Raw genomic sequence first — 72,089 nt, 5'->3', positions numbered from 1 at the left:
ACTTGTGTGTGTTTGATGACAGCGAGTCTGATTTGTGTAGACTAAGTGAGCGAGGAGAGAGGGAGAGCACTGGATGGATGAGGAGAAATAAACCAGGAGGAGAATCTGCTACTTTAGAAATGAAGAGTGTTTAGATGTGTGTGTTTGAGTGTGTCTGTGTGTGTGTGTGTATAAGTGACAACACTGAATGTGAAATTGTATGAACGATGCCTACGTTAGGACATTTTTGTGCACACACAAACTCACACACCAAAGTTTTTTATGACGTCGTGAGCACCACGTTCCCCTGACCAGTGTCATTTCTATCAGTTTTCTTGAGTACCAAACAATGATGGATTACTGGAACAAGAAAGCTGTCAAAACTTCACTTAGAAATGCATTGTTTTTTAACTGGACAGCTTAGACATGTATTATACTTTAATAGAGCGGCTTAGAAATCAATTCTTTTTTTCAACGCTGAGCTCATCTTAAAGAACACATCATATTCTTTTTTTTTTCCAGATGTTGTCCCTGTGGTGGATTTGTGAAACTCTAAAAATCACTTTAAGGTCAGATTCTCCCTTTGCATGTTCATACACACTGTTATTACGGGGACAAGTCATGTTACAGTGTTTATATGTTTGCATACGATTTGACCTCAGTCCATTTTCATCTCATCTCTCCACACACACAACCGTCATTCGTCCATCAGTCTCTGATGTGAGAGTTTACTTTCAGATGCTGTCCTCCAAGAAGGAAAAAGCTTCAAACTATCCAAAATCACCTTTCATGTCTGGAAGAAAGATTTTCATTTTATGGATTCGTCCTGTACATTTGTAGATCTGCGAGGTGGTGCAAACTCATCTCTCCTGCACCACACCCTCGTGTCTGCCATGCGACAAAAAGGCCACTAACACTCAGGGTTCTAATGACCTACTTGAGTACTGTACTTAGATATAGTTTTCAGGTATCTGTTCTTTACTTGAGTATTTAAAGTATTGTATTTTTTTTTTTTTTTTTTGGAAACTTACGACTTTTACTTCACTACACTTAAAAGACAAATGTTGTCCTTTTGACTCCACTACATTTCTAAAAGCAGACCTTTCAGTCACTGGAATGAATCTTCTTTTATTTTGGAAAATGCGATATGCCATACGTTGTGTTCGTCACCATGTACGTGAACCATGTAAGTTTTCATTGGTTCGGATACCTGCACTCGTTCACTTCCACCGACTTTGTAAAAAGTGCTTATGATATTTTTTTTTCTCAGATTTCACTTCCTCTCTTTGTTCATCTGACTTTCCTTCACTTTTCCTTTTCACTGCCTTTTTTCATCGCTCGTCGTGGCACAGCCTAAATCTCTGTCTGATAAAATGATTAATGTCAAATTTTGTTTGCCTGCTTGCTCGCTTGTTGTCATTGTTTTGATCCCACCTCTTGCATTATATAAGGTATGTGCCTGTTTGCATGTGTGTGTATGTGTCTGTGTACGTTGTGTGTGACTTCAACTTCGCTGTCTTAAAAAGACTCGTCTTCAAAGCTTTGTCATACGAGATGTATGGGAGTTCACACTGAGGGAAGTGTCTTGAAAGACGGTTATTTCCACCTCATTACACACACGTTTGCTCTCTACCCCTCCACACCCCACCACACAGTCGCACGCACACTCACAGTCACATGTGCAGAAATCATGAAAGACGTCTTCCCACACACACACACACACACACACACACACACACACACACACAAAGACACTAATAAGGGTCTCATTGAAGTGCTGATGCTCCAGAGAGGGGTGAACCCCATATTTTGAACCCATGAGGGTCTCCATGAACCGATGGCAGTGACAGGTTCATAACACATGCAGAGATGAAGGAGTGTGAGTGAGCGTGTGTGTGTGTGTGTGTGTGTGTCTGTGCTTTGTAGTTAGGTGTCCTGCATCACTCAACTACAGTGAATCACATGTGAGGGTGGCCCACCCTGGGGAGGTGCATGTGCGTTGATGTAGATGTGTCTTTGAGCCTGTTTGCGTCTCTCTTGCGTATCCTCCATGTGAGAATGTTTTTTGTAATTCATTTTTCTGACGTGGTTATCATCATTCCTATCCGAATACTTATACAAGTGCTGGAATGTATAGAAACTTCTTTGTGTATCTCTGACATCTCTTCTCATTTCCACCGCAGAACTGAGTATCCAGGGAGTAAATATAAATTTATTTGCTCAAATCACTGCAGCACAACGCAGCAGATAACACAGCTAATGGAGGAAGATGACATTCTGTGTAAAAAATCAATGTGCAGTCGACTCTGAATGCATTCACACAAACAACTAATTGATTCATCTCTTCCTGATAAGCCCCCTTGCCTGTGCGAACCGAACGGGGAGGATGTTTCGGTGGTTTGATCATCGGCTCTCGAGCGTTCCTGGTGCCGCGCAACTGATTTGTGACTCCAAGAAATGGGTCCTTAACTTGAGCTCTCTTCTCTATCTTAGCCCTTTAGTTTTGATTGGAAGATACATATTTCATTTAAGCTTTACAGTGCAACAGGTACAGGACAGGAGTAGCAAACCAAGGTGTGTCGGAGCATTTAGTGCTACAGCATTTTTCTATCTGTTTACATTTCATTATCTTTTTTTCTTTTCTTTCTTTTTGATTATGATAATATTTTGTTTTAATGCCACATTTCTAACACTACAACATCTGCAAATGCTAACTATGCTATCTGTAGTCATGACAATTTAACTATTGTTAAGGTATGGTTAGGGCTGGGCAACTAAAACATCTGCTTATGGTAAGATGGTGGTTAGGGTTGCAAATATGTTCCTCCTCTAGCCGTCTTGATACTCTCTGCTTTCACCTGTCAACCTAGTGCAAGCAGCGGTGATGGGCGGGGCACAAGGTCTGATCCGGAATTTCTCAATGAGGAAGTAAGTGTGGATCTGCTTCCAGCTTCAGTTTCAATTTATTTTCACTTTTTATGTGGGAAAACCACGTGAAACAAAATATTAATCATAGCAGAGTATTTTTTACATAGTCTGAAACTGCCTGAAGAGGAACTTGAACCTTATCCGAAGCTAACTTAATTACACCATATCATGAACTTTTAGCTCAACCACCAACATAGCGATTGACAGATCACCAATAAACTGGGCTCCAATCAGGTTTCACCTGCTCAACCTTCATCTTTAAAAGGAGCATTAAGACAGCAATGAGTGTGTATTAATTCCAGTTTTAACTGAAACTTCTGTGCCAGTTACGAGTATAACGTGTGTTTTCCAGTCGGCCACACGTGGGATGTTCCCTGATCAAACACTACCTGAGTCAAACTGATTAAATTGGCCGCTTATTACACTGGAGAGTCAGCGGGTGTGGCGAATTTGGGAGGTTGACAAACAAATTTCAAATTAATGTCATTTTGTATTCACTAAATGTGTGTCCATCGCTATCATTGAAAAATAATCAAAAGCGGCTGATTAGCTTTTCTAATTAAATCTGTCATTCTTTGATTCACATGGAAATGTTTGGCTGGAAAACAGTGTCACTGCCATTCACACAGTCAGAAACCACAGAAAACTCCACAATTAAGAACTGACAGCTGTCATCTGTGTAACATCAGCTCCGTGCAGCAGGTTTCCTTCCAGACATGTATCTGTGATGGTTTTAATAGCGTTGATGCCGTTGAAATGAAGAACTTCCATCACTTAAAGTGTGAACAGGCAGTCACTATTGGCTTTTCATTAGATATCTTTGTTGCTCAATCTGCTAATGCCCACATGCTGCTCTCGAGGCTACTCTCGTGATTGAAATTTGGATGCAGACTCGCTGCCGCAGCCTTCTCGCCACTCATTTCCCCATCTCTCCGCTCCAAACTGTCATAATAACCAACATAAAATCTGCTTGAGTAGGTGGAATGGCACTTTTGCTTAGAAGAAAACAAAGGATCTTGACAGATTTATGTTTCATGAGCTGGACTGGGGGATAATAGCAGAGTTTGTACTAGCCCACATCATTAATACTCAATTATAGATTTTTTATTAGACTGCACCATTTTGATGCCAACAGACAGGTGATGCCAACAAGACAGCAACAGAGACCCGGGGGCTGAAATCATTATAATATGTTATCACTTGCATAAAATGAATAGAACACACAACTCCTGATGTTTTCCGGTTAATCTAAATGTCCATGAAATATATTCTCACACAGAAGATTAACTTTTACCAAAGAAAAAAACACGCCCTCTTCGCACAATCATATAGCAATCAAACTTCTAACCTATCTTGTTTCATAAGAACCAAATTTTGATTATTTTTCCACCAGTGCCAATAGCAATCAAGTGATGATGTTTGTACACCCATGGTTACAGTGCAGTCAGCTAATGCATCACGACTTTCTATGGTGCAAATTCACTAAACTGTAAATAAACACAGATTTAATAAGTGGGGCTCAGATGTTGCCCATACCTACCTCACTGAGCTCCATGGCAAGTTTCACATGTAGTTACAGAGCAGGCACACACACACACACACGCATATTCAAAGAGTGGATCTGTCACATCTGTCACGGGTTGGTGCTCATGTAACTGTCAGAGATGGTATATCCGAGCACAGCTCATTCTCAGGTTAAGGTGTAGCCGCGGTCTTTTTGGTCTAACCGCACTTTGCTGGGCGGGTATCACGTGTGTTTTTCTACACGTGTTCGCGCTCTGAAAAATGTCGCAGCTCGGAAAATAGGGAAAAATGAACATGTTTGTCTGGCAGTCGTGTTTAAATCACTGATGATCAGAGATGTGCAGTGCAGATTGTACCCTTTCACACTGAAGACAAAAGCCAGATGTTAGCAAGGGCGTTAGTGGGTTTTCCAGTCCAGTGTAAAAACGGTTTGAATTTACTCATCATGGTAAATAGATCTTTCCAGGGCTGGGGATTCTCTCTGTTGCTCTTCTGTTGTCAACTGTAAGTCATATCCTGCAGGAACTGGAGAGTGGGAACTCACCACAGAACTACATCGGCATTGGGTGAGTTAGCACTTTCTAAAAGTCTAAATTAAAGTTCTTTTCAAAGTCAGTTTTCATCACTGATTTACGGCGCTAAGGACAGACAACCGTTTAGAGAGAAAGTTAGCAGTTTTCCCAAAGCACAACTTCACCAAGCCAGACGGCAAAATAAACCTGGCCCATTCTCGGGCCACATCCTTGTCTTCTTCTGGCGCAGTATACGCCTTGTTCCATGCCCCGAATCTGGCCCATATCAGGCATGATTGTCAAATGCTTGTTTTCCACATTTGTGGTTGTCAGGAAATACTGGAGGATAACTAACAGCCGGTATCTGCACGGATGTGCCAGACTCGGGCTGAGAACATAGCAGAAAAGTAAAACACTATCACTGTCTTCCAGGCGAAATTGTGTGCTGTTATCTCCAAATTTAAACAATATCGAGTCTCTTCCCTCTCTACAACAGCCGGCTTTTCACTCTGCCTTTGAGTGTTGATGTTCAGAACAGCTACACGTGGTCATACATGTTATACAAACTATTGCTGAATGACCATGACCTGACTCTTACTCATGTTTTACAGAACTAAAACATCCAAGCAACATGATCTTTATATCCCTGGAAGACTGACGGTCTCATCCATTCATACCGTCACTGCTACGTGTTGAAAACATGTGGACAAATGGATAAATATCAATATCAATCCCACTCAATACTGTTAAATATATAAATGTTTTAATATATATACTGTATATATATAATGTCCTAGAATATATACCACTTTTGGGCAAATGGCATTTCTCAGCAGCCTGAGTGACATTTACCTTTACTTATCTGCCAGACGCTTTTATCTAAAGTGACTTACAACTGAGGGACTTCACTAAAGCTTCAGTGCAGTAGGAGACCTTGGTGTAAGTACTAAGTACTACATCTATTCAATAAGTGCAAAAAGATCAGATAGAGAAGTGCACCGAAAGTGCATAGTAAGTGCTAGTTAGGCGTTAGGCAGAGGTGTTAGGAGAGGGGCTCTCGGAAGAGATGGCCCTTTAAGACATTCTTGAAGATAGAGAGGGGTAGACTTTGGTAGCTTGGTCCACCATCAGGGAACCAACGACAAGAACAGTCCGGACTGAGCTTGTCTTGTGTGGACACATTTTTGGAGGAATGCAGTGGCCGAGAAGGAGCACAAGGCTGTATGACTGAGTTCAAGTAGATGGTGCAGACCCAGAAGTCACTCTGAATTTGATTTTGGTGGCCATGGGTAGCCTGTGTAGGTCGATGAGTAGCGGGGTGACACGTGCCCTTTTAAGTTCATCGAAGTCCAGACGGGCTGCCACATCCTGGACCATCTGTAAGGGTTTCACTGTGCATAAATGGAGACCCGCCAGAATTGCATTGCAGTAGTCGAGGCGAGAGATGACCGTGGCCTGGACCAAGAGCTGGGTGGCGTACTGAGTCAGGTAAGGCTTGATTATTCTGATGTTCTATAGTGAAAAGCAGCAAGACTGGGAAAATGCATGCAACATGGCCAGAGACTTGCTGAAAAAAAAATGATGGGTTTAGCCAAACTGGGCAGCAACACCCCAGGGCTTGAAGGGTTAATGTGGTAAATATACACAAGAACACTGCTCCAAAGTTTGGGGAGACAAGGATAAAAAAAAAAAAAAAAAAAATGGTCAGGAGATAAATTAGCAAAAGAAGAAATGCATCATATAGCAGAGAAGACAAAAGCAAGGACTCAAGGATTACAACTTTATCCCCTCCCACGATGCAATGGCTGAGCCCAAAGTAAAAACTTTAATTTTATGGCTCCACTGAGATACAACTATGTTTATAGCACTTCTCACTGAAAAGCCACAAAATTACTGGATTCCCCCTGCAGTGTCAATGTTGGGTAATTGTCTAATTAACAGCCAACTAATGTCATTGCCCATTTCCTCTCTCTCTTTTTCTCTTTCTCTCTCTCTCTCCCTCTCACAAAGACACACATACACACCAACAACACAACATATTAGGCGCTATTATGCATTTCTGTGAGGTAAAAACCGACTCTCTGCCAAGCTACTTGAAACGTGTGGAGTTGCGGTAAAAATGGAAAAAGTATTAAATGGTGTTAAAGCAGAAATTATTCTTATTGCTGTGACAGAGAGAGTGAGAGAGACAAAGAGAGGAGTGTATCAGTTTATGAAATACACTGAAATCTGCTTGAGTGACAGGTAGGGAAACCTCCAGGGATTTTTGGCCCGATGAAAAGATATCGCATTGGGCCCCACCTCCAAGGGCCACACCAACCCTGAAAATATAACACACAATATAACACACAGACATGGATGCAACATTCTGCATACAGTGGAATTCACCACTTGATGCAGGACTGATACCCTGTATAAGAAATGTGCTAAAGGCCACCTTTTACATTTTTAATGTAATTTTTATGTCATCATAACCATTATAACCAAAGTTTCAGCTGCTACCATTTAGTTGACTTAAATTAACTGAACACACCACAGAAAACATTAAACAGCACAGAATCTTGCAGAATATTGAATTACCTGCAGTTATGCATCACTACAAATGACCAGACACAATGAATGACAAAACTGCCCAGAGCTGCTAACATGTCTGCTACTTTGTGCTTCACGTTGGACTTTGCTAAACTCCCTATGCACCTCAAGTTGACGATGGCTTTTAAAGAACATGATGAGAAAGTGATTAAAGTAACCTATTCTAGGGGCACATTAGGCTATATGTTAGGGGAAAAGTCAAAATCTTTGTCAGTCTTGTAACACTCTGAATATATGGAACATGTAATAATGCATTGTAGTAAATATAATTCAGAGAGGGACAGATTGAGAAATACAGTACTTGAGGCAGGGCAGGAATGGAGTTTAAAATCATTACTGAGCACAGGACAGAATTTCAGGGAATTCAGAAGGGGATTGGTAGGTTATATAATACAGGCAGGATTACGAAATAGGATGTAAGTGTTATTATTATTATTATTAACATTATTTGATTTTTCTTTCTTTTTTCTTTTTCTTCAGTATTCAGCTGATTTATTGCAATGGTTCTTCACACTCCGACACAGTAGGTGGCGGTATGCACCTCTAAGGCTGGTTTGTGATCCTCCAAGAAAACACATAGAAGAAGAAGAGGAACAACTTCAAGATGACTCTGGTAGCAGCTCTTCTAACATCTCTGCTACTGTGTGCACCATGCTGGACTGTGAGTAGCTGCTTAACATCTCTGCTACTGTGTGCTTCATGCTAACATCTCTGCTACTGTGTGCTTCATTTTGGACTGTGAGTAGCTGCTAACATCTCTCTTACTGTGTGCTTCATGTTGGACTTTGCTAATATGAAGCACTTCTGCTATTGTTTGCTTCATGTTGGACTTTGCTAACATCTTTGCTACTGTGTGCTTCAGGCTGAACTTGGCTAAACTCTCCATGCATTTAAGTTGACTTTGATAGCATCTCTGCTAACATATCTGCTACTGTGTGCTTCATGTTGGTCTCTGCTAGTGTGTGCTTCATGTTGGTCTCTGCTAGTGTGTGCTTCATGTTGGACTGTGCTAACATCTTTGCTACTGTGTGCTTCATGTTGGTCTCTGCTAGTGTGTGCTTCATGTTGGACTGTGCTAATATCTTTGCTACTATGTGCTTCATGTTGGACTGTGCTAACATCTTTGCTACTGTGTGCATCATGTTGGACTGTGCTAATATCTTTGCTACTGTGTGCTTCATGTTGGACTGTGCTCTGTGCACTTCAAGTTTACTCCGCATCTCTGCCACTGTGCTTCACATTGGACTATGATACCATCTCTGTTAATGTGTGTTTCATGCTGGACTGTGAATAGCTGCTAACATCATAGAGTTCAGAGAACAGACTGTCTGTGATCTTTGCACATTTTTTTTACATTTGCTTTTCACTTTTTTGTTTAGTTTTTGCACTCTGCTGATGAAACACTGTGAGACTTAAATAAAAAGCAATTTGCTGCAATTCTGAGGTTCTCATTGAAGGTGGCCTCATTTAACTCCTGTGAAGCACCAACGGTGACAGAACACTAAAACTACTACTGTTTTAGTAATTGCACTCTTCATACTGTAGCTATGTTGTCAAATCAATGTGAAAATTAAAATGCACGTCTTTGTGGGAGTGTTAGGGCTAATGTCCTCCATTTACACTAAATGTGTATCAGAGGGATTTGCAAAAGTTCCAAATGGCAGAAAATGGGTCAATGGAGGTGGGTGTTGTCTATAAGGATAGACAAGGGGGGGAACCAAGTAATCCAGGGCAAAAGACAGGTTTGCTTAATATAAAGTGTTTTTATAGGTTACCAAATGGTGGCGTGGTCCACATCACAATCCAATTAGTTCTTCTTTAGGTTCCTCCTTAGATAAGAGGTTATTGGAGCTGTGACGTCAAATATCCCATGAACTTTCCATGTTCAAACTCTTCGTGATCGACCAAAAAAGAACTACTCAGATCCTTTGGAAAATGGTGCATCAAATACATGTGCTTATTTGGAAACATCTCATTCAGACTACACAATAATAAATAAAAAATTTTGTTGCAGCCAAGTTTCATGCCAAAACTTAAGTGATATGAAAGACTTCCTAAATCATTAAGCAGTTCTAATGGGATTATTTAATTTTTTTTCAGATAGCAGAGGTTTTTAAGGACACTTTCTACCACTGTGGGGCATTCATTTACTTTTCAGTACAGATTGCTGAGTGACCTTGGAGCCTGTTTTGATTTCAATTATAAGACCACAAAAGCTCCTGAATCTAAGAGGACAAACACAAAACATCCTCCAATAACTCACATTCTACCGAGCTCCAAAAACCTTCACCCTGAGCTGCCCTCCTTGAGTGCTTTAAAAAAGATGTGGAAGAGTCTGAGAGAGGAATGAAGCTGTTTCATTAAAAGTTAAACATGTTATTTTGAAGTGATTTAGAACACACTGATATGGCTGACCTGAGACAACTTGGGAGTTCTGATGCAACTTTATTAACCAAGCCATTTTAACAACCTCTCCTGGTCCTGCTGAAGGACCTCAGGCTGTGTGATGGTTCCTAAGGGGTTAAAAGGTCATTGTGTTGTTCAGGACCAAACTCACAGGCTCTCATATAAAATACAATATATTTTTAAAGATTAAATCAGTGGTATCAACCATTTTGACTTGAAGTTGTTAGCAGTTTCAGTAAAGACAGATCTGTTTAGATCATTTGACCAAAGAAAACAAAGATTCACAACATATTTGAAGTCCATAGTCCGAAAACTAAAATCTGAGATGTGTGTCATAACTTTTTGATTTACTTCTTTACTCTCCCATTAATCATTTCCCTGAGATTTATCTGACTATTTGTTATAACAAATAGTTGTTGTACTATAGTATATGTCAGCCACCCTGTCATTGCAGAGGTAACTGTCTGTGTATTCTCTGTGCCCCCAGCACTTGGTCATTCTTGAATACTTGTAGTGCTTCTACCCTAACAAATATTTCTCTATCACGCTAAGATGATGAGGCACTGCAGTTTTCATTTGTCTTGTGTCAATGCGTTACACTGTTTACGTTCATCCCCATTCATCATGGTGCCTCACACTCCTGTACATGCTGGAAATGAGACTTCATGCCAAAAGGCCTGACCTCAACCATCCAAAGTGTAGGAATTCTTTAAACAGAGATCTCATAAAACAGTGCTCTGGACGCTTTGTAAAACTGAAAGGGCCTACCACAGCAGCACAACTGCTATGAACAAGGACCTTAAAAAAAAAACAAAAAAAAAAAACATTCTGGGGCTGTTGGACCTCAAACCGACAAGACAGCAACATAAGGATTTATTACTGAGTTTTTTTGTTTGTCTGAAAGTTGGTTGGTAAAAGTTTCGGGGAATCGTACTTGTGTCCTTATCATACGTTTCAGAACTCAACAAAGACTCCCTAGAGCAAATGTCTATTATGGTAACACCACTTTCCAATCATTAAAAAGTTGTAAGCAGTTTCTTGATGTGCATATAGACCGATAAAACTAAATGATGTACATTTCCATTAATGTTACGCTGTCAGTTGGTGTAAGCAACCCTTTTAAAGATTAAAAAATACAGGTGAATGTCTGATTGCAATTGACACAAGCCTTTGAAGTCAATCATTCTCAACACTATCTACAGTAATTTGGCATGTTATAGTGAACAAAACCTTTCCTAATTAGGCTTACACTGTATAAATAAACTTCTATCAGTGTATTACTGATAGATGGATTCTAATTTTTGGCATTTGAGTATTTTATGAGAAAATACTTAGATAGGAAAAGGTAGAAGTGTAAGTTATTTTATTAAATAATCAATGGATTTGTCTTTTGTCTCGTTGGTTACAGATCTAGGGACCTGGACTTCCTTTTACCACGTTTTACCACTAATACTATACATCCCTGCCTTGTTAAGGTTTTGTATCACTGCAGGAACATCATACATATGGATATGTAAGATCAAGCATTAAAGTACACGTTATGTGTCTGCAGGCAGCTTGCGTTAAAGTGGTTGACATAAAGGAGATAATAAAGGAGCTGAATGGAAAAGTGTGCACACCAAGAGTCTTAGTGAGATGGTGATCACTGGATACAGACTTGAGAAGAAGAGAAAAGTGTCACACTCCAACCTCAAAATGCATTTTTACTTTTATTAAGACAAATTACATTTTGACACTCAGGTCTTGAAACCAGTCATAAGGCTTCAAATTGGTTGTTTCTCCCATTTTCACACAGGATATCTGGTGCTAAGTCAGAGTGACCCTGGGGTTCTTGTTCACCTCTCTTACCAAGGCCCTTTTCCCCCAATTGCTCAGTTTGTTCAGGCTAGCAGCCCTAGGTAGAGTCCTGGTTTTCCAAACTTCTCCCACTGAAGAATGATGGAGGTCACTGTGCTCTAGAGAACCTTCAATGCAGAAGGTTTTTTTTTTTCTATCATTCCCCAGATCTGAGCCTCAACACAATCCTGTTTGTGAGCTCTGAAAGTTAATTCCTTCCTCCTCATGGTTTTTGCTCTGATCTGCACTGTCAACTTTGAAACCTGGTATAGGCAGGTGTGTGTTTTTTTGAAATTGTGTCCAATCAGTTGAATTTACCACAGGAGGACTCCAGGCAAGGTGTACACACATTTTATAAATCATCAAGAGAAATGGGAGGAGCTGAATTTCATGCTTCATAGCGGAGTTGGTGTGTAAGTTGAAATTATGAGAAACCAGTTGAATGTGAAAGTCCCAGTACATGTTGCAAAACCAGTATCTACAAACAACTTATCTTCCTGTCACTGCCCAGAAAACCTCACAGTCCTGTGAAATCAGTCTCCTGCAATTGGAGATCAGCCCCACACAACACACCTGCAAGAATGGCAAGATCATTCGCCTGCAAGTGGAGCTGAGCCAGACATAGCACACCTTCATGATCAATCACCTGCCACTGAAGACCAGTCAGACAGAGCCCAACTGCAAGACAGGTGGCAAGATAGGTGAGGAAGAGTTAGACCTAGAAACACCTGATAGGCCTGCGACAGAAACATGGTGTACAACTGGAGGAACTGTTCTAAACTTGGCTGATAAGGATGTGCTGCTTACTGGGGAATGGCTGAATGACAAACCAGCCTGAGTCTCCTGAGAGAGGACTATCCTGTTATGGAAGGACTTACTGACGTAGTTCTGCTTGATGCATCCACACGGCAAGTGTCCATCATAGCAGAAGCCATTCAGCTCCATCTTACTGGCCAACACTGATTGGTACCAGCTTCAGTTGGAGGTCAAGTTCAGTTGTGGGGTTCTCTGCTGAAAAGCAGGAGCATTCCTTTGACCCTGTTGCCACAACTTGTTGCTGTTTAATGGAAACAGTATTGGGGACAAGATGGCATCAATGATGTGCAAATGTATACAGCAGCAGCATGGACCAATGGGCTGTGGACTTCCCTCCATTGCAAATGCAGCCTCTGTGGCATCAGACTTTGATCCTACTGATATCCAGTACTGCTCGAATCTGATGGTACTGGTATCACCACACAGCTTGACATAGGGAGAGAAAAAGATGTTCCCACACATGGAAGATCAAGACAGTGTTACCAAACTGTTACTACCCAACACCTATCTTATCTTGTATAGCAATTTTTTGAAAATAAGACCCAGATTATACAGAAAAAGATCATCGATCAATGTCATAATTACATCCTAACAAATACTTCCTTGCAGTACCAGCCCCATGTGCACATGCGTATTCTAGAGTGAGTGGATATTTTCAGTGGGAATCTTGTTTTCTTTCTTGCTTTCTTTCATTCTTTCCTGCCTCCCACTGTCTCTGTCCCCCTCACAGAAGCAGACACACACAATCATTCATGCATAGTGTTATTCAGTCTTCCCACAGGCTAGAAACCTCCCTCCTCACTATTAAAGAGACACAGAGGTACCGAGATAAGGGGGAGCTTAGGGGTTAGGGGAATACCCGTGTGTGTGAGTGTGTGTGTGTGTGTCAGGCTTTAGCCCACTGCAGTGAAGAGGAAAAAAAAAGTGCAAATGTGTAGGAAAGAGAGAGTGAGTGGGAGAGAGATGGAGGAATATCAGCTCCCCAGACCGAGCCCGTGCTCTCGTCAGAAGCCTGGAACTTCATGGGGTTCAGGATCCACAGGGGCTGATGAGTCATTAAGATGATGATGATCAAATGACCTGATTCACATATAAAAGACTATAGAGTAAAGGGGTACTGCTGTTCAAGTCTGCTAATGCCCACATCCAGCTCTCGACACTCCTGTAACTGAGATTTGGTTGGAGTCATGTTGTTGAAGCTTTTATCGTCTCCTCCAATCTCCTAATAATATTTGGTTTAATAAGCAATATAAAATTCACTTTAGTGGGTGAAATGGAAATTTACTTAGAAGAGACAAAGCTTTTTGACAGATGTATGCTTATTAAGGTGGACCTGAGGATAATGGCACAGTTTGCTTTTGTACTATTAGGTACATGGTCATCGAGCCTCAAAGATAATCACTTAGAAAATACAGTAAAAAAGGAAAAATAATAATGCATTACAATGGCACATTGTCATTACACATTGTGTTACATTGTCTGTCCACCACTTTTTTCCAGGCTGAAATATCTCAACAAATAAAATGTATTGCTGTTAAATTTTGTACAGACATTTATTGCTCCCAGATGATCTTTTGATCATGATTTTTTTTGATCCCTAGATTTCCATTCAACACCATCATGTTGACATTAATAGCTTTAAATAAAATGTACCAACAACTAATAGACTGATGTGAAATCTGTTTAAAATATTATCCGCATGTCATCATCATCCAAGTGAATTGTTTGAATTTGTTCACTACATTTTTCCCCAAATACCTTCAAAACTAATGGCATCCCCATCAGATAACTATACTTCGCTCTGTGCTAATTATCAAGGGCAAGCATGCCAACATGCTAAACTCAGGTGGTAAACTAAGATGGTAAACTTGGAAAGGATTATACCTGCTAAACATCAGCATGTTAGCATTTTCATTGTGAGTGTATTAGCATGCTAACATAAGCAGTTTGCTGAAAGCCCTGCTGTGCCTAAGTAGAGCTACTACTAGCATGGCTGTAGACATGTTTAATGATTAAGTTCGTAGATGCACTATGGTAATGTATAATGTTTAATGTCATGCGGCACTAAAGAACACTTGAAGACTGCTATAAAAAACTATTCATTTGATTGCATTTGTTTTATTTGACTTTGTTGTAATTGGGCATATTAGTGTTGGCAAATGGTCTAAAGTGAGCATTTATGGAGCTGCAATTTCAAGTATTGTCTTTGTTGTTTAGCTTCTGTCTGTGCCAGTTTCTGTGGGTGTTTACTTTCAGTTATGAAATTATAAATGTATAAAACTATTTGAAACTTCTGGTTAATTTAAATCGTCCTCTCCTGTGTGCTACTTCTCTTTAATGCCACAGCATAAATGTTTTGAGGATGAACACACAGTGAGCCTCAGTCGTCATGTTGAGGTAAGCTTTCAGACACATTAGGGTACATGATGGTGCATTGATTTCCAATTGTCACGAAGGAGAGCAGTTGCTTATCTGGTCTTCCTTTGATAAACTCTGGTTGACTCAGCTTGTACTTCCAGTGGCCCAGTAGATAAGTAATCATTGTGTGAGTCACACATTGTGGGTGCAGGTCCAAGAATAGGGAAGTGAGAGCAGAGTGGGGCAGTGGAAGGACCATAACCCTGAGGATGATTGATTAGAACCATCATCGGCCATGTGCTAACTCTTCAACTAACAACGCTACATGCTGATTAGCATAAGCTGCTGAAATTTCCAGATGTGGGTTCAGTTACCACCACTGCTTAATGATGTTGACCATCTGTGCTTTGTCTTTCTGGTAGTAAGTTCAGCTCCCTGGTACCAAGATATTAGTCCCACTGCAAAGTAAAATAAAGATCCTTGTCATGTGTTTTTGGATTATCATTTCCTCTGATGATTACTGAGGCTCTGGATACTGGAACGCAATTTAAAACCAAGCAGATTCCACTTTACACTATCCAAGCCACAATGGATGTGACTGAATACAACATGAAGCAACATTGATCCAGAGTTGTTTCTGGCCATTTGACAGACGCTACTCTCCTTTTAGCTTTGTTTTCTTTTTACTTTGTGCTGGTAGCATACAGTGGATTTATTAGATCAGTTGGGCTATAAAACCAAAACAATTGGTGCAGCTTTAAAACTGTGATTGATTTGATTTTATGAATGAACAGCTTACATTACATTCATTACATGAAATTTTACAACCAGTGTTAACACTTGACAATTACCTATTGGGATGTATTTTAGTACAGGTAAAGATTACATTACTGAGATTTGATATCTTAAGATGATTGGGGGGTTTTACTGCACAACAGCCAGCAAAAAATCAGGCATCATCCAAAGCTTCTTCTTCATTTCTCCTCTCCTCTCTCCAACTGTCCTTCACTTCACTATACCTGAATGAGATCTCTCAGGCACACCACCTCAAGGCCCCTCAAGATGAAATTTGACCGAGAATATCCGTAAGAATAACATGTCGCCACTGATGAAAACAGGAAAAGCAAGGTTTTCAATAGTGATCTAAAGTGTTTTCAACAGAGTAAACTAGTTTCTTCTGAAAACAGGAACTCATGCTGACATCACCATGGTAACCGCTCTTGATTAGATTATTTGTTTGGCGCCAAATTACAACATAAATTATCTCAAAGCACTTTACAGAGTGAGTCCTTTCAATATTATAGAGAGAAACTCAACAGTTCCCACAAAATAAGCATGTCCTATTATGTCCCATTACATGCAATTGTCCACCCTCATCTAGAGCTGTAATACTTGAGTCTGGTCTCAGTCCAATGCTGCCTGAAGTTCACCACATTTGCAATCATCAAAATGCACAACAGTATCATAATATACTGTATATGTCTCTGTACCCACAAACCTAGCGACTCATGCCATCATACAGTACAAATCCCTTAATGGCAGACTGCTTACTATGAAAGTATTTGTATTCCGTCAGCTGTATTCGAAGATAGTCCTGAAGGTATACACAATGGTACTATTTCAGTTTTTCACCTCAGAGCTGTAAAAAATATCCAAAAGTACTTAATCGTCAAGTTACAGTTGCTTGCGATTCCCGCCATGGCTAATTAAAGTTAATCAGTTAATTAAATCCCTGCAGCCATCTAAAGGCAGGAGGACAGATATGTGATAAATCTGCAAACTCCAAGTTGAAGTGCTGCACAGCTCAGAGCCTTTCTGCTAAATGATCCACTGTGTTGGTCATAAATCATGTGCAAATAACATCAGAACACACAAACCTCAGAAAATATCAAATTGGTCACTTATAACTCTGTATTCATCCAGTGTCTGGTGACATAAACACAAATTGGACTAGTTATTGGATCTCACTTTCTGTGGCCTAGCTGCTGTATTTTGCCATTAACTGTCCAATGGACCTCCATGATGCTGCCAGCTTCCCATCCATCAGTAGGTGGAAGGTGATAGCTCGAAACTTGAGACAGATAACAATGTGCAGCAGCACTGTTGAACCCACGAGCAGCACGTTTTAATGTTTGCCAGGTATGTCACTCAGATGAGGATAGGCAGCAAAATCAATTAGCTAACATGCCATTAAAACATTTACTAGTTTCTGCAGCCAATAAACCAAATTAATCTGGCTTTGAAAGCCAACCTCTTTCTGTAATGGCATCGATCCTGTAGCTGAGCTCACTGTTTTCAGCATTACATTGTGGTGGTATGTGGTACAAAGCAAAAGAAGTAGTTGAGTGTATTTTGTTTTTAATTTTAGGTCTTCTGATTCTTTAGTTTGAGGGCAGCCATGAAATGACAGAAGAGAATTTCTCCCAGTGGCCTTTCATCAGGACATGAAAGTCGAGCAGTCCTCAAACAGTCAGAGCTTGCACTTGACCAGTTTGCGGCCAGTTTGTATTCTACATGTTTTCTCAGCAATTATGTAAGTTGTTTCATTTTTTCAATGAAACGGCTGATGCTAACATAAGCTTAACCTAATTACACTGGAATACAAGTACACTCTATGAAGTTCACAAAGGAAGGGCAGTTGCATTGGATTTTGTTCCATCATACAGTGTTTTGTTTTGTTCATTTTCAAACTTTAAAAAAAGATTAATTCAAATTCAGAAGAATATAACTGATTCAAAGGGCCACTCCTCCAATATTTAAAATCAAAGTCAAGAGTTAAATATTTTGCATAATGTGCTGATTTACTTTGTTTTCCAATAGTGGGATGAGGCGGCAGATGAGATCTGAAAAACACAACTACCAACACCGACTCCTTTGTGAGATTCAACCTTGGGTGTGTGGCTTCTTGCCCTTTTGAACCCAGCCATTTTCACTTTGAGATCTACTTTTAATTAAAGGCTGACTGTCACATTCATCCTTGTGCACTGGAGTGAACAAATAATACAATTTAGCTGAATAAAGGTTGAGTGTTACAAGCATCAGCAGTCACCAATAAAAAAGAGCCTCTGACTCACAAATGTTTACTTATTATGAATCTAATAGGTTGCACACAACACAGAGTTCAGAAATCTATTTCTCGTTTGAATGTCACTCTTGTTTATTTACCCATATACCACTTGGGCTGACAGTCTCATTTCCTCTCTCCTAACTGGTCCTAACTGTCTTAATATAATAGACTATACTGATACAATGCTCTTCATCACAGAGTGAATACACAGTCTCTAAACCCTAGCAATCTGTGCTAATATTTATTACAACACACACACACACACACACACACACACACACACACACTTCTGCCCTGCTCCAGGAACAATCTGCTCTAATGATTTCTGATGGGATTGGATTTCTCTTCATGGCCACTGGGCTGTGTGTCCAATTTTGCCTGCCGCTGATTTGGCTCCCAATGAAGACCGAGTAACAATGTAGAAGTTGTGAAGCATCGTGGGTGGCAATCCCTCCCCCTTATCCTTTTTATTCCCTTTCCCATCATGATCTTCCTTCCTTGTCATGTTCATCTCTCCCTTCTATTTGTATCTCATCTTTCTTATCGTCTGTCATCCTATCATTTCCTTTCCAGATCTCCTGTCTTTCCCCATCTGTTCATCTTCTTTGTTTTTTGACAGGGATGATTTTTGGACAGGGATTCCTTCCATTTGTAGTGTGGTGTTGTTGGGGTAAATTCATGTAAAATCCTTTTATGGGTTAGGTTGAGACTTTTATTTTGTTACGGTTTGGTTTAGGGTTAGTGTGCAGTTTTCCCCTACATTTATTGAAGGGGCTATTTGTAACTTTCCCTACCGCTAAATGTGGTTTCTTGCCAGGAGTGGGTGATGGTGATTAACTCTTGACAAGGGTTTCAGCCATTGTTACATTTACTAGACAAGAGGTTATAATACGCCCTCTGAGCAGCGCTACATCTTCCGGGCAGATTGCAAGCTATAGTGAGTCGCTCCGGGCGACGAGATGGCCTGCGGTTAGCTGGTTAGCGTGCTAACTTCAGTACAGAAGACATGATTGAGATGAGAGTTAACACTGGCATTGCTTTCCACCACTGGAGACACCTCTTGGTGAGGGAATGAAGTTGTTGCAATGTTTTTTTTTTTTTTTTTTTTTTTTTTTTTTTTTGGACTGGTTAGTAAACAGGTGTTGATGCTGATGCTAGCATTGTAGCAATAGCGAAAACTTACAAGTAACTTTTAAGTGTTTCTTAAAGTATATTTTCACTGAATTAAACATAATACAATGTAGTATACTTCCCCTTTTATGGTATGTGTGTGTGTTTTAACATTAAGTATTTTGTTAACTGTAGCTAGCAAGATAGCTACCAGTTAGCTAGCTTTACTTCCTTTAGCTTTGCACATTTTCTCAGCTCAGTTTAGTTTTGGTATCATTTATATATGTTTGGTTATGTTTAGTTTAAACAACTGTGAAATTAGTCTATTAAGAATTACATTTTTTTTTTTTTTTTTTGGCGCTTAAGTTTAATAGTTTAGTTGCCTAAACCTAAACAGATGCAGTGTTTTGAATGTCAAGCCTGGTTACTGGAGTTGGAGTCCTGTGCTTTGTCCACCCTGACCACCTCCCCAACACTCGGGGTGAACATAATTCAGCCATCGATTACATTTGACACCGCAACATCCTTGGGAAAACAATTCAGTAATGAACAAATATAATTTCTAGGAGACATGCCTGCCTTATGTACGGTGTCCTTGAGTGCCAAGAAAGGCGCCTTTAAATAAAATGTATTATTATTATTATTATTATTATTATGCATGCATCTGCTAATTAGAAGAGAATGTTGGGGGGACGTGTACAGCAGGGTTGTTGTCGTGCTCATACAGTAGCTACAAACAGTAACAATCGCTGTTATATAGTATAGTATATTCTCTTTTTATGTAAGAGAGATCCTGTTAATTCTTTTTTTTTTTCTCCAACAAGTATTGACAACAATTACATCCACTTACCTTAGTAACTTCAGTAATCACACACTACTTGATATCGGTAGAAGTCATGCAGAGGTAAAGTCTACTGTGTGAAGTGTGTGAGTTACTTCTTGAAAATCATATTCCCAAATGTTTTATTTTCCCTTTTATTACTGGGTTATTCAGTATTGTTGTGGTTGTGCTGTGCCATGACCACGAGGCATGCCTGGAAAATGAGAGCCTCTATATGAGCACTGAAACCGGCTTCAGATTACCAACGGGATAAATTGTTCAATAAGGGCAACAGAAACACACTACAATTGTTCTTTCAAATCTAGTTTGGTAGAAAATTGTGTTTTGGCGCTTGGATATGAGTGTACAGTTTATTAAATTTAAATAAGCCCACTCACGCCTTCTTGGCTCACATGGATGCAGGTGATAAAAATAAAGCTTTGAAAAGAATGAAAGCCAGTACCAGATGCCTTCTCCAAACCAGAAACAGTTTTTGAAGAGGAGTCAAAAGCAAAGCCCCAAAATGCTTTATTGTCAGCACACAAATTATTAAAACAAATTCATGCAAGGAATTCACAAGTTCAAAGATTTGGATAGAGAGTAGTGCACGAATCAAACCACAGTGAATTTGCCACAGATCGAGGTCTAATGTCACCATTTTATCATGGGATAAAGGTGTCGGTATGCTTCAAATGAAAGGCAGATTGTCTAACAGCATCTAAACCTTTTTCACAGGAGACAGTTTGGCATGTCATACCTCGAAAAGCTCAGGTCAAAGAGGTCAGTACATTTGCAGTATACATAAGAACTTTACCAGCTTTGAGAAAGGTGTTGTCCTTTATCCATCCACCTTGGAAGTAGTTGAAGTTGTGCCAGAAACCTCGACTTTGCTTCTGCTATGACAAGGTCAAAGTGTCTGCTCTGAAAAAGGTTTGTTTGGGGGTGTCTGGCAATTTTTCTAACTTTGTGAAACAGACTAAAAATTACACAATGATTTCAAAGTACCTGTACTGACATTGGTCATTTACATCACCTGCCCAAACTACAGAGCTGTTTAGGAGGGATCCATATTCAAAAGTATTGTGGTGCTGTCCAGAACAAGTTGGTCAGATCTATACTGGAAAAAAGTAATGCTTTTATGTAAACTGTATTTACCTTATTTACATTAATACTGAGTAACTAATTGCTTGATTACTAAACTGAATTAAATTGACTTTATGCAGTAATGGCGAGTTGTGTCAAGTATGAGGGACAAAAAATGACTTAAGTATGAACAAATAATTAAATACATAAATGCCAAATATTTACATTTTGGTAATGAAAAATGCAATTTCTGTTGTTTTACAGGGGTTTATGTATCTATGATGCATTTCTGCAATTATTTATTTATTTCTGTATTTCTGCATTCCTTCATTATTTATTTTTACATTTATTCATTACCTACAAAGACATGACTGTGACGATCCCAGCCTCTTTTGGCTACTGGGCTGGCTGCTACCCTACAGGTGGGGTTGGGTTGTCGTTAATTGGAAACACCTGAGCTTGGTTTTTACAGTACTATAGGAACACACCCCCACCCGTCCCATGCAGGAGAGAGAAAGGGGAAACTCTGCTCTCCGTGCGCCATGCTCTTGTCTTTGTTTTTCCTTTTACCACACTGTTGATTCATTGACTGCCACACCTCGTAACATCTTTGACATTTCCATTTGTTTGTGTTAGTTTTAAGTAACAGAATCTTTTTCTTTGCTTTAACTCCTTGTGTCAAATGCTGTTACCTGTCATGGTTCCTGAGCCGGGACATGACATGATGAAGATGCAGGTCTTGGAGAGAATTTGGGGAGGTGATAGGTGATGCAGCCAGGAGGGGTCTGTGACAGCAGACCTTTCCACCCAGCCTTTGATTGTGTCAGTTCAGAGCAGGCAGAAACACATTAGCTTTTAGATGGGGTCAGGCAGCACAATGTAGAACCTAGTTTATTTCAAGCATATTGAATCCTTGACATTGATGGTATAGAGGTCAACATTTGCATGAATGTCCAATTGAACTATGCGAGGGAACACATTTGAGAATAACATGCAAACTCCACACTCCTCTCTAGAAAGGATAAGTGCAGTGCTAAATGCTTAGCCACGATGCTGCTTTTTCAATATCATTAATACTGACAGGATGGGATGGGGAGTAAACAAATTCTTATGATTTTCTAATCTAAACATGGCTCGCGAACTGGTGGTGTGAATTTTTAAGGGAACAAAAATCACTCATAAAAAAAAAAAACACATTTGAATTATTGATACAAACTACTGTACGAGTTGAATTTTTAATGTCTCCATCAAAGTCAGTCATGTTACCAGCTAAACTTGAGCGCATCTCCGACATCTCTCCTGTCAATTTCCATTCTCAAGAAAAAAAGCCTGCAAGTTTTTCTGAGGGTAATGAAGAGCTAAACTATATTTTTGTCTAAAATATGAACTTTTAAAAACTTTATACTGATTAATATTGCATGTACTAAAATGCTATGCAATGTGAAATCCCTGTCAGTCACAGAAATGCATGCTACCAAGCCTGAGACACACACACAGTAGAATGTGTTTGGTACAAAAAAAACCAAGCCCAACTCCAATGATTTAACATAGGCTTCCTAAACATGAGTGTACATCCAGGAAAGTTAAGGCCAAGAATAATTCTGGAGGCATCAGGAGCCCTGGAGGCTGGAGTTCTCAAATTGGATTTATAACCTTAAAAATGGCATCGCAGCCACTATAAATCCCAGACACGTGTACTACTGAAATCATCTTGAAATATGGACAGCCACATATTATGCAGTGCCCCTTCTGATGGTCAGGAGTTCTCAGCACATATTGGGACGGTTGCAGAGGGAAAAGGAAAAGAGGGAAGGTTGACAGGAAAAAGCTGACAGAGGCAGATCTCTCTTCTTCCAATGCTGTCTTTTCCTCTCCCCCAAACATCCCCGTCTGAACCGAGAGACAGATTTGAAAGTCTGGATCACTCGTAGCTCCAATTTGTTATCCAGCTTTATTTGGTGGAAAAGTGTGTGGATGATGCCAGCCCCCAGTACAGCATAGACATATTTCATTCGGTGTGAAGAACACAACACTGAACCAGACATAATTCAGAAAAAAAATCTTGTAGAGAGAGTGTGTACAGATGACAGTAAGGACAGAGAGTCTGCAGCACTGAGTGTCAACAACATGAATACAGTGTGTGTGTGTGTGTGTGTGTGTGTGTGTGTGTGTGTGTGTGTGCAGTCAGCTGATCCTGAGGAGTCAAGGTCTTGTCGGCATAAAGGATCTCCTTGAAGGGACCTGACGTCAGAATCTACCTCAATGCAGGTCTTGTTAAACAGTCCATCTCATAACACGTTGGCCTCCAGTTCCTCCTCCAAACCTAACGTGGTAAAATGTAGAATATTCTTTTTTAGACACAGGGGGGTTATTGTAAGTCTGAGAATTGCTTGCTCCTGATTTGCCCATAACAGGATTTGGTTGTATGTCAAAGTGTAAAGGTTGTCACGTGGTCATATGGTCACAGTGTGCCATTATTTAAAGTAAGACTCTCAAACATTGTAATGAGGTCAATAAGTAATCTAAAATAAAATGTGCATTGATCTGCTCTAATTATAAAAGTATGCACACAGGAAGGAACACTACAGCATGGCTTGAACTCTTCGAGCACATTAAACTTGAGTCCTGTGTTCTCTGCAGCTGTGTGTGTGTGGTGGCATTTCTGCAACATTAAAGACTCCTGTGAGGCTAATTATCTCTTACGTCCGGTCCGAGTCTGCAGCCATGAAGTTGTTAGGAAGCTGTGGGGAGAAGGAGCAGTGCATCACACTGTTTTTGCCCCATCTGATAAAAACAGCTACATCAAACATGCTAAGACATTTACCACACTTGAATGAGTCTATTTCCAAGGGCATCACATTACTCGATGTGGGCTTTAACCATGGGACCACCGTGAAAATGGTGAATTTTTTTTATTTTGTTATCCACATGAACTAGGTCAAAGACCAGTTTCTCAAATGAGCTGTGCTGAGTGCTTTAACATAAACTTATGTATTGTGGTTTATGTGCATATTATTAGAGTTTTTCCTGGGCTTACAATTGACACTGATCCCAGCTCATATTCATGTCTTTAAGACCTGACCGAACCTGACTGGTGTTTGGAATTTTAGACCAGAACTGACCCTAAGACTTGCAGTTACGTTCTTGCTTTATTTCATTCACTACTGACCATTATCTCACTGAGCTAATGCCCCATATTGGCTGCACTCTGTCCCTCTTTCCGCTGTGCACTTGTATCGACTTTAAATTCATGGAGGTAGATGATTAGCACAGGCAGAAAGTGAAGAAGATATGTTTCTTAAAAGACTGCCCCCAATTTGTAGTTGCATTGCGTTCATATGACAGTGACAGGTGGAAGGTTAAAAACAAGATCCAATTTGATGCAGTAGAGTCAGAACAGATATCGTTTTTATTTCAGGCATTCTTCCTCTTTGTCAAAACCTGGATGCCTGAATTACCCACAATGCAGCTTGACCACTGATAGTTCAGCTAGATTTTTGGGTGTGTTACGCTAGTAACAGCTAATGTTGCCTTGAGCCTTTAGCCTGCAGCAGAGTTGAAGAGTGGTCTATAGAGGTCTGGTAAGCTCACTTCATTCTCACTCCACAACCCCAGATTTCTTTCATTTTCAAACTTCAAAATCTTCAGTTATGAAAAAAATATATATTTTTTTACATATGCAGTTGTACTCTCCAACTACTTTTGACTTACAAAACCCAAACTTGGCCAACATATACCTAGCATGTTGCGCCTTACATTGGAGGTCTTCTAGGCATGTCCAACCGGTAGGAGGCCTGCAGGTAGACCCAAAACTCACTGGACAGATCATATATCTCATCTGGCCTGGGAACGTCTTGGGATCCCCCAGGAGGAGCTGGAAAACGTTGCTGCAGAGAGGGACATCTGGACTAATTTGCTTGACCTGCTGCCACTGCGACCCTACCTTGGATAAGCGGGAGAAGATGGATGGATGGAAACTTGGCCAACACCTAAGCTTTACACAACAAAATGGCCAAATTCAATCTCAATGTGACAGGTCCCAACAAAGTAGGCCCATTTGGTTTTGGGTTGGGTAGCGCATTTATGAGTTCTACTGGACTTTTCACTGCATATATACAATAAACATGCAAACAATAGTACACTGTAAAAGCTGTGTCATCTTCACACCTTTTATCCTTTTTTTTGGCAGTACACACTTGTAGCCAATTCAGCTGAAGTATTATCACCAATAAAATTCAGAGCATGCGGCTTCAACAGAGAGATGACTAGACATCCTCCCTGTTAGGGGGAATCAAAGAGTCAGCAGCAGATATTTCTTCTTGAATTGCCTGGAAATCTCAACTTGACAAATGTGGATAGTTTCGCAAGTTATGCAGCACCAGATCTGTGGGAATATAAGTGTGGATGTTTGGGTGAGGCGTTTTTGCCCCAGTCCTGCCCAAGGTTATCCTCAGTATGTATCAACAATGTATAACTATCAACATTAATACTGTGTCCGAATTATATTATTTCAATTCAAGTTTTTCTGAGATTACTCTATTATTACGCCATTGGGAGTGTCTACTGCCTATGTGACTCTCATTGCTGCTTCATCTCCATTTTCTCTCTCTGTCAGAGCACAGAGCTTCACAGATTTCATGCTGATCTTTAAATGTCATCTCTAAACCTGTCTTAAAGACTGAGCATTGGGTAACTTGGCTCGTCTACCATTGCAATCCTCATCTGTCATGGCTGTCCTGGTACATTTATCAAAGATACTTCCTGTCCACCTGACCACCACCAGTGTCTGGACTTTCCTTATTGTTTTATTACCCTCACAACCCCAAAGTCTTTAAAGGGCCATGTTTTCAACAAAGTCTAATCTCTAAAGCTTTTCCTGCAAAAATAAACTTCATTAAGAACATTTTAATTCGCCTTAACTTGATCCTTCTGTGATGACAGAACTGACAGTTACAACTAAGCAACAGCAAAAAAAAATTTTGGATTTCCTCACTACAATAAAAGTCTCATATTCTTAGAGACACTGTGCAATTAAGAGGAAACATGGCCAACTTTCTCTTTAGGGGCCTTTCTGAATATTACATCCTTTGCAGAGTCAAACATTTATATGATCGGCTGAGAAATGCTTGCAAAGCATTTTACTTCTTCTGGCAGATTTTACTGATGCAGGTACAGTAGCTGTGAATGCATAAACAGGGAAGGAGCTGCATCCGTAAATAAAACCCCACATCTGGGATAGTAGAGTTTGATTAGCTGACTCAAGAAATTGATACCTATCACAATTTACTGTATAGATTGAACTTGGCAAGCAGGCATGGACTGTTACTGCATATTGTGAGGACACTTTTGGACAGAAATCCGGGTGCTGTATTTCACATGTACTGTGTAAGCGTCATTTTTACACCCAAAATTTCAATTTGTAAAAGTTTTCCTATTGGAAAAACCTACAGGAAAGACTCAAAACAAAGGAGGAAATCAGGATGTAGCATATAGAGCGACAAAGTCTGTGTCAAGACGAGGTTGGGGTAGAATGATAGAGTTGGGTATTTCAGTGAATTAACCGAATCGATTCAATTCTGACTGCCAAGGTCCCAATTCGATGTGATTTCTGATTTGATTTGATTCAATATTGTTTCAGGTAGAGATAATTCAGTTACAATACCAATTGTGCTTGGATATCAATGAGATTCTCAGAGAACTAATGCTGTAAATTCTCCCTCTAACCTGGTGCGTTATTAAAAATATTAATACTTACATTATGAATGGGCCCCAGAGCAGTTACATTAATGTACTTTATGAGCAATAGTTTAGACACAGATCTCAAGAAATAATAGGTAGATAATTGATGTGCATTGCTAGAGTTTGTAAATCTGAAATGCAACCACACATTTGCCTTTAGACCTGTTCCTTCAGCGGAGTTATGTGACCATGATCCCGTTGTGCAGGAAGGGTGGTCACGCATAGCTAACCGGATTAAAGCTTCGCATATCCACAGGAGACTGTAAAATAATAAATAATAAAATTGAAACTATTATTATTTAAATGAATATTGGTTCGAATCGGAGAATCAATTTATTTTATTTTTTCCCAACTTGGCCCTAGTGGAATAACGGATCAACATACCACAGGACTTTCACACAGGAGGCCGTCATTTGGCATTCACACCACCTCACAAGTTCCTACTTTGTTCCACAGCTTTTCTGAGATGGAGGTGTAGCCTTTCTTTTACCATTCATGCCATATTCTTCAGCCCAGCCTCAGCATCAACCATTTCTGATACCAAATGGTGCTTTTTAAGAGTAACCGTAATCTTTCCGTAACCTTGACCAAGGACTTCAGCCGCAACTTTATTTTTATAAATACTCATTTGGTTGAGGTGATAGAGTTTGATTTGAAGGTTCTATAAATGAAATCATCTGTCAAATGGATGAACATTGTCGTCCACAGTAAGACAGAGCACCATGGTAAACTTAAAATGATGGTTCTGAATAATACTGCAAAAGCTTGTTGGTATGGCAGCACTCAGTCAGTAAAAATCCTAGAAAGTAGAAGGAAGGTTAAAAAAAAAAGAAAAGATGATACAGTAGGGTTTTGGAGGGAAGAAATTGAAGGCAAGACATAGTTGTCACAGGGGAGAAGTGGTGTTCCAGTTAAATGACAGGATGTGGAGACACCCACTCAATGCTGGGACCTGTTGACAACGCACTGGAGATGAAGGGAGAGGAATGAGAGACAGTCTATGGAAGATTTTGACAGGAGGGACTGAGAGGAGGAAAGAAGTGACTGCACAGTTGTGAATCCTCCTACTCAACGGTGGGACCCCACTGAATACATCAAATGGAAAGGAGGACGATTTGGGAGCAAGGAGACAGATTGACGTTTTGTTTTCCTTTGTAGTAATCACAGGGATACTGTTTCTCATCATTTCAAAGGGACAGGTTAAACATTTAGTTATTAATATAACATATCACCATCCAAAAATATCTATCTTAACAAATCAGTGTGTAATAACTCAGTGTCCAGAAGTGAAAGAGGTTGTCAGCAGGATGGAAGTCAGATGAAAATGCTTCAGGACTGTACCAGTTTGCACATTTTATCAAAGCACCTCAACACGATTGTGTTTTATTCTTGATGCTGGTAAAATGCTTGGCAATATCTTACACTGGCAAACAGTAGCAATAAAGTGGCACTCTGGTGATTCGCCAACTGTTTTGTAAGCTATAGTAGTTCTCCCCATGAGAAGTGAACTGACCTTTTAATGTACGAGTAAAATTGTTTAATTGACTACAGTTTGGAAAGCAATTAATTATACTCAAATGTAACGACTTTATATCACTGTAAAATGTGAATTTTTGTTTTCACTGTAAATTGAATTAATCTGATAGACATTTTGCTAACCGAATCATCAAAAAACAAACAGAAAAGTCGATAATGAAAATAATCAAGTGCAGCTGTCAAGTGTACACTGCAAAGCGGCGTCTCATATTTCTACAACTTTCCAAAAGTGACGATCCGGCAGTCACATTCACTTCATGATTGGCCAGCTGTGAGGAAGTGAGAGTACGCTGGGTTTTAAAGTTGTCTCTCTGTTTGTGGCACTGTTCACATGTACAACCAAGTGCAACATTACTTCCTTTCTGAAAATATACTCTATTCCCCCTCCCCCGCGACTATGACAGTTAGCTTTTCAGTACAGTAACTGTCAGGAAACTTCTACTCCTTTACTCCAGCAGGGGAAGGTGAATGAGGCAATATGAATGTGCAGTACATTCATAAAAGTGAATGCTGTGACACAATGAAAAGCTACACTTTGGACACTTACACTTGATGTAAATTAATTTACTTTGCAACATCAAGGCACTTCCATTGAAATGAATCGCTTTCACCACAAAGTTTAGTTGTTTGCCTTTAACCAACAGAATATTAGGTTAGTGACAAATAGACGTAGCCACTGTGACGTCACCCATTGGTTTCTGAAGAGCGGTTTTAAAGCTCAGAGTGGGCTGCTCCACCGTCACCGCTTTAGCTGTGCCCGACTCCAAAAATGGGCAAAGAGGTGGGACGTGTGTGGAGCCCAGATTTTGGTGCATGCCTTTCTGCGGCAAGCATGCGCTCGCCCGCCTGTCACTCAAAGTGGCCATGCCCTCAATCATGTAGAACTTTTAACCTTAATGAAATTTTAACAGGTGAGTTTTATAAAAATTCACTCCCTGTACAGTTGTCATGAAGGAGGAAATTAGCTATAGAGACTAAAACTGTACCAGGCTGTACACATGTTTATTCCTCCTGTACAGTTGGACATTTTAACAGTGGAGTATATGAGGATTGACTCACTTTTGGAACCAGACTCAAGTGGTCATTTGTGGAACTGCAGTTTTTTGGCACTTCAGTATTGCCTTCATTTTTCAGCCGCGGGGATTTCTTGCTCGGTTACTCCAGCGAATCGGAAAAATGACCTATCTTACACCTAATGTACGGAAACCACAGGGCTTGGCTCTGTGTGTTCGATTGTGAAGACATTCCCGTTTGTCCATATTGAGCACATTCTTTTTCCCAGCCTTGGGGGACCAGTCAAGCTCGACTTACCCATACCCAGGACCATGTCTCTCCCAAGCAACATGAAATTCTGTGACAACACTGGTAGTGATAGATAACTGTCTGGTTCTTCCCATCTGGCTTTGCCTTGGCTGTTCTTGTCTTCATGTCGGTTGTTCAAAAAAAAAAAATCCAACAATTCATAGTGTAACTCCATTGTTGCTCTCAGGTACATCTGATCAGACTTGCCACTTCCAGGTGTGATGACAGAACCGACCCTCAAAGTGCTACCTACAAAAACCCAAATCTTCCAAGTTAATACTGATTATAGCAAAGACATTTTTGTTTGACTTAAGGAAAATAGCATCAATTAAATTTATTTTTTGCTGTCACAATTAGTACAAGCAACTCTTTTTTTCTTATGGGCAACATCTTAATATCGGCTCATTTGTATACCACTTTTAATGGTAAATGAATGAGAAAAATGATGGTAATGATGTGCGCCTTGCTTACATTTCTCATCATTTCCAACAAGTATCTGGAACTCTCTAGACGTCTCTCTTTATGGCAGGATGATAGTCACACTTGAGAGGCAGGAGACGACAGAAAGCAGCTCACAGGCACTTCAGTATTTAATGCTGATGCTTGATTTGACATTTCAGTTACTGAGAAAGAGGGAGAGCAAGGGGGGGGGGGATCAGTAAGTGTTCTTTTTCTCTTGCTTCTCCGTCATTGTCGGGTTTTCTGAAGCATCATATTTTAATATAGCAAATAATTAAATCGTGAAAGTTATGGAGCAGCCCTCACATTAAAGACACTTTTTTTTTTTCTTTTTTTTTTAATACAAGCTTGCTGCATTGTCATTGCAGTTTCTCTTCATCCTTAGAAGAACTGTTTGAATGATTCAGTCTTTTAAGACAGTGCACAATGGTGTGCACATAATTACCTACAGGCTAGCTGATGTACAGATATGAATGTCTGAAATCCCTGTACATGTGTTGGCTCAAACGTAAGGGCCTCTGTATGTGGCTCAGTATTATGTGTCAGGAAATTGGTGAATATGTGAGAGTTTAAGAGCATGTATGGGTTGGGTGTGTGTGTGTGTGTGTGTGTGTGTGTGTGTGTCTGTGTGTGTCTGTGTGTGTCTGTGTGTGTCTGTGTGTGTCTGTGTGTGTTCTAATCCCTCTATTTTCTCCAAGGCTGGACAGAAAATGTCAGCAAGTCAAAGCTATTAGAGCGCAGAGCCGACCTTTCATTCATCTAGCTTTACTGTTGTGTGTGTGTGTGTGTGTGTGTTTGTGTGTGTGATCTGTGCTCTTTTAACAGAAAATTCACTCCATACACTCACACACATACATACACACACACACACACACACACACGGGGTAGATAAAAGCAGTTTTGAAGTCAAAACCACACTGTGAAAAGTAAACAAGGGAAATATTTCAAGATAAAATGACTTGACTTGAGCTAATAAATGTAACACTAAAGCAACAAATTCATTTTCTCACAACTAACCCCACACAACATAATGGATCAAGCAAATTTGCTAAATAATAGCTGGCTTATCTTTTATAATGCAAAATGGAGTCATCACTCCAACAGCAGATTATTGTTTAGATTTGTCACTATGTTAGCAGCAGAATCATGCTCTTCTCCTTATTACTTGCTAATTCTTTAAAGGGTAAAAAAAAAAAAACACACACAAAAAAAAATATTACTGATGCTATAACTTTATAAGCCATGTTTACCATCTTCTTTCACTCTGGCAGGCTGGTTATTGTCGCTGGAGGCTGCCAACACTTTGCTTCCTGCCAGTTCAGATTGGGGGATTAGTGGGATAGTGGGTCACATGACACGATCAGACTTTTATTGATTACCCTGAAAAAACAGAATTACATTTACTTTGGAGGATTATCTGCTTGGTTTATTGAGGTTCACAGTGTCTAAGTAAACCCTGAAAAGTCCCATTAACCTCATATGGCCTGGCGGCTCAGGGATGGGCGCGTTGCGAAAGGTTCTGAATGTGTTCTGAAGGAGGAAATGCTTAGTTTTTTCATTATAGGCAGGTTATATATCATTAAATCGGTTAGAGTCTCTAGAATTCAAATATTCCATTGATTTTGTGCTAACCATAAGCACATAAATATGATTTATGGCAGCATCGAGTACAGTAAACATTTTAAATATACTATCTTATAAATACTAGGCCTGTATAATATACTATACTAAATGTTACTAGCGTACAATTCAGCAAAATTCTTGAAGATAAGACTTTACTGTAATTCAACGTTTTGAAAGTAAACGCAAAATGCTGAATGTGAATGTAAACGATTAGGAACGGGATCATAATTGTCCATTTTGTTAATTGTAAACATAATCATTTTATTTTGAAGGTAATTAAAGAGTCGAGGCTAGGTGCAACAGTGGATGCAACAGGTATAAACATGGGACCACAGAACATGAGACTCAAACAGATTGTGTAATTTGACTCCGGTCGTCTGAAGTGTTTATTTGGAAGTAAAAAGTAAAGAGAACGTGAAAGGTTAACCTCTGAAATATCAGGTGTAATGTTGGTGATTGAACTGTGTGACCACTTCCTCTTTGTTCTGTTATTTCTAGCATTATTTGGCTCAACTTTTCATAAACTGCATCAGACTGTTCAGTCGCTGCAGTTGGTTTATAGTTGTAAGAGTCAGTAAAGATGAGCCACACAGCACTCGCAGTTAAACGTTCTGCAATGCTCCGCATAATTACTTTCATTTTCACTTCACCCTTCAGCTTAGCTAAGATAATTTGATTTAATCAAACATTTGGACATATCACACACACTTGTACTGTGGCTCCAGATGTGCAGTACAAGATTGGAACCAGCAGATTTTGTGTGAATGCTGTCCCTAACTGATAGCAGTGATGGCAAAGATGAACAAAATGAGATCCAGGTTGTATCTCTAGCATTCTCACTGTAGCCCTGTTTAAATCTGACGGTCACGTCTATGATGTGGACATCTATCGGTCTGAAATTCACTGATTTTCACCAGGGAAAATCAACCAAATTAAAAAAGCAAACGTGCCAGACTTCTAAAAAGCCCACTCCACAGGTATTCGTGAGCCCAACACTGAGGTATCATGCAGTATCGTGCACGTAATACACAGTTTCACAGCGGCCTCCATCTCTGTGTACATGTCTTAGTTGGTAGGCCACACAGATTCAGTTGTGAGCCTGTGATTAGCATTTTATACATAAATGCTGGAAACCAAAGGCCAGCTTGTCAGGAATCTCATGTCAGAATCCCCATTGAAGCTTTGTTTGATTCCCAGAGGCGCACTGTGCTTCCCTGCTTGGATTTGGTGGATAATTCAACAAATCTGACATGATTCCTAAAGCCCTGTTTTATTTCCATTGACATGAATTTCAACAAATCCCGGATTTAGTCCCTCAGCGCTGTTTTTACCTACAAAACACTCAACAGCAGATCCTACTTGATTCCCAGTGGAGCCACGTAGATCTGGTGATTTGTTTCCCACTTCATTTGTGGAAGCTCAGGGATACAGGATATCTCTCCGTTACCTCACCGAGACGGTGATTTCGACTGAGATGCACACTAGACCCCCAAGTGTTCTGCATCTTCAGCATTCCCATGTGACTCCCCCTTCCAGTTGTACTCTACCATTTGACTGGCAGACATCATATTCTACCCTAGATCACCAAGTATTATTAACTGAGTGAAAATCATCTGCTTAGTGTAACACCCGGCATTGTCAAATCCATTGTTGTAGCTGTAATGAAACTGTTAAGGTGCTTGTGTTCTAATAAGGGTGTAAGAACTGTGGACTAAAAATGAAGTTAAACCAAAAACGGCAGGATAATAAAAATACAGAAAAGCAGAAAGCCTTAAGTCTTATTTTTTTTACAAATTAAAAATTGTGATTGAATTAGAATCGCAAAGGCATGAATTACCTTGTGTACACTTGAAGTTTTTGAAATCTTAACTTATTAAATATATTTTAATCAAATAATTCTTAATATATTCATTTAAATATGAAAATAATGAAATATGACAATTTAAGACATTGATTCATCAGTTCATTAGATCCTCGTACAAATGAACACGTAGCCCTCTTGCATTACTGGCATTTCCTTGCCTGACTGACAGGAAGTGATGTGTTACCTAACAGGAAGTGATGTGCTTGAATTAACTTTATCATCAACATTTTTTTTTTTTTTAACTAAAACAATACAATTCAATGCAAAGGCATTGTAAAGCGATAATTAACATTACAAAATATCAGCTTATATCATGTAGACACCACAGTGTTGTTTATGATCAATGAGGTTAGTGACTTAAGCTAAATCCCCACACATTAGTTTTTACCTCACAATGGTCTTATATTATTATTACCTTTTTTATCTATCTTTTTGGGAAATTTTCTGTCTTCCGGAGAGTGAATGAGAAGAGCAGTATGAATTTCATAAAGATTAGACGCTACCCCACGTTTGTCTAGGATTTAAAAAAAAAAAAAAAAAAAAAAAACTGTCTTGTTTTATCATGTTATTTAAACATACTAAAATCTTTTATTGCAGTAAGGTTTTGATGCACCCACATACCTCAGATATTTTCATTCTTTTGTCTTGAAGTTTCTATGTTTTGATTTAAGTTTTTGTGAATTTTTACTCTCATGTACAGAAACTGTATTTTTGATTTCAACTGCTTTTGTCGCTCCACACAGCCGCCACCACACCCTTTCATTTCACATAACTGTTTATCTTAAGCGGTGCTTCCCAACCTCTTCCGACTCGTGGCCCACTTGAAAATCTCAAAAATGTTGGTGGCCCACATCCAATCCCGTAATAATACAGAGGCCAAATCATACGTTGTTAGAGCACTTTTTTATTTTAATAATAATCTGTCTCTTGATTGTTTTTCCTTTTGATTCCCTCTGTTGCTAACCAGCTATCATTTTGATATCCATTTTGATACTCCAGTATTTAAAATGGATGTGATCTTGTAGCACAATCTGAGATAGCAAACAAGTATACAGTGTGGTCCAGTGGCAACAACATAAAAGTTCCTACCATTGGCTTATCATAGTGATTGGTTTTAATACAAAAAAAAAATCATTTTGTTTAAAAACATTTAAAAAGACAATTTATATACAGATTTTTGTTCTATTATTAAATATTTTCACCAAAATCTGCAAAAACTACAATACCTTCGCAGCCCACCAGTGGCTGGGAATCACTGATCTACAGATTAAACAAACAATGTAATATCATTGTATCAATTAGCCAGCTATAGGGGTGTTGTTAGATGAGCCAGGCTCACATCTGTTCCCCCTGCTTCCAGTATTTATGCTAAACTAGGCTAAACACATCCTGACTCAAGCTCCAAACATAATGTAATGACATGAGATTGAAAAAAATTATACTTCAAATTTTTTTTTTTTACTATGCTTCCTAACTTTAAATAAAATACAAATGAAAAAATAAATTAAATTAAACAAATTTGTTTCATAACAGCCCCTTACATTTTGTCCCCAAAGGCTTTCCATACGTTTAAGATGAGAATAAGCAATTCAACCTTTATTCATCAGCTCAGGTTTTTTTACTTTAAAGGCAGTGTGGTGTAACCTTCTTTACAAGCGTCCCCCCCCACCCTAGTCATGTCTTTAATCTTAGCTCTCATGTTTTATCTGCCTTCTCTCTGGCTGTTTTCTCTCCTCTGTCAGTTCCTGATGCCTGTTGTGTGCCATTCCTTCCAGGGATTTCCAGTTTTATTGACATGTGGTGCAGATGCATGCTGGGGTTGGAGTTTGTGAGAAAGGGAGGAGGTGTAAACAATTCAGCACCATACACACTATACACTATATATACACACACATATATATGATGTACATCTAATCAAAATGTCAGCTGGAACGGGGTCCGTAAGAGACGGGGGTGAAAAAAGAGTGAGTGCGAATGTGTTCAGTATTTGTATTCATATTTGAAGTTGAGGTTTGGTGTATGTGTAGATGTTATGCATTCAAGCTTGTGTTTGTCCATGCATGATTTGATGAGTAGGTGAGTCGCTATGATTAAGGTAGACATGCTTGATTTTCTCCACATATGAGTGGGAGGTTGGATGTCTGCCTATGCGTTTGTGCATTTTATTTATTTTTCCATCTCCCTCAAGATGTGGAAAATTGTTCTCTGTAAAAATTTCAAAGACTTCACTTGATACCTCAGGAGGAAGGGTTAAAGCAATGTCTACAAACTACAAGTCCCAGACAGGTCTTCATTTGGGGGCCATATATAGGTTAATGTTGAGGTCATCAGTACTGTACCTAGATATATTGTTTAATTAATGGCCAGTGATGTGTCATAACAAAGAATATCTAGAATATGTCTGGTCATTCCCACCCGAGAGGATCAACTTAGTTTTTCTACTTGAGTGCATCTTAAATGTCCCAATGAAATGGAGACTTTCAAAAATCTGCTTCTGTGTATCTTTAAAACACAAACCAATAAAACCATCACACAATAATCCTGTCTTTCCAGCCCTCGTCACCAATAAAACTCTCTCTCTCTCCACTTAACTGATGGCCTGTTGGTTTGCATTCTTTGCCTCATCCTGATGCAACATCTTCTTTCAACAAAGATGAAAGAAGAAAGTAGACATGCCACTTATTTTTTTTCTCATGTCCCCCTATGTAAGCCGGAACATGTCGACCCCATTTGTTGTTAGCCTTGCATGTATTACAGTCTTCCTTTTTCTTTATCATATTCAGGTGGTCACATTCAGACCTTTTCCAGCCATTTTGACTTGTCTTAGCTAAAAAGCACAGGTGTAACATGGCAGCCCTGAGCCCTTATAGCAGTGCAGTACAGAAAAAAGACATGAGATTACTGTTAACTACAGTATACTCTACTACGTATTGTTGCCGCTGCTTTGCTCACCGAGCCTCCACTGTCTTCCCTTTTCCAGCAGATCAATGAAGCCATGTCACAAAGCAGGAATAAACTGATGACCTGCACTTTCTGTAGATCTGTCTTTCATTTGCATCTGCATCAGTTCAGACCGTATTTTTGTAATCCTTGTTTCATTAGAATATTTTTAAAACGGCTGTAATTGATCAGTTTATCGTATATCGATGCGTCATATGACCACGTGAAAATGGGACAATGTGAAAGGGTCACTGATAGTGATGAGCCTGCAAAGAATTATCATCTGAATCTGCAGCTGCCCTTGGCTTTACAGAGCTTTACAGCAATTACAGTTTGTCTTGTTCATCACCATACACTACCTGCTCAGCACCAAACAGCTGACAGACACAGTAAGAGACCAGCTGATGAACATAACGGAGCGTTTAGCAGCTAAAGAGCTAGATATTTGTCTCAGGAGTTGGTGGAGACCAAAAACGAAGCTAAAATAGAGGGAATGCTGGACTTACATTTGCCAAGTGGACAGAAATATCACTCCAAATAGATGATAGGCAAGAGGCTCAAAAGGCAGTATAAAAACTGAAAGCCGGATAGTAAGGCCGAGCAAGAGCAGAAAACAAATAATGTAAAGTTCAAGAGGGAAGAATCCCAAATCCTGTGCTCTATTACAGCGGTTCCAGTTATGAATTACTACTGCAATAGAGCACCTAATATGGGGTGAAAGATTTGCAGAACTAACTAATGGGAACTCCAATAAACTTTTGAATCAGCCTGGACTAGAATCCATAAAAGATGTTTCCAACATATTCCTGAATCTTTGCCACCTACAATTCTGACTCTTCTGAAGGCTAATAAAGATGCATAATGGCGTTAAAAAGCATAAACCTTGTTGTAGTCGAGCAGCTGCAGCTGGACCTTTATTTTTATAATACTACGGTTTAGTTCTCTATAGTTTTTTACAGTACACATATTTGTTACCGTGACAATCCTATGCTCCGGCATGCCAAGTATCTTTCTTTACTGTATGTCTCTGCGCCTGTGTGTTCTCAAAGCATGCTGGGTGTCTTTCTTTGGCTGCAGATGGCAGACGCAAACTTGGTAAAGCGTGCCAGTCAAACACCTGTAATCTACTCCTGAATGTAAAGCGTGTAAAATATGCACACCCACCTCACCCTGCCTGCTATTCTGAAGCCAAATTTAATCATACCTGTGTGTGCTTCTGCTGTTTTCATCAGCCACTTTCATCATTTCTCCCTTAACACAATAACATGGAAATGTAATCAATCCAATTGAAATTCTCCACGGAGCACATATCTTCATATTCGTTTTCCCTTGCTGTATTCTAATTGTATACTTACTCGCAAAGCACTTCTCGAGCCGTTCTCCTGTCATTACCCCTTAAAGTAGCGTCGCTGGGGTGCTGTGGACGCCTCCTTTCATTTTAACTTGTCATCAGTTATTGAATCACACCCCTAGACTGATGCAAATTCGGTGCTCACTTCCACGTCTCTCTTGTCACATCTGTGTAGCAAAAGAAAAATTCATTTTTTTATACAGTGACAAATACAAAGTTTGTCATTGTTAAACCCTCAGATTTTGAAGTGCAATCAGACACGGCGGGACTGAGTGACACGGATTATGAAAAAAAACAGTGGCAGCCGTTTTGATACTAATTCTTGGTTGTTATGGAGAAATTAAAAGAAAATTAAAAATAAATCACTGACTGATCATAATTACCACCAGACTGATGAGAGTATGAGTGCAAATAAAAACGGCTTCACATTGGCTTAGATCCATGTTTTTTTGTAATTGATTGGGTTTGGCTTTGTAGTGTATTGCCTCAATATAAGATGACCTTGATTATATGCATGTAATGTTACATTTGAATAAAAACACAGTAGCCTAAATAACAAACACAACAAACTGCGATCTGTTTTTTCATTTTATTTGATGTTTTGATATCTATAAGAAGATATATTTGTGGTTCCAAGCACCAAACACTGTCCCAGTGTATGCAGGCTTCTCTCTGGAGCTCTAGTAACAGGTCATTGAGTGAATTATTTCTATGTTGGGTGTTCAGGAAAACACAGAACACACACATGACAATGTTGGTCACGTTGGTCACTCGCTGTAATTACAGGCTTGGACACAGGTCATTATGAACAACCACCAGTTGATGATTTGTCTATTTCTTCTTTTTCTGCTTTCTACACATTAGAATTTATTTTCTCTATTGCAGTGAGACACTTTACATGAGCCATTAGGGATTGACACACTATAGAAACATTTAGGATTCCAACAACCAGTGTGTAACATTTTCTTAAAGTAAAAGGTTTTATGGATTATAAAGCAAGTCTAGGTTTTACATTAATATTGTGAAAGTATCAAGGTGCTCAGTTCTTAGAGAAATGCCCCCAGCCTGTATTCACAAACTGAGCCTTAAAAGCTGTCAGGACTTCTGTAACTTTGTGATGTCACAACAAAGCAGTCAGCTGCTCTCAGCCACGCCCCAAGCCCCATGCACCTGGACCCACCATCCGACCTTGCAGGATTTGGTTTCTCTGAGTGTTTTCCTGAAATCTGCTATATTTTTATCCGATCACTCAGAAAACAGTCAGCCAATCAGAAGAGAGCCTCAGAGGACTTACATTTCATATGTTCAGTTTCAAATGCAAAATTGATTTTATGGTTTCTGCCATTTCCTCTGTGTTTATATGCAGTACGTGTGCATGTGCCACAAACAAACAAGAGCATGAACTTTACATGACCTAACACTCTTAACCTATGAAGCTTTGCCAACCTGCTGCATCTGATCAATATCCCCTACATAATCTCCTCTGTAAATCAGGGCTGCTTTAGATATGGGGCTTGAATGTAGCCATGATGATGTAATCAAAATGCTTAAATGTCCCCACCCAACCCTACGGCTCTTTGTGATTGGTGATTCATCACCAGCTCATCTCACCCTAATGAACCCAGACACTGATTACAAGCACCCCTTCTAACAGAAAACACCGGCCCTTCCAACTCAATTTCCTCACTCACTCTGTCAAGTCGCGACAACAAAGCGGCTCGGACTCGTCTCCAGCGGGCATGTTGTTAATATTTGATGTGATGTGCTACTTCTTACAAATAAAACAGACACCGTCATTGTTTCTGCTGCTGTAGAAACCCTGGCGCTTGTTTAGATTAAGAGAGAAGTGTGAGGGGGCTGATCATGAAGGTGGCAGATGCAGTTTCGTAACACATTCCGGGATGATAGAAATTTGATTCGCGCATAATGTGAACTCTTAAAAGGAGTGGATGGAGAGAGGAGCAGAGTGTGATTAACAGGGGTGTCAGTGTACTTAAATAAGACGGTTATAACACTGGGATTTTTAGTGATAGTGTAAATTTGATTTTAATAAAGCATGGCTGGATAAGGGACTGACAGGAGGAAGAGGAGACAGGAGGGAGAGACTGATAAGGTAATTAACAGTGTGACAGATATACTTGACTCAGAAATATAGGTTATAAGCACTTCATTGAGGTATTCAGGACATTGTTGGAAGGCAGTGAGCGAAGCAGAGCCAGGGAGTCCACTGTATTTAACCGAGACATTTAGGGTAATTTTATTTCCACTGCTATAATTAAACATATTTTATTCCAAATTTTTTTAGACAGACTGAGAGAGCTGATTCTGAAGACTTCCCCCCCAGTGGGAATTCTACCACTCAGCAAACTAACGCTTAACCGAACTAAAGACAGAGATGAAATACAGAATAATTTATGGCATGGGCAAGTTAGATGCAATAATACACAGTTAGATGCAATAAATAGGAAGCACAGAGGGCTGGATGACGCATCCACGTGTCAAAATTAAGCATATTTGCGACACAAGGGACAAGTGCTAACTCCAGCCTATTTGATTAAGCCTTGATGAAGTGGTCACCTGAAGGAAAATCTCAAGTTCTCCTCACTGAGACCACAATTTTACACAAGCAAAAGTAACAGTGTTTACTGACTGTAATCTTCACAGTTATATTAAAATCTGTCCTGTGCTCTTTGGCCATGAAGGGTGATTGGTTGCCAAGCAATGAGGGTCAGAGAGTGTGCTGCTCAGCTGATCTAGCAACCTCACTTTCGGAGTGGATGGAGCAGACTTTTAAAGGCTGAGGATGATCCTTGCGTGCAGCCAGAGGTTGGCTTGGTTGGTTTCTTGGTTCCGTTGCGCTTGTGGTCTGATGGTCTCCGCTACACTCACTTTACTTAGACTCGATTAAAAGTCTTGAAAGTAATGTTGTTGGCCGGACTACAAAACTTCCCACAATACTATTGAAGCAAGACTTGGTGGATAACCGAACTATAAAAAGAACTTTCAGCCTCATTCACTTTGGTATTGGGTGGCAAACTATCTGCTATAGTGTCGTACATATAATAAGAAAAGCATATGGTTTGAATGACAGAGTGCAGCACTTCAAGGAATCATTCATGATGTTATACAGGACTAACTGTCAAAATGCTGGTGAATACTGTGACCAACAAGCTTTGAACAACTAACTTGATTATCAATATAATAAAGTACAGCCCTAAAGTCTGGTCTAATAATTATGTATACCAAATCACCAAAATTACACAGACCTACTATACTTTAAGAGTTAGAAAATGGTCACAGACACATATCTATCCATGGTCACAAGGTGGCAGATTAAATTTTGTCTTTCGTAACTTGGCCTAAAAAGCGTACTGTGCTTTGAATATCAGAAAATTAGGCACAGACAAGTTATCTAGTACGTCCAGGTCCACGTAACGCCACTATGCTACAAGGGCACCAACTGCACATGGGTACTTCCAAGTGGACTTCAAGCAGACTAGAAAGAAGTATAATTTGAAGAACAACGCTTCTGTAGTGTCCGTAGCGGTCCATGTGCACATCCGCAAGGGAGTACAATTGAGGCCCAGCAGTGCCTATGTGTCGAATTTACCACTTTATCACTTAAAAATGGGACAAGCCAAATGTAAACTGCAGTCCATATGATGCTTTCATCCCTTCATTTTAGTGACCCACTAGAAATCACCTCTCAAACATTGTCCAATCCTTCACATTGAGTTTTAAAGATCACTTTAAGCAATCAATATGTGATCTCTAACGAGAAACATTGAACCACCAGAGTCACCTCACTGGGCACTGAATTGAAATGTTCAAGACTCAGAGGATGTCAGGGTTTCTTTTTTTTTTTTTTTTTCCTTTTTTTTGTTTCGTGCAACTCTGATAAGTCTGCTCAGACCGAATCTGTAACCAACATCAGCACACGTCGGCACCAGATAATCCTTTCAGACCATCAACCCCGGCCAATGCTCAGATCAGGATTTCCCTTCCAAATGTCAGGATATAAAATGGCCTGATAATCTTATAGTGTGTCCCCCAGCCTGAGAAAAAAGAGATGAGATGGCCTGTGGGGTCAGATAGATGATCCTTTTTAAAGAAAAACCTGGAAGAACTCCAGCTGTTTCGAAGATGCTGATGCCTCTGCTGTAATATCTGCATTTATTTAAGATGTAGAAGCATGAGAAGAGATGGCGTTTGCCTAAGATAAATTAATGAAGACAAAGAAACCTAAGCATTGATCCAAAGACTACACAAAATTGAGCTAACATCAAATGAAAGACATGATCAAAACATACATTTCTGGAATACTGCAGCCAATGAATGTATTATATGCACAACATAATGCGACGCCTTGGAGGTTCCCATTTAAAAAAAAAAACATAAAAAACAAACATCTTTTTCGTGGTCTTTAACTATGAGAATATCTGGGGAGTGCAGATCGAAAACCAGTGCTTATCAGTCTCTTGCTGGGCTGGGACCCAACGAGTGAGCTGCAGGAAGATTAAACTGAATCCCTAAATAATTTTTTTGCAGAAACAGTTGATGGATTCTAAATAGAAAAAACATCTAATTTAGTTTGACGCCACAGGCTTGTGTGGTGCTGCCAAAACATTTGAAGCCCCTGCAGTGGAAGATAAACTGCAGAAAACACTGTAGACAAGGAGGTCAGTAGCCTCCCAAAATGGGTCATTTTAACAGCCTTGATATTAGCTGATCACTTTGTCTGCTTGAGGAAAAACTGAAAAATCTGAAACTTTGAAACAAGTAATCTGAAATGTATGTCAAGGAAATTCAATTTGAGCTTATGTATCCAAGAAGTAGACTATGGTCTGTCAGAGTATTAGCATGCTAGCCACAAAGAGATTACCTTCCTCTTTCAGGCTGAAATATTGTACACACATTGTAATAGAAAATCCCAATCACACACAGGTCTTTCATGTGGTCTAATCTCAATTCTTTTTGGAATAATTGACTTCTGAAATCTATGAAATAGAAAAGAAACTGACCTTCCCTTTCTACTGAGATCAGTGAGTGCCCACACAAATAGCCTGCTCTTTCTTTTTTTTCCTCTATTACCATTCCACACCGCTTTGCTGTATCCTCAGGGGCGACCGAGTTAACTGCCAGAATACATGGCTTGGTTTTACTGCAATGAAATTGTTTTGTTATGACTTTTCCTTCAGTGAAATTCTACTTTCACTAAACTATATGCGCACATCTGCACCACTGCTACGTTACTCACCAAAACACTGACTCATGACCTATGAATCACCACTGTTTGTCTGATTTCTTGCACAATGAAAACTCTGTTTTTCCTTCTTGTCACTAGTGATGTTGGTTGAGAACACTGAATGCAGATTGCTACCACTTGATTAAGTGCTTCTATTTGCAGAGTCATATCATTTGTCACTGTCTTCCCAAAGTCACTTCAAGTTCCTATCCATTTTTTAGTAAAAACGTAATACAATATATATATATAAGAAAATACTCTGCTATGATTCAAACTTTGTTTGACTTGGTTTTCCCACATATTAAGTTTTTGAAAAACTGAGGCTGGCAGCACATCTACACTTACTTCCTCATTGAGAAATTGTGGATCACCACCGCTGCTTGCACCAGGTTGGCAGGTGAAAGAGCAGAGTATCAAGATGGTAACGGAAGAAACATCAGAGAGACTCAGCCACAGACTCAGGAGTTTGTTGCGGAGTGGGGAGACTGTTGTGCACCGAAATCAGCGAGTAGAAGACGTATCAGAATGATATGTTGTTTCTAACTGTCAGTGGCTGACACAGTGTTAGTGGCTGTGCTAATGCCAACTCTCACTCTCGGTACTGACAAGGTTTCGGTTACCGGTGAAAGAGCAGTGCATATCAAGATGGTTAGTGTTAGAGGAAACTTCAGAGAGACTCAGCCACATGTTCGGGCTTCAGTCAGACCCAGACTCAGATGAGGAGCCTGTTGTGACCAAGTTTGGCGACTAGCAAACATATCAGCATCATCATCATAACGGTTAGTGTATTTGGCATCTTTTAATTGTTTTATGTTGTTTTATATTGTTTGTTAGCTCGTAACTCGTAACTGGCAGTGGCTGACATAGTGGTTGTGCTAATGCAAATTTTTCTTCTCTGTACTGACAAGGTTTCAGGTTTATTTAGCCCTGCCCCCATCCCCACAAGTTGACAGGATTGGTTCCTTGGGTTTGTGATGTATGAAACCCCTGAGATTGGTCATTGGTTCACTGCAGTTCCAAGTTGGAAATATTCAGTCATGACCTTGACTGATTATTTCGCTCGTGATATGTCTTGTCTTAAAAAAAAAAAATCATATGGATGTGTTTAACAAGGTTGGCTGCTATATCTGACATCCAATTTGCACTCTTATTACACCCAGCCATTTACCCTGACTTCTAGCCTAGGAAGTTTTGCAGCAGTTAAGTGTCATACTTCTTCTGCCTTTCCTTCTGAGAGATGACAGATCATTTTTCACGTGGCCAAACAAGGTCACTTATCAGGAAAACTTAAACAACGTCTGTTAAAAGCATTTGAACAAATGAAAGATGTGTCTGCTGAGTGCACTATTTTGGCAGTTATATATTAGTAAATATTTTTTTCCCCATTGAGCTATTATTTGATTTCCTGGTACCAGAGCTATTGCTCTAAAGTATAATGGAAAAATCAATTCTAAATACAGGAGAAAAACATGAGATATGAGCTGAAGTTTATGGGTGAATTTAAAGTGATGAGTAAGACAGGGTTCTAATGTGGAAACTGATGAACACCATATGTTGGCACAGCAACACACCTCCCTTTTCTTTCACTGTTGGTCACACTAGAAGGTGGCACAGTTAAATTCGTCCCCACATCTTCAGGAAATAGGCTTGGTGGCGTAGGGCAAGGTGTTGAACTAATGTAGAACACACGCTAACAGCTAACATGCTTGCAAGCCACGAACAGGCTAATTAGTCGGACTAGGTCTCCAAGCTTTTTGTCTATTTCCTCATTTTGTTGTTCAGGAGATAGTTAGCAATTGCTAAAGGGACAATAAGCAATTTCTAACTAAATATGTAAGATAAAACATATTTCACTGCAACATCAGAACATTAGCCTGGATATTGCTTGATGCCATCTAGTTAACAGCCTGTAAATTCAAATTTGAGCAATGCGATGAGCCTGAAACCACCATGACTGATCACCTGTCAGTCAAGGTATAGGTGTATCCTAAACACGTCCCTCTTTAAGCCTTGATTATCCTCATAATGGATCAATAATTCTAAAAATCATCATCAAGGCACACGTTAGCCACAATTCTTTGACATTGTATTAATAAAGAGAAGTTGAGGCTTTTCCTATTCACTTCAATGTAATTAGACTTTCTTCAGTCAGCATCTAGTGGCCATTTGTGGAATTGCACCTTGAGGCGCTGGCTTCAACACTGCCTTGTGCAAAAGCAATAAAATGCATTTCGGTTGCTTCATGAAAAATGATCCATATCAAATATTAAAATGTTGAATATATTTTTTGTAATTAAAAGATAAAAAAATAATATTTTGACCACAATATGCTGCAGTGAACTGGCTTGTCAGTACACACTACAGAATCAGAGAATTGGCTCTCAGCCTACAAGCCACGCTTATTGGCTCACAGCTTTACTGCACAATGGCTCCTTTCTTTTCCTCCACCCTGATATCATTATTGCCGTGTACTGCGTAAAGATAATGATATGTACATCTATTCAACCTGGGTAACATGCCTCGTAGGGAGCCACCAGGCAGACAATCCCCCCCTCTCGCTCCTCGCTCAAACTCTCTCTCCTCTTCCTTTTTATCCCTCTCTCTCACTCCCTCAGTAGATATCGGGCATTTGTTATTTGTCCCCTAACCTACTATGTTTTTTCTCACAATGATTTATAAATAGGGAGCTACTTAGCATATCAAAAGAAACTGTGGCAGGGAGAGAATGAGAGAGAGGAGAAGAGACAAAAAGATGTTGGAAAGATAGAGGAAGAAACCAGGCTGAGACTTTATGGACTCAGCTCAGGTGTCTGTGGCAATGTCACTCACTGTGTGTGTGTGTGTTTTAATATAACGGATAGCTGGGTGCTTTTTTGTGATTGGCTGAATCTTAATCCACTGCTTAGCAATTTAAAAGTTCATTTAAATATTCATTGTATTTCCTGTTATCAGAGCATTTACTGTATATTTGACCACATACTTTTAACTGTATTGCACTAAGCTGTAGTCAATGTAATACATGTTATAATCTCATCATACTGCCAATAACAATTATAGTAATCTTAACTCTTGGGAGACTCAATGAACTGATGAAGACTGTATTTACGGCTGATGTTTATAGACGTGCTTTTAACATGCAATTTTTACCCATTCACATTTTAAATACATCACATATGAAAACATCAATTTTACATGTTAAATCATATATGTTGATTTAACTTACATTTGGTTTTATGTGGTTGTTGGGCATTTTTCATGCAATAAAAACTCCCAATATAAGTGCATGTGAATCATACATCATGTCATTTATGTGAAAATTAAAAATTTCAAAATTTCACATAAAACTCTTTTGAGACGGCTACACAGGAATGTGCATTTAAGTGATTTAGAACAGCTAACAAGGCGTTTGACACTCCCAGTCATCATGTCTCTTAGCTTTTCTGAAATCTCTTTAAAACATCTCATGGGTGATGGATCCCATTTGTCTGTCGGTGTATCTCAGGCTGCACTCGCATTATACCTGCATGCTGTTGATGAGCTGGTGCATTTGAATATTCTGATCAACATAAGATTTCATCCTTGTCTCTATCCTTAGAGCTGCTACCTCTGTGGCTCACTTGTTTTTATCCAAATCATTTGTAGTTCTGTTTATTGGCCTATGCACATATACAACATATTGCAAAGATTGAAGGTTAAATGAATTAATTTTACATGACAAGCTGAAACAAGACGAGTGCAGGGGTCACACAGGGGTTTATTTTACAGCCATAACAGATTATTAGTAGGATTTCCAAGTCTCAGAGTGGCCTAAAAGAGAACAGCAGGACTGCCCTCATTAAATGGGATAATACAGGACGAGGTGTCCTGATACCCTAAAATAATGGACACATCATCCTCTATTGTCCCAGTTATACCACAAGAAAAAAAGAGAAGCTATGTTCAAATTATGATCCTTTTTTAACAGTGCAGTTAGGCTATAGCAGTTTAACCCAGGGATGGGTTACAATATATTCGCCTGAGAGAGTTTTAAAGGTACAGTTCAACGTTTCTTGTTGAGAGTTAGATATGACGACTGATACCACCCTCATGTCTGTACCCTAAATGTGAACCTGCAGCCAGCTGCTAGTTAGCTTAGCTTAGCTTAGCATTAAAAAAAAAAAAGCTGTAAACGGGGGGGAAACAGATAGCTTGGCTCTGTCAAAAACAAAATTCAAAGTTGACCTACCATCACCGCAAATTAAGTCTTTACATGAACTGTAACTAATGGGTTTTAGAGCTGCTTAACTTCTGACAAAGCCAGACTATATGTTTCCTTATGTTCCCAGTTATGCCAAGTTAATCTAACTGCCTGTTTGTTTTAGCTTCATATTTAAAGGAGCTATTAGTACATTTTCTCTGTTGGTAAATGGTGTCTTCCCGGGAGAGGGTGGTGGTGATTGTTGCTTGACAAGAGCTTCAGCCATCGTTGTTTTTATAAAAAAAAAAGAGGTTATAATACGTTCTCTGAGCAGCGATGCGTCTTCAGGGCAGATTGGAGGCTACAGTGAGTCACTAACAGGAAGTGCACGACAGGCCGGGCTAGCTGGTTAGCATTCTAACTTCAGCACAAGGAAACGTGATAGAATTAAGAGTTAACATTGCTGGTGTTGCTTTCTACTGCTGGAGACAGCTGTTGGTGAATAAAGGAATGAAATTTGATGCTGAACTCCAACGTTTTTTTCTAGACTGGTTACACCTGTTAAGGAGAACGTTGGCTATGTAGCAATAGCGAAACTTACAAATAGCTCCTTTAACTGACTGAGATATGAGAGTGTTGATCTTCTTGAGTACATTTCTGGAATATCAAACTATTCCTTTAGCCATGATGAAAGCATTATACATCTTAAATGTTATTGCTATGGTTACCTATGGTATGGTTACATGCAGTCTAATGATTTAGAAAAGTGATGTCCTGACACCCAGTCTTAATACACCTGTCAGCCAATCACACACAAGTCCTTTGGTTGCCCATTGTACAACCAAAAGAATTGGCTTTGTTGCATGTGGTGACCCACTATCAGAGCACAGTGCAAATGTGAACAAAGCCTCAGTGTCTTCGTGTTGAAACTGGGGCTTTAACTAAGGCTTGGCTGAGCAGCAGGCTGAGTCCATCAGGATAGTGAGGTGCATCTGAGCCCAATTAACCTCTGTCCATATCTTTGTGTGTCTCAGTGGACGCAGGAGATGAGCCCTGGGCCGAACCATGACAGGCTCACACGGTGAGTACAGCACCTTGAAAAGATGCCACAGACAACTGGATACATCTAAGAAAGGGAGGGGAAGGAAGCGGGTGATTTTTTTTAACCACTGGTTGTGTGTAATTTAAGTTTACTACAGTTCCAGCAGCTCATCTCCTGTCTCCCACTCTCTCACTAAACAGTCTGTATTCGCCTCTCTGTGACTCTGTGTTTGCATATTTCTCATGCTCTGTACACCTCAGCTGTTTGTAATAAACAGAGGAGCAGCTCACGCTGCTAAATAAATAATGAGCTATCAAACATTGCCGATTTATGTAAAACTCGTCGGCATTGTAAGCATTTATTTTCCTTTCATCGCCGGCTGAGAGAGTAATGGGCCGCACGCTCGGCTCAGAACAGGGTGTCACTATCAGGGTTAAAGCTGTCCTGCAGAGCTGATAACGTGCAATACTTCTGCCTGGATTACAGTATTACACCCAAAACAAGTGTCACACTTTATTTGGCTTGTCCCACAACCGATACCCAAATTATTTTCAACTGATAATAATGTGTCACAATGATTTGGAAAGCATTTCAAACACATTAAGAGCTTCTTCTAAAGGCTGATCTTATTTTTAGGAAGTGGGTGACATAGCCTGTCCTCTACATGCAGCAAATAGACAGGTGTTACATTTCTAATTTTAGTCACCTGACACGAGTGCAAATAATAGAATAGCTTAATAAAATGTTACCAAAATATCTCTTCAGTTTCTATTGCATTTCTAGTCCTTTTTTTAACCCTAAACCAGACCCTAATATGGTGGAACTTAATAAAACACATGCAAATAGGAAAAGTACAAACAAATTCAGAAAACATCATCAGTTTGACAACACATGCGCTGTAAATACACACAATACAACCAAATACAGAAACATGCTGCAAGCAACACAGACGCTGCAAATAGCACAATAATACAATGGGAGTGTTTCCAAGGGAGGTAAAAGTGATGACCCTGGCTAGGACACACCTTTTGTTCAATGCTATTAGCTTTAAATGTCACAAAGCATTGACCAACAAATGCATCCCAGCCAGGTTAACCTCTTTCTTGTTTCCCCTGGAAACACTTCTGTTGTCGCCTGTGCTACTTGCAGTGTGATTCTGTATTTGCTTGTGTTGTGAGCAAATAGAAGAAAAGAAACATTAAAGTTGTCAATAATGGTTCTTGTAATTTCTTAAGAGTGATATAATTTGGTTTTAACAAATAGAAACAAAGCCCTGCATAAGACATAGTCAGTAGCCACTCATTTACTTGAGTTTTCCCCATATACATGTATAGGGAAATAATATAGCTGTTGTTGTTAGGTGAGAACAGTCTGAGAGCAGTAATCAATTTCCATAAGAATTTCTTTAACAGAGCTGCTAAATCTCAATGGTTAAAGAAAACACTGAGATCCCTTTAAACCCACATAAATATTCATGTATTTGTTAGAAACTATATTATCTATAGTCATGAAAATTGTATTCTTTCTTTACATTTTGCTGTCAGCTGTTTGAACCCTGTTTTCATTTTCCCTATAATTATCCCCAAAATACAAAGTCCTTTCCAGTAAGCATGCTAGGTAATTATTGGGAAAGCAGGGAGCTGTAAAATAAAGCAATACTATAACTCTCCTTTTCTTCTTCTCTGTTCTGTTAATCATTTCACACTATCACAAGATTTATTTTGTGACCTCTGACTCCCTCCATACTGGCAGTGAGCAAAACTGGAGGACCGGTGTGGTGGAGGTGTTGAGTGGTGTTACATCAGATTTAAGCTTCTCTGTCATGGTATTGCTAAAGGTCCATCGCTACATCAAGACCCCCACTCTCGTATAGCTGTCAAACTCAAAAACGTGACTACTCGTCTGTTCGTGGTTAGGTTTGCACGGGCATGCTGGGCTTTATTCTCGTGCACATGTAGGTCAGTTGAGAATCGTGGCCTGCTCAGACTGGTATCACACGCTGGCCCACAGAACACACCGTGAATGAGAATGAATAAGGAGTGAGCAGTGAGGCCTCAGTGTGAGCGTATCCTGTGATTGGTGTTGACCTCCACACTGAATGTCTTCAGCAATATCCTCCATCCTCATGACTCAGGACCCTGCCTCTCGTCTTCTCAGCTCTACAAACAGGGACTAATTTACTTGGGGTGTGTGGTGAATGATAGTTGCTGGTCGGACAGAAATCCAGCAGCAGTAAGTGATTATAATGTGTCAGTTAACATATTCATTCTAATACTGGTCTATTTAAATAAAACCAAAACATGACTCTTCATCGATCATATTAATTGAAGACTAAGCTTCTATTATCAACAGCAGGTTTTTCACAGAAAAAGTTGACGTCTTCATGAATGAATTTGGGCGTATCGCAGAATAAGGCTGGTGATATTCTATAGTTTTCTTATCGTCAATAAATGCTTCAATATCCCTCTGTGCCACAAAGCTCCACTGTCCAAAAACTCCTACAAACACATCGCAGAGCCTCACTGTTGTAGTGCGTGTCATGTTCCTTCATTACCACAAACACGCACACTGTAGTTCATTATTTCGACCACTCATCAGATCAACCATGTGGTCCGTTAAATTGATGTCAAACTGGATTTTATTCAACTTTATATTGGTGTGAATGCTGTTACAATAATGTGAAATACAAGACAGTTGATCCTGAAACTGTCATGTTCAGATTTGGTCCTAACAATAATGATTATTATTATTATTATTATTATTATTATTACTGTTGTTATTCCAGTAGGTTTGGTCAAGTCATCATTCATAATATCACTTCTACTAGTACTATCACTAATTGCAGAAGCTGATAGTTTCAACCATTTATCCGTGTGACCTTAAGCCATCCATCTTATCAGCTGTGGCTCAGGAGGCGCCTGGAAGGTCGCTGGTTCGATTCCTGTCCACACGTCGAAGTGGCCTTATTAGGCGGGATACTGAACCCTAAATTGCCCCCGATGTAGCACCGCTGGGTGTGAGTGTGGGTGTGTGGTAGAAAAGCGCTGTATGAATGGGTGAATGTGGCTTGCGGTGTAAAGTGCTTTGATTGATTGATAAAACTGGAAAAGCCCTATAAAAGTACAGTCCATTTAACTGATCTTCTCATTATAGCTGGTTATTGTGACAGTAAAAAATTATAAAGATCAGCCTCACACCCGTGTGTAGATATATTTGTGTATTTATTTTTCTCTCAGTTTTTCCAACTTGGCACCTGCAGAAGTAATCCCTGAGGTACACATACCCCTGGCAGGGAATCACTGCACTAGGTCACTAAAGGTATATTAATCCACAGCTAAAAATAGTCCCCAACAAATAAATACACTATTTACTCTTGGAGTAATGTTGTTTTTTTTTTTGTTGTTTTTTTTTTTAAACTACAACAGCCAGATGTTCTAGAAAATAAAATGAAAACTTCCTGTCTGTGATTTATTTTAGAATATTCTTCCTCAGAAGGAAAGAATGACTTTTGTCGGTTTTCCTCTTTTCATGGGATTAGTTGGCAAGTAAATACAGAATAACACCAGTCTAAAGAGGACTGCTGCTTTTTATTTGAATTTATTTATTTTATTTACTTTGCGTAATTAATGTGTTTTACTAAGAAATTCAAATTAGCCTTACCTTTACCACATTTAAATGATGTACACATGAATGCTTAAATAACTATAATCATGTATTTTATTCTGAAATGAGAAACTGATTCAATCTCTAAGTACATTTCCCTGCTGATACTTTTGTAGTTTTACTGAAGAACAACTTAGACCGCAGGACATTTACTTGTAACAGAGTATTTCTCCACTGTGTTGTGTTGTGGTATTTCTCCTTTTGACCAAAGTGACAGATCTGATTTCTGAGCGTGAGCTAGAAGTCACATCCTCACCTCTGCTTCCAAACTGGGGAAAGCTTCAGGAGAGTTACACCAGTGCCACCAGTGTTATATTTACAGCCCCCGGCAGTAAAAACTTGGTGACTGCATCATGATGAGTCCATTTTTACTGCTTACATTAGACGTTCATAAACTGCAGAGCAGGTCTCACGGTGACAGACTGCAGGCCTGTTTTCACTGCGTGCTCGTGGGTCCTGTCTTGTACTGAGACTAGATTTACAGCAGACCGTCGGGAATTGCTTACACCAAGTGTGCCCCTCATTTTTCCATTACACTGCATGAATGTATTATACTTCATTAAATGTATAGGAATTTAACCTTTGACCCTTCCGACTTAACGCTCTTAATGTGTTTGAAAAGAGTTTACATCTCAAACTTGACCCGTGTTTGATTTCATTAACAAGCACTGAAAAAAATACTAATTATCATCCAGTGAATATTTTATGTGATAAGTAATTCATCCATAACCATAATATATACTTTGATATATCTGACCCATAACACCACTGATGCAACTGGAAAATGATCGAAATGTATTTTATTGCGTTTATTGTTGAGGATGTAATGCAGCTTGTTTTGATCAGAAAAAAACATAAAGCTATGTTTCACACATCACAGTTAAAATAAAGGGGTCAAAGTTGACCCTAACACAACTGGAGGGTTAAGTTAGGGAGTTAATCATATTTAAAAAGACTGACTATTATTACTGATCACAGGAAAAGAAGCATTTAACATTTTATCCATCTAAATTGTGCGTGAGGAATTTAAAAAAAGAAAAGAAAAACAAAAAAATAACAGTTCAGTATCGTTTTTTCCTGTAAAAGAGAAATAAATTGGCTTTTTGTTAATATTAATTTTGCGTCAGAGCTGCTGCTTTAAGACACATGCAGCAGGACAACAGGTGTCTGTGATGTCACCAGGCCAAAGCCGCCGATCAATGTGTTCCAATGAGGAAACACAGGGAGAAGGCCTCACCTGAGCAGCATTACCTGCCTCTCTTATGAAATTCAGTGCAGTTAGTTTTCTGTCCAGATGAGGGCGACACATCAAACACTAAAATTCTCAGCACAAGGAAACCTTCCCAGCATTCAGCAGTGAAGCTGTGAAGGGACAAAAAAAAAAAAACAAGAGAGGAAAAAAAACGAGGGGTGCGACACACGAATGACTTTAAACACATATTAAAATGCTTTATTTTAATCCAACAAAATAGGATTAGAGCTCATGAGATTCAAGGTTTTTTCCAGTGTTTGGACACAGGAAGCAGTGTCTCAGCCACATGGCCAGACTACCAACGACAGCTGAGACGGAAGCAGGAGCCTTTGCCAACTGTCTGGCTCGTTCCCTAGTAGGCCTGCTTCCCTCAGGCCACTCACAGCCAGTGTAGGAACATGTCCAAGACTGTCAAATATCAGCACACTCACACACACACACACACACACACACACACACTGTTGCGGCAACCCCACATATTAATCTACACACACACTGGGGAGATTTGAGGAGGAATACACGATTTGCTCTTTTCATGCAGGTGGCACGGTGACTTTTAGACACACCTCAGTTTTCATACACGAGCGTGAATCAATCAGCGGAGTGACTGGGACTTTATTCATAAATACTGGAGAATAAATTGCGTCAGACGGCTGCTGGATTCAGCTGGAGGAGAAATAATTGAGACTGAATGTTCTATCACAACATGATAACTTACAATCTGAAGGGTCCCTAATTAGCAGCTGGCTTCGTGGAGTCAATGGTGTTTTATCAGAGAAAAATGGCAGCAAAAACACATTTACAATTCACTACTCAGACATTACACTTTTCCCCCCGCTTCTGTAGTGGCTTATTGTCTTTAATAATATGTCTGTCAGTGTCAAACCTGAAATAATACACAAACATTACACAAAATTATGCTCTTTACAAAACACAGTGTTTTAATGTAAAGGTTGCAAAAAAAGGCATTATTTTGAAAATATTTAAATTGTTGACTCACAAAAAGATGAATATTAGGGAAAATGGCAGCATCTCTGTCTTTGAGTGCTGATTATGAACATATTTAATGTATAAAATGGTTATTTACATCAAGATTTTAAGGCATTTCCAGGCAGTAGCAGGAAGTATAGAGACACAGAAATTAGGTTTTCAATGTAAGTTAAGAGCCAAATATTATGTTGTTGCATGTTAGAAGCAAAAACACAAAATAACTGAAGATTGTTGTTAGAAAATCCTAAATAAATCAGCAAATTATGACAGAAATCAATACTTGTAACTTATTTTATTTTGAAATGTTGACAGTATGTCGAGGAAAATCCCACTTGCACACAGGTAATCCATCTGATGGAAACTTTTATGACAACAGATAACATCCATCCCCACTAACATTAAACACGCACACCCTCCTGCTCCGGGCGGATGGGTGAAATCCATACTTCCCATCTTCCCTTTCTCCTGCCTGCTTTTATTTGTGTGCGTCACTTGGCTCCCGCCACCTGTTGCAAGAGGAAACCAGAGGTGAAGCTTCCGGTGAGGCCCCGAAACACTGTCAGGTTTCAGGTCCGACTGCCCCACCTCCCCACCCCCCTTCTTTTTTTTCTCTTTTCTCCCATGGGTGTCAGCTGGATGGACACAAGAGCGCGGGCACTGCGCCACGCTGCCGCTCTCCACACTCAGCCCGGGACTCATCACGCATGAATAAATGAACAGGATAGATAGATAGATAGATAGATAGATAGATAGATAGATAGATAGATTTCCATCAGTCATTTTAAGGAGGAATCTCACAAAGCTTGACAGATAAATATTCTTAGAAGCAGAGGTGTGTTGTCATACCTTAAGGCGCATCTCTTCCTCTCTCCTCCGCTCCATCCATCTCTCCTCCTCCTCCTCTCCTTCACTCCGCTGTGATCCGCTCTCTCCTGCAAAAACGCACAAAAACAGAGAAAAAATGTGAACCGCATAAGCCTCTGATTGACTGATTTCCCACCTCCTCCACCCCCCCTCCTCCTCTCGCAGCCCTTCTGACTGCAGCACTCTTGAATAATAACCCCCTCTCCTCCTCCTTTCCTCTTCTCTCTCCCTCTTCTCTCCCTCCTATTTAAAATGCCGCTCACAGGCGCGCTCCCGTGCCCGGTTTAAGCACACACACGCTCCCTCTCTCTCCTTTTCTCTTTCTCTCCTTCCCTCCCTCTTTCTCTCTCCCTCCAATCGGACTTCGGGGACGCGCTCGGACCGTGTCGCGCAAGTCAAAACCCAACTCGGCCGTTTGGCAGGTAAAGCGTTTTTTTTTTTTTTTTATTTTTATCCCCCCCTCAAAACACACGCGCTCACACACTCCCCTCAATGCTCTTCATCAGCTTTGATCTTGATCCCCTTGGAGGTTACACAGGAGAAAAAAAAAAGAAAACAGGTGAGAGCTTCCTAAAAAAAAAAAAAACATAGGATAATTAGAAGGTGATAATAAACAGCCAGAGATGCAGCCATTAAAGTGCACGCTTAAAACAACAATCTGTTTCAAGGTCTTAAGTATGTTTCTTTTTTAATTTTATTTTATTTTCGGTGTATGTCAGAGAGAGAGAGAGAGAGAGAGAGACCCCCTCCTTCCTCTCTCTCTCCTCTCGCTCTCTCTCCCACCTCTCTCTCTCTCTCTCTCTCTCTCTCTCTCTCTCTCTCTCTCTCTCTCTCTCTCTCTCTCTCTCTCTCTCTCTCTCTCTCTCTCTCTACATCGCTGCATTCTCCTCTTTTAGTCGTGTGGGAAGCTCAGTGAATGCGGCTGCAGAAGGAGCCAGCATACTTATGCGCCTGACACGGATACTGTGCTGTCGTACACTGGAGGCGGGGGGGGACACAAGCTCGCTTTCCACTCTTGTAACAACCCCTCCGTTTTCCTCAAACTGGATAATTTCTTTCTTTTATTTCTTTTTTGTTTTTTGGCTTTAAAGTCTCTGCATTTCCTCCCCAAGTTTATTTTTTGATGACATTTCCTCTGGACCGATGGGAGCGGGAGGGAAAGCGCGGAGTTTCCAGCTCCTCACTTGCACCGCAGCGGACTAAAGGCTGAATAACTGCATTATTCATTTTTACGCACCGGTTTCTGTTCTCCTGACTTGTCTCTCTTGTTTCCTCTCTGAGCTTTTCTGCTTTTTTTTTTCACCCGGGAGAGAAGCTCCGATATCGCCCTTCTTATTCCTCTTCTTCTTTTTTCTTTTACATCCAACCTTTTTTCTTTTTTAAACTGAATGGAGACTGAAATAAGCATCTCTTCTTTCTCCACCTGCGAATAAACTGCTCTGTTAAGACAAAATAACTGTCTTTTGTTCACGGGGTCAGAACATATAGGATTTATGCTGACTGGATGGAAAATAATATTCAGACACACACAACCTGATGGGAGCGTTTTGGTTGCTTCTGCCCTCTGAAGCATTATCCCGGTGCGCAACTTCGCTCGAAACAAACCAGTATTTATTCATTGGATCGCTGGAGGTTGCTGAGCCGATCTGAAGCCAGACGCACACTATTGGCCACCCTCTCCTCCTCTCTTCCCCATTTTTTCCTCCTCTCCTATTGCTCCTCCAATTTCCCCCCCTAAATACAAAAAAAACTCGCAACTATGACGGACTTATTTCACCGCATCACCGGCCGCCTTGCGCCTTTTTTCACGCCTTGGAGTCGCCGGACGCGCCGCCAAGATCTCTAGAAGCTGTCTGCCTCTCCCTTTTCTCTCTCTCTCTCTCTCTCTCTTGCTCTCGCTCTCTCTCTCTCGCTCTTTCTCTCTCTATCTATCTGTCTCTCCCCTATCTCTCTCTCTCTCTCCCCTCCTCTCTCCTTTCTCCCAATCTCTCCCAATCGCTCCTGCAACCAAATGAACGCTCTCCCATGGAGGTAGTACAACCACCTTGGGGACCGAACGACCAGAGGGGTGATTTTTCTAAGCAAGAGGAGCCTGTCAGCAAGAGACGCATCGGGTGAAATCGGAGCCTCGCGCTCCCCCCTCTCCCTCCCTTCCTCCCTCTCCCTCCCTCTCCCACCGCATCCCCCCACCTCACCCCCACCTCCACCCCCCCTTCCAGTTTTGCTTGGCTCTGGTTGACACACAGTAGACCTACATGGGGATATAGGGGCTGGAGAAACCTTGTTGCGCCCCTACAACTGTCTGCACTCTACTTCGGCGGGGAGGACCGTTTGCGCAAGTCTCCATCCATGTCTCACCGATGCTGCCCCGTGTCTCCAGAGGGAGCCGCATTCATCACCACCTCAGCTTTGGGTAAGTCTCATTTATTTAGATGTGATCCGCCTTCCTTTAAAATGACCTGATTTTTTTTCTTTCTTCTTTCTTTCTTTTTTTTTTTTTTTAAACTGAGGAACATTTTTATTTATTTTTCTATGTTGTGCCAAATGTGGGATTAAAAAAAAAAAAACGCTCCTCTGTGAGAAATGGGTGCCGCTCAAACCCTCTCAACATGTCAGGAATGGGCACAATCCCAATTCATTCTCTCCACTCTTGCTCGCACACTTGCTTTCCTAAATAACCTAAATGTTCTGCTCAGAGATGCTGCTGCTGCTGCTGCTGCTGGCTTCAAATGAGACCCCCATGAAAAAAAGAGAGCTGCAGCCGTTTGACTTTGATTATGTTGAATATGCTGAGAGGGGGAGAATACAGTCGTGCTGCTGTCTTAGACATTTTTTCCAAGATGATGCCTCACGGTTTTGGATGTCAGAATAAGATGCAGAGATGCAGCCTTTCATGGCTGTGAGTAATTTCCAGAGCATATGATACTTTTCTTTTCCTGCAGTCCTGAATAATCTGCATCAAACATGTGTCTTGTCCTGTGATTAGGGTGAAACTCTGTGTCAAAGCCACCCACTGCAATGAGTCTTAATGAAAAGTGCAATAATTAGAAATGGGCTCCATTAGCATGTAAATTTGCATATGATGTTTTATACAGTAAATGGTAATGAATAATACAGCTAATGTATTTTTTAAATTAAAAAAAGTGCTAAAATTGATTAAATATTGGAATTGCAGTATAATCAATATTGAATATGCATTTTGATGGTTTGCTTTCTGTGTGTGTGTGTGTGTGGGGCTTGTTTGCACACATGTGTGACTGTGTGTGTGTGTGTGTGTGTGTGTGTGTGTGTGTGTGTGTCTGAATGCTTGTGCATGCACCTGTCTTTTTTTTTTTTTTTTTTTCTCCAAAGGTTACTAAATGGTTTTCTGGGGGAGGATTTCTAACCGGCGAGATGCTGCTCGTACTCCTGCTGGCAGCCTTTTCTTCCTCCATCTCCGGCTCCCTCTCTTCCTCCCTCTCCTCCCCCTCCATGTCGGACGGACCCCCAATGGCAGACCCGTCTGCCTCGGACTTGATGGCAGAGACCTGCAGCGCCTGCTCCTGCATGTCGGTGGAAAACGTGCTGTACGTCAACTGCGAGAAGGTCACCGTCTACCGGCCCACGCAGCTCATCCCGCCGGCCTCGTCCCTCTACCACCTTAACTTCCAGAACAACTTCTTAATCATACTCTACCCAAACTCGTTCCTGAACTTCACCCACGCTGTGTCACTGCAGCTGGGGAACAATAAACTGCAGAACATCGAAGGTGGAGCGTTCATGGGGATGAGCGCGTTGAAACAGCTGCACCTCAACAATAACGAGTTAAAGGTGCTGCGAGCAGACACTTTCCAAGGGATAGAGAACTTGGAATACCTTCAGGCTGACTACAACTTGATAAAGTATATTGAAAAGGGGGCATTTAACAAACTGCACAAGTTAAAAGTGCTGATCCTGAACGATAATCTCATACAGGCACTACCTGACAACATATTTCGCTTTGCCTCACTCACACACCTGGATATAAGGGGGAACAGGATCCAGAAGCTTCCTTACTTGGGGGTTCTGGAGCATATAGGGCGCATTGTAGAGCTACAGCTGGACGACAACCCCTGGAATTGTACCTGTGATTTAGCACCTCTCAAGGCGTGGCTTGAAAACATGCCCTATAACATTTTTATCGGCGAGGCCATATGCGAAACACCAAGCGACTTGTACGGGAGGCTCCTGAAAGAAACCAACAAACAGGAGCTTTGCCCCATGGGAACAGGGAGTGACTTTGATGTAAGGATGCCACCCGCACTGCCAGATAATGGGCAGTCGCCCTCCAAAGTGTCCCCGACCACCGTGGGTCCCATAGCCACAAAATCGCCAAAAACCACTGACTCATCCAAAATTTACGGTAACGGTATCGTGGCTGGTTTGCCCCCTTTTGGAAGAAATAGTCAGATTGTTTCCTTTCAGACACGGACCCCTCCGTTGTTGTGTCCACAGCCGTGCAGTTGTAAAGCCCACCCCTCTGACTTTGGTATTAGTGTCAGCTGTCAGGAGAGGAATATTAAAAGTCTAGCTGATCTCATCCCAAAACCTCCAAATGCCAAGAAACTTCACCTGAGTGGGAATTACATCCGCGACATAAGCCCGACTGACTTCCAAGGGTTCGAGGGTTTAGATTTGTTACACCTTGGCAGCAATCAAATTGTCACAGTCCAGAAAGGTGTGTTTTCTAACCTCACTAACCTGAGGAGACTGTATCTGAATGGAAACCAGCTCGAACAGTTACACCCAGAGATGTTTTTGGGCCTCACGAACCTCCAGTACCTATATTTGGAATACAATGCCATAAAAGAAATCTTAGCGGGCACATTTGACTCAATGCCGAACCTTCAACTCCTGTATCTCAACAATAATGTTCTGCGGAGTCTCCCCGCCTACGTGTTCGAGGGTGTCTCTTTAGCCAGACTGAATCTGAAAAACAATCACTTCATGACCCTGCCAGTGAGCGGTGTCTTGGACCAGCTGCGGTCACTGACCCAGATAGACCTGGAAGGGAACCCATGGGAGTGTTCCTGCGATCTGGTCGCCCTCAAACTCTGGCTGGAGAAGCTGAGTGATGGAGTGGCTGCCAAAGAGGTGAAATGTGCCTCCCCTGTGCAGTTCTCCAACATTGAGCTGCGCCTCTTGAAAAATGAGATCCTGTGTCCTAAGCTTATTGCGAGGCCGCCGTTTATTCTCACTAGCGCCACCCCTGTTCTGACCTCAGTGTCGCCCGCTGGGGTTGGAAAAGCACCACCGGGAGGGCCCGTGCCTCTCTCAATTATGATCCTCAGCATCCTCGTAGTGCTCATCCTCACTGTGTTTGTGGCCTTCTGCCTTTTAGTCTTTGTCTTGAGGCGGAATAAAAAGCCAGTGGGTAGGCAGGAGGGGCTGGGGAATCAGGAATGCGGCTCCATGTCGTTGCAACTCCGCCGACACAGCCATAAATCCGGCAAGAAAGGCTCCATCCCGGGAGACGACCTCGGAGGTGAGACATTCATCCCCCAGACCATCGAGCACATCGGCAAGAGCCACACCTGCGGGATCGGACGCTCCTCGGACATGGACGCCGGGTTCAAGTTCGCAGACTCGCAGAGGCAGAAGATCATCTTCCGGAACAGCGCAGACAAGGACAAGGACTCGCTCTCCACCCTGGAGCGCAACAAACGCCTCAGCACCATCGACGAACTCGAGGAGTTCCTCCCCAACCGAGAGCCCAGCATGTTCATTCAGAACTTCCTGGACAGCAAAAGAGATTTCAACAGTATAGGGATGGGCGGGTACGAGATCCGCTACCCGGAGAAAACGCTGGATAAAAAGATGAAGAAGTCGTCGCTGATAGGCGGGAACCACAGTAAGATCGTGGTGGAGCAGAGAAAAAGTGAGTATTACGAGCTGAAAGCCAAGCTCCAAGGAACGCCTGATTACCTGCAGGTGCTCGAGGAGCAGACTGCACTGAGTAAAATGTAGGGATGGTTGTGTGTTTGATTTAGTGCATTGATTACACATACACAAGGAAGTCAGACACACATACAGGCAGACAGACAGCCAAACACACCTGCCTTTCTCTGGTACTTTCTCCCCCTCCTCTAGCCGTGCGCACACACACACACACACACACACACACACACACACACCCATCTTTCAACTCCCCCTCGGATTCCTTGCTTTCTGTCTTCATCTCTCTCTCTCTCTCTCTCTCTCTCTCTCTCTCTCTCTCTCTCTGTCTCCCTCTCTGCACACACACACACACACACACACACACACACACACACACTCCTACACACACACACAGCAAAAAAAAGTGCCTTCTGGAAATCCTTAATGACCAATGCAGAGATGGACAAAATGGCTCCACACTACAAAGCTATTAGTAGAATCAGCGTGGATGTATTCCACAGTAAAAGACCTTTTGGATTACCCATGCCACTACATGTATGAATCCCACATACATACAACAGGACACCATAAAAAAAGCAACCAGACAGTCATAGTATTTTTTGCTGCTATTGAAAGGGGTACTTACCTACTTTTTTTTTTTTTTTTTTTTTGTTCTTGTTCTTTTTCTCCTCCTTTTTGTTTTTCCAACCAAAGGGTCTTGAAAACAGTGCTTGAGAATATACCTCGCCGTCTTCAACCCTCGTTTAACAAGAAAAAAAAAAGAGAGAAAAAAGAAAAAAAAAAAGGAGGCAGCATTGGTTGTTGTTCTTTTGCTCTGGAAAGGATCCAAAATCACTACTTCTGGGATGAGATTAACCGAATCAGTGACTCAACGGATGCTACTTTGCTTCTTCTTCTTTTTTTTTTTTTTTTTTTTTTTTTTAAATTTGCGCGGATATCTGTTTGTTCTTGGGGATGCTCTCTGGAGTCGGCTTGCGGACTCTCTGCCATCTTGTCTGGATTACACACCAGTAGCAGTACACCTGCTCTTTGCCTGAAGGCTAAACGGCTCCTGCTTTTTCCGTTCGTGGGAATAGGGAAGGCACTGCTGAAACTCTTTTGGGGAATGATTTCATGACTTGTTTTCTTTGTGTAAAGAGCCATGTTAAATATAGTGTCTTCTGAATGGAGTTGTGTTTCTCTTCAAAATTGCTACTTACAGTAAACTGTATGTTTTGGGTGAAATCTAAACGGCACATACACTGTCAGAGGACGTTGTTTCTGAAAAATGAAAAAAAAAAAAAAAAAAAAAAAAACAAAAACCGAAGGATTAAAAAAAAAAAAAAAAAAAAAAAAATTACAAAGCTGCTTGCCATGTAAGCGTAACCTGGAATTTATTTTGTAAGTCTTACATTATTTGTATCTGTGGGACTGGTTTGTAAATTACAAGGAAAGACAGACATCTACACACACACATACACAAACACACACACACACACACACACACACACACACACACACATATACTGTACGACGGAGCATCATCATCAAGAGACTACAAGCCCGAATTGTCAAACAAACCGCTAATATAATTCAATCGGTGATCCACCTCCCCTTGTCAGCACTCAATTCGTAGTAAAGAAAAAAATTTAACAACATAGTTAATTTATTTTTCTATGCAGGATTATTTAAAGAGTTATTGGTATTATTTAAAAAAAAGAATAATACTCAAAGAGCGGAAAGGACTTGATAGAACGATGCATCAGAGCTAATTCAGGCCACCAGGAAGTGACTGTGGAGTCGATTCGAGGGTTTTTCTGTTCCTCTCAGTTCGCTGAAGAACTCGACCCGCTTGGACAAGGGTTGTGAAATGTGATCTGTGATGTTTCCTTTTTATTGTGTCGCACGACAAGCCGAGGCCTGATAAAAGAGTCTGTGAAGTTTCAAGCAGTTTCCTTATTCTTATATCTCCCACAGTATCTTGTAAAAGGTTTTTTCTTATTAACATTATGCAACCAAAATAAATGTGCATTAAACTTGATATGGTTCTGGGATTTGCTGGGACGGGAATGGAGACATTCGGAGTGGAAACGGTTGGACGGCTGGAAAAATCGAGGCTCTAAATTGTTAGATTTGGGAAAGAATCATATCATAAAAACACCGTGTGCAATATTAGTAAAAAAAATGCTCAGTCATGATGGCTTCGAATAATTTTGTTTAATTTATTTAGTTTGAGGTTATATTGTCAAGAGAGGTTCTATTTCGAAATTCTTTTATCAACTTAACTCTATCCGGTCCTTATTTAAAAAGTATTGTTAAGTTAAAATTATGAGTGTTTATTGACATTACAAATGAATAGAATGTATCTTGGAAAGTATAATAAATACAATTTTCTATCGGTCATAAATCTCCTGTATATTGGTTAATTTTCTCTTGTATAATCATGTTGAAATCAAGGTATTAAAATCAGCACCTATTTGCACTGTGTCCCCCCTATTTCTTTCCGTTGACACCCTCTTAGCTTCGCTTCCAACTCTCCTTTTAATTTCCTCACAGAACAAGTTGGATTGTCTGGCAGTGTCAGTGTTGGACAGACTGCAGCTCTACAGCTCAAGTGACTGACTGCTGTACAGAAATTTGTTCATGTACAAAAAAATAACTGGCTGCCCTTCAAGCGTAATATATGTTTGCTTAGTCTGTTTAGTTTTGAGGAAACTGGCTGTGGAAGCAACGGAAAGTGCTGCTTATTACACTTGAGGCCACAAAACTACTTGTGCTTTTTCCACTTTTCTCATCTTAAGAATTGATGTGTCCTCAGCCAGCACGGGTTGTACTTTGTTTTTGAGTTTAAGTCTTAATTTAAGCATTTTCTTTTAGATATTTGACGCTTGAAAAGATGATTTCACCGGGGGTTTGTGTTGTATTCTGGGTCAGATCTCTTTGTGATGCTCGAAAACTGTCAAAGTCAGATTTTAAAGATGTAATGTCACTAAAATTTGCCTGTGTTTCTGTTGCTGTGTACCCTCATCCCGCATTCCTTAGCATGTTATTTTTCACCTCTGTTCCTGTTTAAACCATGTCCTAACATCCCCCCACTTCCTCTTTCTGTTCAAGTTTTCTGAAGCTCTTTCGGCGTTGACCTTGCTGTCTCACAGGTATCATGACTCCCTTCTGTTTTTAGGCACCCATCAAACATTCATGTCTGCTTCATTTTAGGGTTAAAAATTCAGATTTCCCATTTCTGTGTTAATCCAACCTTTGGGGCTTTTGGGAAAGCGAGTAGCAGAAAGTATGACTCATCCAGACGCCAGAGAATTGTCCTCATTAATTATTAATACCATTGGCAGTTATGAACTAAAAAAGCGATGCGTGAGTGTGTGTGTGGGTGTGGGGCGGAGTGGGGGCTATGAATCTGATATGTCCTACCCCCCCCCCCCCCCCTTCCTCCTCCAAACTCAACCCCCTCTCTCTTCCCCATCTTTCCTCTTTTCTCTGTCACATTTCCAATCACACCAGAAGAGAGCAGAAACATCATTTGGAAACTTAAAAAAAAAAAAGAACTCAAATTGGCTGGAAAAGCCTCTTTTCAGTCCAACATTTTACTGCAGTGACTTGGCTCCTGAGCAGGGTTCTGTTCCTGGAAGCTCCGGGGGTCCTTGAGGGGCTGCCATGGCATCCCTAGAAAACGGAGAAATAGTTGATTTTCACTGTAGCTCAACTCACCAGACATTAGTGCAATGAAAAATGCACAAAGAGCCTGATGGTCGTGTTTTTTTTTTTTTTTTTTCTCTTTTCTTTTCTCTCCTCTCTCTCTGTTATCATCCCACCTGCTGTAGAGACAGTTATGCAATTCTGTGCTGAATCTTTACTGTAAAAATCACCTCTGCTGCGCCTCAGAGTGTGTTCTTATCTGATGGGGTTGCCTGGTGAGGGGTGTGGCTTTCTTTGGGTGGAATTTAAGGTGGAGAAAGGGGGATGCTTTTTCTTAGGGAATTCCGGCTGGTAAAGCAGGGCAGCATGACTGAAGTATGGAGTTGGCCACAAGGGGCGCTGTGAGCTAAGAACACAGCACAGGGAGAGTGAAATGGTGTGAGTGGGCTGCAGCAGGGTTCCTCTTGTTTCAAGGCTTTCAGGATTTGAAGAAAGAAAGACAGAACAATATATTCAGTCATTTCATTAGTTATTTTTATAACATTTATTTAACTTTGCCCCTTTTCTTCTGGGAATTTAATGACAGGACATTTCAGAGGCTACACAACAGGCTTTTGATGATGATGATTATTATTTCCAGCCATGAGTCATGAGATTAATTGCAAGCACTGGATCAAGGTCTAATTGAAAAACAATAACATAACAAATTTAGGAAAAAAAAAGATTGAAATTTGCATCATTAATGTAGAACAAAGATTAAAAAAACTTTCAAAAAATTCAATGATTGATCTTGACAAGAACATTTTCTCAAAACCTTCACCGTGTTAGAGTACGGTCACGTCTAGGAGTCAAACAAGTCCAACAATAATGCATCATCACTGAATGCCTATAATATGAGAGACACATTTTTTGTCTCCAGTTCTGTCTTGAGCTACAAATATAATCTTCAACTTCATAAGCTGCAGACTTTTAATTGTTCAGTAAATTAATATGCAAATTCACCGTTTTTTAATCTCCCACATGGGAGTCGTGAATCCCAAACTGTCCCGACAGCAACTGAACACAGCACGGAAAGTTTTACTAAAAAATTAAAACTTTCTACCACTAGTTGAGTTTTGAAATTGGATATGTACTTATCCTAATTAAGAATTACAGTAACTTTCATAATAACAAGTGAAAAATTGTTTTTATTATTGTGGGAAATGTGCAGGTCATGCTATGGAAACACATCCTTTTGTTGGGAGGACATGTTGATCTGTGACCGCAGTGTGCAGCTTCCTCTTGTCTTTTCATCTCTGTCTCTACATCTTTCCATTTTGTTTTTCACTGTACATCATCTGTTCTCAGATGGAGTTTCCTCCTCTTCATCTTCAACTTCCTTCCTCTCTCGTTTAATCTCAGGTCCACCCTGTGCCACGAGTTTTTCTCATCTAAAAACAACAAGAACGATGCGTTCACGGGGCATCTCTGTAGTGGAAGTGATTGAACCTGAAAAAACTGATCTTATTCCTACACTGTATTTATAACCATTGTAGAAATGTCTTTTTTTCCTGCAGTGTTCCTTTGTGAATTGTTGTCTACTGTTTCTTATTTGAACCCAGACTGCTCCATGTATCTTGTGGTAACTGAACAGAGAAATGAAGCTAAATTTGTGTCTTCAGTGCAGCAGTCGGTGCCTTTTTAAATGTCAAAGTTGGGAAGTGAGGAACCAAGAGTTTCAAGAATATACTCTATATGAATATGAAACAATGTCCTTTTTTTTTTTTTTTTTGCAGATGTAATTTTCAATTTCTTCACCTGAAATATACACTCACTGAGCACTTTGTTAGGAACACCATACAAATGCAGGGTATAGCCTCCCTTTGCTCTTCAGTTTCATTGATTCCACAAAATGTTGGAAACTTTCCTCTGAGACGCTGCTCCATGTTGACATGACTGCATCCCATAATCTCTGCAGATTTGTCAGCTGCACATTGAAGCTGCCGCTCTCCTGTTCTACCACATCCCAAAGGTCTTCTACTGGAGTCAGACTGACGTTCACTGAACTCACTGTCACGGCCATGAAAGCAGTTTGAGACGACCTTTGCTTTGTGACACGGGGCGTTATCCTGCTAGAAGTAGCCATTAAACTGCGGCCATAAAGGGATGCACATGGTCAGCAACAATACTCAGATAGGCTGTTGCATTCAGTCCATGATTGATTGGTATTAAGGGCCCAGAGTGTGCCAAGAAAACATTCCTCACACCATTAAACCACCAGCAGTCAAAGATGCCAGTTACGAGAAATAATCCATGCATTCATGCTGATGATGCCAAATTCTGATGCTACCCTTCAGAATCTGGATCCATCAGGCCAGGCTATGTTTTGTCCAGTCGTTCTCTATCTAGTGTTGGTGAGTCTGTGTCCGCTGCAGCCTCAAGTTTCTGTTCTTGGCTGACAGGCGTGGAAACTGACTTGGTCTTCTGCTGTTGTAGCTCATCCACCTCCAATGTTTTTCTGTTCACCACAGCTGTAAAGATTGTCATTGTCATTATCTGAGTGACCACAGCCTTTCTGTCAGCTGCAACCAGTCTGTCCATTTTCCTCAGACCTCTCATCAACGAGGTGTTTCTGTCTCACAGACCTGCTGCTGACTGGATGTTTGTTTGTTTTTTCGTTTTCGGTTCCTTTATGAGTAAAAACTCTAAAGACTGTTGTGTGTAAAAATACAGTTTCAGAAATTCTCAAACCAGCCATTAAGCGAAGCTCCTGACTTGCATCTGCAGGATTTTATGCATTACACTGCTGCCACATGATTGGCTGACTGGATAACTACATGAATAAGCAGGTGTACAGGTGTTCCTCAGTGCTCAGTGAGTGTACATATTAAGCAGTTCATCTGTTGATAAAAATCCTTCATTCATCAATCAAAAGTCTGGTGATGTCATTGTGATGTCACCAGGGTTATCTCAGATTTGGCTTGAGACTTCAGTTATGAACTTGGGGCAGTGAGGTAGAAAGACAGGAACATTGACCATCTGTCAGGGTCTAGTGAAAGATGCTCTGCTAACACTGCTAAGAGATTTTCATGTGGAAATTAATTAAAACCAATGAATGTATAGAGCGGTATTAAAAATACAAATTCAATTCAAATTCCCAAAATACAGTAGTATGGTTTGCAAAATACTAAATTGTATTGTTAATAATAGGTAAGGCATCTCTAGTGAATGGTCTAAAACATGTGCACCCACTGGTACGATTCTTCAAAATAAAAGTTTGTGGGGTTGAAGAAGGCTTTACTGCACAACATATATTTGTAATAATGGTCCTAATTGTGGTTAAAATAATTATTTTGTCACCGTACGTCATCAGAGCATTAAGCCTTAATGCTAAAATCCCTAATGGTTACATGACAAACGATTAATTCTGAAATTTCCCTTATTTATGTGGTATTTCCTTTAATTGCATTGTTATGTGTTTTTCTTTTTTTTTCTCTCTTTGACAACTTATTGAGCTGTGTGGCCACATTGTAACAGTGGTGGCCCTGTGTCTGCTGAATGCCAACAATGTGCTCAGGAATGGTACCAGGGCATTTTTTTGGCATCTGCCATGGTCCTTCGGCCATTAAAAGGAGAGATGAAAGGGGATGGCATCTCCTCGGTTACCGCAAAATTACTCAATGCATCCCCAATGAGAACAAAACAATGCTTCACCTCTTCACCAGCTGCCTCATTAAATGTGGACAAATCCACCCAGTGCTGCTTTGTTGTAGCTACTTGGCTGCCATTTTCACACATTTAGTGACACGCATGAGAGCTCACAACAGGAAATCCATTGCCACCTGTCTGGTGAGGCCATCACATCCCCGGAGCGGAAACTTTTGTTTGATTTGGATAATTTAATGTGTGCCTAACTATTATTATAACGAAGGACTTGTGTGTGTTTCATCAGCCCCTAGGGTCATGAAACTTGAACAACCTTGTGCAAACTTTCAACACTGGCATGACATCTTTTCACAAGACACTGGCAAAGTCTGATGTGTTAAAATCTTTTAATTTTTTTTCCCTTTTTCCTGGCTTTAATTTAACGCAGACACACATTAAAGGACAGCAGTGGAATCTCACAGCTCCTCCAGGGCCCATTTGGCCTCCATGTCCACACCATTAAATTAATTTCATTTCTCATTCAAATTGTGTCCTTTGAATACAACTTTTTTTTTTTTTTTTTTGCATTAACTTGGTCTAAAAAGGATAATGAGTTCCTGACCAAAATGAGATATCTTCCCTCTCAAAAAAAAAAAACCTGAAACCTGCTCTCACGAAATGATTGAGTGAACTAAAGTAAGACTCTCTTTTCAATGGTTTCATTATTACCAGTCTCTGAGGATAACACATAGTTGTATTTTGTATCTTGCTTTGACCTGTAAACACAAGAGTGCTTTTATTCTGAAAATCTTATCTTGTATTACAGTAAATTTTTCACACAATGTGCATGCTATTTTCTTTGTAAGTCAAATTATCTTTCTTTAACGGATGGAAATATGTGGTGTTTTCATTTTTAATCCAGAGGTGTATGTAATGGGTCAGCATTGTGCAACTAGGGCAAAGCGGGGATCATAAATGGGTATTGGTGGTGAAAATGACTGATGATGATTGTATGGATTTTAACCACATTATACAAATTTTATGACTCACTGTGAGCTTAAGTTTTTACCTTTTACACCTTGCATGCCATGAGCGGTACACTCTCGGTCTCCCAGCGCTGGTACTTAATCTGTTAACTGTGTCAAAAATGGATGAAAACGTCCACTGCCAACTTGAACCTTAAAGCCATGGTCCAACCATTCACTGATGTTGCTTTACTAGACCTCGTGTCCTGACTGAGAGTCTGTGTACATTTGATTGACATCTTCCTCACTCCCCTATCATGGATTTTTACCCCGTTATCATTCCTATTGGTGCATTGAGTTTTATGATGACACATAACACAAACCTGACCCTGAACAGGAAAACCACCGCTTGGGTGAGATCGCGCATCATTCCAAACACACCAAACACTTAGCTATTTTGTTGTGTAAGGCATTTGTAGCAGTTGATTGAAATATATATATACTGCAAAACCCTTTCCTGCCTAGTATTTAACAACTACTGCCTAAAGGAAAAAGCAGTGGATCTACTTAAGAAAAGTACCATTAACTCAAAATTATACTTGGGTTAAGTGTCTAACTAACTGCATTTAGCTACTTTACCTCCAAGAAGCTCTAAATTACAGTCATTCTGAATAATCGCGTTTCAGCAACCAAAGACCTTGAAAGTCATTAAAACCCTTTAACAACGTGAAAGACAAGCCTTGAAAATAATTGTTAAACCGATTCATTTTAGCTTGGTAGCAGCTGCATGTGTAAGGTATCTGAGCACAGGGCTGTGATTAATGTGCTGCTGTTTCCTTTGGGTGCAAACCTACACCTGTTTCTATTTTATTACATTGATCTATGAGAGATCAATGAAGGCAAGGGAACAATTGCAGACAAGTAGAGGAGACATGCTTACACCTTTGGGACTGCCTCTAGAGGTTGTTGCTTGTTTGTGTTTATATGTGAGTGTGTGTGTGAATGTGTCTTCCTCTGCTGACATCCCTTGGGAACATATCAGGGGCCTTCCTTTAGATCCTTTATTGTGCTAATCAATAGCTCATATTTTAGCATGAAACCTGAACCCCCTTGAGCATGCAGCTAAGAAATATGTCTCTTCAAATAATACACCAAGTGTAATAAAAAAATGGTCATATAATTGTGGCACAGTAGATGTCCTTTTTGCTGCTCCCTAGCACAATAAGGATCGACCCTGTAGCCAGCTCATGAAAGAGTTTCTATTTGTTCTCACCCAATCAATGCCTCATGGCTATTTTCTAGAAATAAATGATACCCATCATTTCTAAAAAGGAAAAGGAAATGTACTGCAGAACTTTATGATTGAGAGGTGATGTCTAATGACAAGCAACTCTTGGGATACCAACTTAAACCATCCAGGGGGGGTTACAGCCGCAATCATCCTTCTTACTTCCTCCTTTCCTGCCAATGTGTCTTGTTTGCCTGTCTCTCCATCTATTCATTGTTTCATTTCCCTGTCTCTCCTCTTTGCTGTACCAGAGCTGAATTATGATCCATAGTCTTCCCTGATACATTGTGATTGATTGGGCTTTCCGGCTAACTAATGAATTGGGCCCTCAAGGACATGTAGCGGGCCAGCTTTGGCAATAATGTGGACTCTGCTGAAGGCAGCTCAAAGACTCCTGACACCACAGATTTAGCGCTTACAGTGTTTATTTGGATTTGGCTTTAGCAGGGGTGGTTTGTTGGGGGTTTAATGTTTAAATAGCTACCAATTGCAATTCTAATAGGTTCATGCATAGTGTCTCATAGTGATAGGCGGTAGGGAAACGATTATCTTTTTTTCATGATGATATGGCAAAAAAAAGAAGAAAAAAAAGAATACAGGTCATTACACAGCAGTTTTTCAGAGAGGCATTAAGTGGAACATGTTTAGGAGGCAGTCTCTTAAACTACGGATTGTGTTTTCCTTCTTAAACCGGTAAAATGGTAGACGTACTGTGTGTATCACTTGAACAAGCTTTGTAAGTTTTGCTATTGGTACATTGCTAACATCAGCATTGACAGCTGATTACTTACCAGGCTAGAAGAAACACTGCGACTTCAGCATCAAACTTCATTCATTTATTCACCAAGTACTGTTTCTTCTTTTGCTTCTATTTCTATCACTTCTTTTCTTCTGCTGAAGTTAGCATGCTAACCAGCTAGCCCCGGCCTGGCCAACCCTTCTCATCAATTTCTGATACTAAGTCACTGTAGTGTCCAGTCTGCCCTGAAGAAGTATTGTGATCTTGCAACCTCTTGTAAATGCAATGATGTCTGAAGCTGGCAATACTGGTGAGTAAACAACTGTTGCTAACATTGACACGTGACAAAAGCAAAACAATGGATTAAAAGGACTGTGTGCAAAGTGACACACGTCTCTAACAGTGAGGAGCCCACAGAAAATTCTAGAGTTCTACATTTAGCATGTTTCAGCTCATCATCAAATTCTTTTGATTCTGTCTAATGGCTCTCTGCAACAGGCAGCAAAACAAGCTCTGATAAACCTGTTCTATGCTATCCAGGTCTTTGGGTTTAGCTATTTTAATTGAAGTTACTTACAACTGGTGAAAGCCAAACCTCGATAAGAGGCTTTCAAACCCCAACCCTAGCTCTGGTGTCAGGCACGGATGATTTGGCCCAGATCTTACTCCTGATGAACATACTTTTTAATCCTCTTTGAGCACAAAGTTTGCATTTAAGTACATGCTCAATATCATTTTGCATGGGTTTGTATATGCATACATAATGCATGCAATCACACGTGCCAAGAGGATAAGCACCAAAGTGATAGTGGATGGCTAATAACATAATTGGTCACGAGTCATTAGCAT

The 72,089-nt window shown here is 40.3% G+C and overlaps 1 protein-coding gene and 1 long non-coding RNA gene across 4 annotated transcripts; one reads left to right on the top strand and one right to left on the bottom strand.

The window, feature by feature from the left end:
• Positions 1 to 54,491: 54,491 nt before the first annotated feature.
• On the bottom strand, positions 54,492 to 56,700 carry LOC130173849 (uncharacterized). Of its 2 annotated transcripts, none has more exons than XR_008828507.1 (2): positions 56,612 to 56,700; positions 54,492 to 55,146 (listed from the first exon to the last, which is right to left on the bottom strand). It is a non-coding gene; the product is annotated as an uncharacterized LOC130173849 (long non-coding RNA). The 2 variants fall into 2 exon arrangements; XR_008828506.1 differs by lacking the exon at positions 56,612 to 56,700 and adding an exon at positions 56,316 to 56,455.
• Positions 55,970 to 63,455, top strand: slitrk4 (SLIT and NTRK-like family, member 4). Of its 2 annotated transcripts, XM_056383351.1 has the most exons (3): positions 55,970 to 57,491; positions 58,430 to 60,974; positions 61,688 to 63,455. In XM_056383351.1, exons 2-3 carry the CDS (start codon positions 58,472 to 58,474, stop codon positions 61,693 to 61,695), a joined length of 2,511 nt encoding a protein of 836 aa, XP_056239326.1. In that variant the 5' UTR covers positions 55,970 to 57,491; positions 58,430 to 58,471; the 3' UTR covers positions 61,696 to 63,455. The 2 variants fall into 2 exon arrangements, with proteins under 2 accessions (XP_056239326.1, XP_056239325.1); XM_056383350.1 differs by having other exon boundaries at positions 58,430 to 63,455.
• The last annotated feature ends 8,634 nt before the right edge of the window (positions 63,456 to 72,089 follow it).

This window comes from Seriola aureovittata, chromosome 8 (genome assembly GCF_021018895.1).
Source record: "Seriola aureovittata isolate HTS-2021-v1 ecotype China chromosome 8, ASM2101889v1, whole genome shotgun sequence".
Classification (NCBI taxonomy): Eukaryota; Metazoa; Chordata; class Actinopteri; order Carangiformes; family Carangidae; genus Seriola; species Seriola aureovittata.
The sequence above is the reverse complement of the archived record's forward strand: the minus strand, read 5'-3'. Positions and strand labels throughout refer to the sequence as shown.

What these genes read in the sequence shown, in the direction of transcription:
- slitrk4 (XM_056383350.1), top strand. Translation starts at nt 58,472, where the DNA reads ATGCTGCTCGTACTCCTGCTGGCAGCCTTTTCTTCCTCCATCTCCGGC.